Source organism: Xyrauchen texanus, chromosome 3 (genome assembly GCF_025860055.1).
Source record: "Xyrauchen texanus isolate HMW12.3.18 chromosome 3, RBS_HiC_50CHRs, whole genome shotgun sequence".
Taxonomy (NCBI): domain Eukaryota; kingdom Metazoa; phylum Chordata; class Actinopteri; order Cypriniformes; family Catostomidae; genus Xyrauchen; species Xyrauchen texanus.
Window position 1 is genome coordinate 41,259,294 of NC_068278.1, and position 72,089 is coordinate 41,331,382.

The window sequence follows — 72,089 nt, forward strand, 5'->3', positions numbered from 1 at the left end:
CCTTGTGGACTTGCGCGAGGGGCCCTTTAAGTCTGCACTACATGACGTCACCGAAGTGTGGACTCTGAGGAAGTCCACAAGTCCGGAGTGTGCCATTTGGGACAGGGCCAAGAAAATATTTCATTAACTTTTGATCTTGACTGCATGCTGTATCAAAGCCAAGACAAAATTATCCACCATTTAGTCCACAAACACTGCTGTTGTGTTGACTAAGCTACTTTAAAATCAAGTATATGGCATCTACACTAATATTATTCAATTTATTTCCTTGTCTCATAAGGTTAATAGAGTCTTATCTGATTCAGCTTTGGTCCCGGCTGATGCTCCACTCTCACTGCTATGTGTTATTGAGCGATGACTACTAACTGCAGCATGTGCTGACCAGACAACAAGGGACACTTCGATGGTCTGTGAGTGCGTCCCTTCGGTCTGCTACAATGGACTTAACATAAAATGAACTGCTGCCAACTACCAGCTTCATTGCAAGGCACAGCTCACTCACCATGGCCTGCTTCCATGAGCATCACTTTGTTTTAAAACGTTTTGGGGACGTTAATTGTGTCCTCACTAAACAAATGAATATTAATATACACAGATGTGTGTTTGATAAAGAGTCATTCTTGGTGACCAAAAAACTTTTATCCCTGTATTTACAACTCTTGGTCCTGAGAATTTGTTAGTGCACAATTAATCGAAAAACGAATCATGATTACTAGTGATGCACCGAAATGAAAATTCTGGGCCAAAACCAAAAATTCAGGATGCACTTGGCCGAAAATTACTTTTTTTTATTTTTTTATATACCTATTTTAAAATATATATATATCTAATTTTTTTTTTAAATATAATTATATTATATATATATATATATATATATATATATATATATATATATATATATATATATATATATATATATATATATATATATATTATATATAAAAAAAAACAATTGAAAAACAAATAAAATTATCACACTTTTATTGAAAGTAACACACCAAAATTGGATGGAAAATATATTCTAACAATATTAAATATATTATACTTATATATACAGTTATTTAACAATCAAATTTATTACCAATTTTCCAATAAATGTAACGTTCTAGAAAACTCTACTGGTATGCATAACAGCAGTCATGTTATTAACTTGGCAGCTCTAGTATAGCATCTTGCAAATACAAAAAGTTTAAACATGCTACACAGTCATTTTAATGATAACAACAGGCAGAACACAGAACGGCAGAGGGCCTCTATTCTGTTTATGTAAACATATTTCCACTTTAATATAAAATTATTGTGCAAAACAACAGTGCAAAACAGCAGTAATTGTACTAAAACCAAACTCAACTGTAAACGACAGATGTAGCCTCAAGTGAAGAACAAAGTTTTGCAGGGCTAAACACATTTATATGTAATTGCTATACACATAGCAAATTGGACTGCTTTCTATTTAAGTAAAAGTGTCAGGTTTCTCTTCAAGAACAAAAGTTGCTCAGCTTTCTGGCAACTCAAAAACATGAGATGCTGCACTGAATAGTCTCTCTCTCTCTCTCTGTGGAGGTGTTTGGGGCAGATAAATACCTGCGTGCAACCCGCGCAAGCAATGGGAAGTGATCTTTGTTCATGCACCAGTAGTCAAGAGGATTGTCGCGTTCGCAATATGAGCATGAAGCGATCGACTGTGTTCCGCAACTGCTTTCGGGTCCTTGAATAACTTATAACGCGCGAGGGAGGTCACCCGGTGGACTTTCTGGTGCCCTCCTAGGTAAAGATGGTGCATAGTATGCGTATATGTTGCGGCGGTACTGCTTATTTGTATTATATAGTATTTCCACACCGCTGGCATCAGGATTATGATTAGATCGATCGAGAGTGAAACCTGAGCACTGAGGGGCAGGGAGGCATATAAATAGGCTCATATTTTCGACCTTTTTGCATCTTTCGGCCAAAACAAAAAATGGCGTTTTCGGTGGCCGAAATTTCAGTGCATCCCTAATGATTACGGCTGTCATGATTATGTAAACGTGAAAACTGTCGATTACAGGGTTCAATTTAAGTCTGCTCCTGTTGCATCAATGGGTTCTATTTACAATGTGTTTTTGCAGTGGTTGAGTATTCTAACCAATCACTAACATGTCTGTTGTGCAATGAACCGGCAATGGCCAATCAGAGCCACTTAAATTAGTCATCTGTCCTATCAGTAATGACAACTGATCCTAATGTGCAAGTTTTAAACCCTCTGAATGCCCAGATGCTTTCTTTATGTTCCACTGCTCACGTTGGCACACAAAATGAATACTGAAGAAACGTCACCTGACACTCAAAAAGAAGCTGTATAACAAGAGTAAAAAGCAGTTTGGAATTATTTTGGATTCATTGCATATTGCACCACTCGCTTTGAACTTAGATGTTAAATACATTGCAAATGAGCAACACGACAAAACTAAAACGCTCCCATTCTAATGAAGGCATAGATGCAGTGTAAATAATTGATTTATTATGACAGTAACGAGAACATTCCCGAGAGTGCAGAACTTTGTGCAGAGCTTTATTAAGCTCACGTCCAAATGCAGGTCTCAAACAGTGTAAACCTGTAGCGAGTGACAGCAGTCATTGTAATGGTTGGTCACGTTGCTCGATTTAGGTGTTCAATTTATTAAAAATGTAATATCAGTTTTGTTTTAGTCATGTTAATAAGTAGGCCAATGTGAATTTGATTTGTACAAAATAGCAATAAAGTAATACAGCTTAACTGTTCTAAGTTTGTTTTGGAGGTGTAGCCAACATAAAGAACATGGCATGAATAGTATATTTCAGGATTCACCATCATTGATATCATGTCTGCTCCATTTGCCACGCAGCTGTTTTATTAGAGTTAAGAAATGTGACAAAATGGTTGGGAAAAAAAATATTGTATGTGCTATGACATTACACTCAATGTTTGGGGGAATTCAAATAGTCTTTCACAAAACCATGTATGAAACCTGTCATTTTCAAGGTACGTTAGGTTCTTTGCTTGGTAGTTACATTTTTATATAACAACCCTGATCTAAAAGGAAACTCCACAGTGCCCTATATTGTCAATTTCTAGTGTTCTCTTTGTCTTTTAAAGGATTAAACAAAAAAATTATACAAAATGGTTTGGGTGACTACTGATATCTGCCTTGTAGCATATTAGATCATCTGACAGGCGTCATCTATACAAGCTAAACAGGACTATTTGCCAGCAAATTATACAATCCTCCTATTGATTCAGCTCACTCATTTGAATGTCTATTGATTGTTGGCATGTTCTCTTTTTACTTAAATTCAATATTTTTCATACATTTTATAAATTGTTATACAAAATTTACAACAAGAGAGTATTTTTTTTAAAGAGATTTCTTAAAGCAAGTGATGGTGGCATACAGCAAAACTAGTAAACATATTATTTTCTACATATACTGCTTTTTGTGTTATTATTTGGGCAGATCAGCACAGCAACTTATAGACAAATAAAATGGGCTAAAAAAAATAGGGGTGGAGTGGCACACAAACAAACACATTAAAAACACGTCAGTGCTTTTGCAAACCACAAACACTTTGCAAACAAAGATGTTTAATGTGTTATACGCTTTGATACACAATGACGGGTTACAAAAAAAGGAGTGAAATACTTTCGGTTACTGTCATAACAAAAGCTTTATATTTTCACTATAACACTCATATTGCAATGAGCCTCCGTAACCGATTATGGAAACACCATAATGATTTTAATTCATAACTTTCCTCAAATCTAGCCAATTGAATGTTAGATTTTGGTGTTCAAATATTATATTATGTTATATTAACGTTCAGAGGATTGTACCTGGTAACTTTTTACAAGATAGACTAGCATATGTTATGGGATACATACAGCCATACACCATATCAATAAGCAAAAATACTTTTTCTAAACAAAACATTATTGGGAGTACAGTTGGAGGAGGGGAGGGGGCTATAAAGTACAACAATTTATAGAGGTTACCGTGGTTCGTCAGCAACAGGAGCAGGTGTTGGTTGCCACATAGTAATTTTCTGGTAATTTTATAACTATGTGTTATGTTGATGATTTGTAAACCTGCTTGAGCAATAGCTGGCCAACAATTTTTATGGCGAGAGTGTGATTGGGGTTGGTTAGCAAATCAGTATTTTGGCTCAATTTGCTAGCATATCAGATATAAAAATAATACATAATTAATTACCTCCATGCAGTATTTACATATAAACTTACTATATTTAACAGACACACACATTCTGTATACACACACATGCCTAGTACATACAGTATATAATGTATATATTTATAAACTATTATGTATTATATATATATATATTATAAACCATTATTAATGTTTGTTATTTGCCATAATGCACACATTATAAAAATTGAAAACTCATATATTTATTATATAATTATGGTTTTCATTTTATACATTTCAATTTATACGGTTAACACCGTATTTATTAAAGTAGATGAATTTGCATTATTTTAGTGATATGTGGCTCTATTTTAAGAGTGCTAGCTATAAGCCATACATGCAAAGTCAGAGGGCATGGCCAGGAAGTTTTGGCATTTTCGTGCAAGATGCGCAAAGTCTATTCGCATGTGGGTTTGGCAAAAGCTAGATGAAGTTAGCACGCTGTATGTATGCATGTAAAATAATTAATTGGGAAAACTTATGAGTTGAAATATCTTTTAAATCCACATTGATTTAACATAAACGTAAGTTAAACTGATGCCTTAAAGATTTAAGTTAAAGTAGATGTATTTTTTTTTACAGTGTAGGAGTGTAGGAGCAACAGTGTGAGAGTTTTTATGGATATAAATTTTTGGGTCATGCACCTGGATTCTAACATGCTTTGGATGTGCATACTTTCTATGATTTTTGATTCTGGATGAAGAGAGAGAGAGAGGTCATATTGTGCTTGAAATTCATCCTTGGCTGTCAGGGCATGACATGGATTTGATATGCCTATGGAAAAGGTACACCACCGTTGGTACTAATTGGATATTGGCTACGTTAAATTATACAGAATGTAAGTAAAATTAATCATATTTTATCAACTGACACACAAATCATGGCTAGTATAACAGTGATGGTATAGGCACACATTTCACTTCTAATGGTCAATTTGGATTTTTAAAAATTACATAATATTTTGACTACATAACTTAAATCATTAATTAACAATGGATGTAGGATCATAATATTCATGTAATACTGTGTTTAACCTTTGGGTGGCAGTATATTGAAATGTATAAATAGGTACACATGGGATAGAAGGGCAGGTGTTTCACGTAAGGTTGAAGCACACAGTTTTTGACCATGATGACCATGCTTGTAAACATGACCAAATGTGAAACATGTGCTTGAACATGTGCTTTACCATGTGTGTGACCATGAACATGAATTTAAACATGTATAGATTTCACCATGTATGATTTTGATTGTATTCTGCTTGATTGTATTCAATGATATAAAGTTCGGGGTTGACTTGAACATATTGGAATTGTGGAACTAACAAATGACAACTTCAAACTACTGGTGAGATACATTGTACACTGTTCCTTTCTACAAATAAAAGACAAACAAAGAGTAATGAAGAGAACATTTTCTTTATTTACATGAATCAATTACTTGCTCACTCTTCAAACCCAATTCACCTCTGGCTTTAATGGAAAGCCACTACAATGATCATTAAATATGTTGTGGTATTGCATTCCTTGATCTTCTATGTGAAACTTTAGATTTATTTGCACCAGTGTTATTACAGTCAACAAAAAACAAAACGAATACCAACTGAAACAATTCTCATTAAAATAAAAAGTACAATGATTGGAAAAAAATTAAACTAAACTTTGTATAACCCCTGTGAAATTATAATAGTTAGGTATATTAGAATATTATTATTTATGTATAAAATACTTTAAGCTAGAAAATGTGTTGGAGCATCTCTGTGTTGTGCTTATGAGTTTAAATATATGACCAATATATTTTTCAGGCAGAAGACAATATCTCTTTGTTTAAACTGCTAAGGGTTCCTTATTGTGTGCACAATTACAATTGTAGAGAGAAAATGGGTTTCCAGAAAATGGTACTTTTAGCCTGAACCAAATAGAAAAGCTTAAGAAATGTTTTCAGTATAGTCGGCTGACTTAACAACGGACTCAGTGCTGAAGGATAAAGCTGTGATTACAGTCGGGTTTAGAGTCCCTGGGTTTGAGTTAAAGTCCCTGGGAAACCTGAATCTCCCCTATAAACTGAATTCGAGCAAAATTAATGACATTAATAGAGGTCCAGACCTCTGTCCATATATGGATGCTCCAAATTGTAAATACATGTTCTGTGTAGCTGAAGACAGATGAAACAGTTAAAGGAAAAACTGATATAGAGGGGAAAAGCAAGTCAAGAAAAACATGAGATAATGACTAAGAAAGAACAGAAAAAGCATCAGTTATTTAAGGGCATGAGTTATTTAAGGGTGATTGGAAAGCATTTTCAGATTGGCTACCTGAAACAAACCTGAGGGACAGGGCCCTCTAACAAAATCTCTCAGTGTCTGAAATATGTAGGTGACCCAGACCTGGTGACCCAGACCTGGACTCGACCTCCTTCGGCCAACATTGGGACCAGGACGAGGATCAACATGATGGTCAGTAGTCTTCAGGCTGAGGACCAGCGCTAGACCCAGTTCAATCGATAGCACCCCAAGCACCACCTCCCAAGCATGAAGAGCAATAGCTGTCCCCCTCCACCACCAGACACCACACAGCATACCTGACATTCGTGAACACTTTAAAAACCACAAACTGAACTCTGACACTGGCCACCTGCAAAATGTAGAAAAACATTTTAGAAAGATTAGAGATTAGAAAGGACATTAAGGAGCACCCATAGCCACATATACATCAAAAGGAGGACTGACTCCCTTGGGGAAATAAGACAGGGGATGGTGAACCAAGGGCACGTGAGTCAGAATCTAACAAATACACACATGAAGATGATGTATGCAATGCTTTCCAATTCAGCCTATAAAATTATGCCTACTATTGGCAGTTGGGGAAAAAAAAAACAATAACTTCTTATTGGATTCCTTTGCCACAGAATCTGTTATCATGAACATAGGATTGACATCTCCTCCCAAATTTAGTGGTTGATACATTACAATGATTGGGGTGAATGGTGATTCAGTAAAAGAGTTTTATACGGTGCCACAGGACATCGAAGATGATTGTTTCTACTGTCAAAATGCTGCCCAAAAAATTTGTTGGGATGAGATTTAATGTGTACACTAGGCATTATGTTGAAGGCTAACAAAGCAGAGGTAGTACATACTCTGAAAAGCACTCACACGCTTACACCATGCTAACAAACCATGTCCCCACCCCCATTCTTTAGACTTATGAATGGCACCTCACAGAAGCCTCACAAGAAAGAGTGGGCAGACAGTTAATGCAACACGCACACACAACACAGGGAACTAGGTTTCCTACAAGAGGGCGATTGTTTGCACTACTTTTGTGTCAGAAGGAAATGAGGAAGATTTTGAGAAAAAAAAAATGGTTTGGTGTTCAGCTACCAGAGCCTCTAAGAGCCAAATTTTACAATGTTCCAGGGGCTAGCCCACATATTTCATTATCAAAATCAGCTGACGTCAAATAGGAAGATTTAGCTTTGTGTTGTGCTTATTTGTTGAAATGGATGACCAGTCTGTTTTTCAGGCAGAAGACAATAATATCTCGTTGTTCATACTGCTAAGGGTCCGATCGTGTGACAACTTGTTTGGGATATACAATACCTCCCTAACAAACATTTTGCTGAGTTCTTATCGCATGATAAATCTGCTGAGGTCAAATCACATATAAATTGTTAACAATCTATATAAGCCTACATGTACTGTATGTGTGTTCGAGAGAAGCCACAGGAGCTTCTCCCCCCGGCCGAGTTGTATGAATAAAGCACTGAGGAAAAGACTACACTGTGTCCTGTAATATTTTTGGAACACTCTTACTTGTGTGAATTCTAGGTGGAGAATTACCATTACACCCCAAAACTAACTAAAATAAAATAAAAATTCTCAAATTTATTTTTGTTTTTATACTCTTGGGTGAATATGGAATAGGGATGCACCGAAATGAAAATTCTGGGCCGAAACCGAAAATCCAGGATGCACTTGGCCGAAAACCGAAACCGAAATTTTTACCTATTTAAAATTAAAAAAAAATGTTGTGTATAATTGTATTAATTTTATACTTTTTCATTAATTTCATGAATTTAATTAATCTGAATTGAAAAACTACAAACCAATAAAATAAATCACACTTTTATTGAAAGTAACGCACCAAAATTGGACAAAAAATATATTAAAACTATATTAAATATTATTCTTCTTTCAGTTCTGTAAAAATCTAATTTTACAGATTTTATTAACAATTATCCAAATAATGTAAAGTTTTAGAAAACTATTATATGCAAAACAAGAGTCAAGAAATTAACTTAGCTAACATCTTTCAAAAAGTTAAATATGCAACAGTAATTTTATTTAAAACAACAGGCAGAACACAGAATGGCAGAGGGCCTCTATTCCACTGATCTATATATATCTATAATATGTAAGGAATAATTGACGACGGGCCGTTGAACTATGTAAGGAATAATTGACGACGGGCCGTTGAATTATTAGAAAAATAATGCACACCCGGGGTGGTAATGCGGTCACGACGTGAAGCTTCAAAAAAAATAAATATATATCTATATATATATATATATATATATATATATATATATATATATATATATATATTAGACACACTAAAGGTCCACCAATATAGGATTTTGCCGATACGATAGCTAAGTTGGGAAGACAAGCCAATAACCGATTAATCTGCCGATAGTTTTTAAAATTGATACTGAATGAAAAACAACATTTAAAGTAGGGATGCACCGATACCACTTTTTCTCTTCCGATTCTGATACCAGAAATCTCAGTATCGGCCAATACTGATCCGATACCAGTGTTGTTTTTTTGTATAATCAGTTTAGAATATCTTTACATTATTGTGTGAAACTAATTGAAGGTACTCTTTAATTTGTAAAGAAACACAAACCTCTAACTATTGCTTATTAAGAAACACTTTATTATTAACTAGTATACTGGATAATGTAGCAGCAAAATTAACAGTAATTCCAGTATAAGACATCAGTAGAAAATAAGCAGTTTTTATTTTTATTTTTATTTTTTCAACTTGTATTTGGACTTCTGTATTCAGATCTCTTTTTTTGTTCAATTGTTTGTAAGATATCAGCTCACTTTTCATTCACAGTGTTATTTTTTTGGAACCCATTCAACTTAAATATTATTATCATTTGCAAACAAATAATAATAGATTATAATAGTAATATATCTCAATCGTGCACCTTTAGCTTTTAAACCATCACGCTTTTATTTTGACATTGTGAACTCGCCAGGAAGTCCTGGATGTGTCTGTTTATAGGAAAGTTCACAGTAGTTTAATTTGCTTCTTTCTCAAATTCTGGTCAAATGCACCTCCGGTGTCATTCTAAATGCATATTATAAGTGAACCGACATCTGCGATGTTGTTTGTGAGTCGCGCACATGTTGCACAACCCATAAAGGCTAAAAAATAGGCGCGCACCTGTGTGTGTGTGCGTAAACAGAGTAGCGCCATTAACTAAGGTGCTGCTTCTGCACGTGCATTTTATATATTTACTTATTAAACAGCCTTTTGTGATTCACAGAGCTATCACACGTCTTCAAGTGGCTGATCACTTCATTTCTGGTGAGGGGTCTTTAATGTTAAATTAGGGAAACTAGTGTATTGCAATGTCATACGCTTTTTTAACACTTCTATTAGATTTAGTGATATTTTGTTTATATTTTGCACTGTTATGCTAGTTTAAATTCTCAAAGAAACTCGTCTCACACACACACACACCCCGATCACTTGATGATTATCTAATCAAAATAAAAATAATGATAAAAAAACGTATTAATGTGAGGATAAAAACAGATACGTTTCTCTTGACTGCATGAAGATATTTTTCTCAAATCTCTCACTATCTTTAAATATACAAATTAGCTGGCTAAAGCATAAACATGACTGGATATAAACTAATGCAAATAGATGGTAGGCCTAAAACATTTTATTTAAACATTTGGGTAGGACTTGCGTGTTTTTTGTCACATTGTTCTAACCGCTTGAGTATAGCTTTAATGTTAGCGTCCTCTAAGCCTGGTCTACAAACATACTGCTGTTCTCTATTAATGCAGCATCTATTCAAGGAATGAATTACTTAATAATGATATGACAACATGTACTGTATACATACCTTTAAGTTGTTGGTGTTTTAAATCTGCATTGTTCAGCTCTGTGCAGTGTTCTGCTGCATTAAACGTGCAGTCTCACGTGTCAAAACAACCACGACGAGGTATCAATGATAGTTTTATTTCACCTCTAGAGGCCGCTCTCATACTGTATAATGACAGTGCGACGTTCCCAGCAGCTCCAGCACCGGACACAATGGGGAAAAATTATTGGTGTGGATATTTGCCGATAACCGTGCCGATTAATCGACAAACCCGATATACCGGTCGATCTCTAATACACACACACACACACACACACACACACACACGTACGTGTATAACTCTGTCATTGTATATTTATTTGTTTGACTTGTAAAGCACAATGAAGAACCCTCAAAAGAAGTTGATCAGAAGGCTTAAGCACTATGGTAGAAGAGTAAGGGAGGAGAAGGTCACATATATATATATATATATATATTTGGACGCAAGACCAGATACTGCCTTGTAGACATAAAGCAAAATTTTTCAATCGACCCTGAATTTCACAAGAAACCAGTGTAGAGATGCCAAAACAGAGGAAATGTGATCCCTCTTTCTTAACCCTGTTAAAAGCCTAGCTGCCGAGTTTTGAACTAGCGGTAGGTGGGATAACGCAGTTTGAGGGAGACCAATGTACAATGAGGTACAATAGTCTAACCTTGATGAAATTAGTGAGTGGATTACAATTTCCAGGTCCTTATTGGAAAGAAAAGGTTTTATTTTAGCTATAGATCACAGGTGGAAAAAGCTACCCTTGACAACAACACTGATCTGCTTATTGAAAAGTAATGATGAGTCTAAAATCATTCCAAGACTCATTCAACGACAGATGACCTAACTGGGCAACCAGGCCAGTTAATGAGGACATGGAGGAATCTAAAATCAGAACTTAATTGCTAAATTTACACATCAAATCTGAAGTTTCCCCACATTATCCAATGTCACAGATTACCTCAATTCGCTCTACTTTTCAGATTTTTTTTTTTTTCTCAGTGCCTGAGAGGGCAGTTGTATTAAATACCAATATAAATATAAAACATTGGTCATTACAAATAGAGTTAGCTGTGCTACCTGCCGTGCATCTCAGAAGTCAATATGTAGAGCTCTGGACTGGAAGGATATATGTTGAGGTGGAGGAGGCACTGTAGGCTTTATAATCTAAGAATAACGTAGAGATGTCAAAGTTCTGATCACACTGTCGCCATTTATTGACTGTAGATTATGTTAGCAGATGAAATATGTAAATGACATTAGATGTGGTTGTGTTACCGTGATTGGGTTCTGGTTAGGTGTGGGCTGCCTCTGATGGTTGTGGTCAGGGATGTTGACAACATGAAATTTCCCCTGGCTTGGACTGCTACTGAAAATATAGCAGCATTAAAGAAGTTTGTTTTATTGACTTTTCACTGTAAAAAACAACAACTAAAAACAGAATAATTCTGAAAAAAATACTATAAAAATGTCAACAATTTTACAGAACAACCTGTACATTTTACAGTTTAAAACTTGTACTGTAATAAAAAAAAAAAGTACATTTTAAACCAGTAAATCCAACAGCCCTTTTCTGCTGAATACGCATGACCACACTGACACTGTAAAAAAACAATTCAGTTAAATTTATTGTAAAAAACTGGCAGCTATAACTGGTTGCTGAAAAAAATACGGTAACCACGTTACAGGCTTTATGGGATGTAATTTTGATGCTTATTTTATGGTATCGTCATTTATATTAATAAATGATAAACATAATATATTAAGCTTCTGAAACTGTAAAAATCTGCTTTTCACTTTATAATGTATTGTTATTAACTGTAATAATTACAGGAGGTCACATGATGACATGAAGTTCATCAACAGCAACCCATCCTGACTTACAAGCAATGACCAATAAACATGTAGAGACAGTGCTCAGAGTCACTCACACAAACACTGAACACCATCAGGGTTATACATGTGAACTTAATTTATCAAATATAACACAGAACACCCCAAAGTACATAACTGATATTAAAAATAAGATGAAACAACTATTCCCATAAAATATAACGAGATGTAATGGGTCATTCTGGGAACGCCTGTTTACATTTTTTGTACCTTAATTTTAACAATAATTTACTGTAAAAGTACTCTCTTGTTAAACATAATATACATTTTTACTGTTAATGGGAAATGGGAAAATCACACTCTTTTCATCGAAAAAATGATGTATTTTTACAACATTTTACTGTCTTTTTAAATCAATTAAAATGTTTTCCCGTATATTTTAACTATTCATTAATCAATTAAAGTTTTTTTACTGTAGCATTTTTACAGTCTTTACCGTTAAAATTACGGACATTTCTACAGTGTATTGTGTATGGGCTGGTTACCTATACTCTTACCTGTATGAACATGGTCCCCTTTTTCTGTGTTTGTACAGGAAGATTCCCAGTGCAATTAGAGCTATCACAACCAGGACACAGACGACCACTGCAATAACTATTGTTGTAACAGGAATTGCAAAGACTGCAGGTTAGTATGTAGGACCTCTCATAGGGTTAACGTTTAGCATTTTTTTTGTTATGCCTCAGCTATTTAAAAAACAAAACACCTACATTAAGTTGGTAAGATCTCATTCTGGTTTAAGAGGGATTTTAGGTACATTTCAGATGGCCTTCCAGCTAAACCAGCTCCACATTAGTTTGGACTGGCTGGGAGGCAATTTAGACAAAATTGGCTAGGCTAAGAGACCTTCTTAAATTAGCTTAGACAGCACATCATTTTAGGTTAAGTGTTGTTAGCAGGGATCTATTTTAAATGTGGGGGGAAAATGTTAATCCGTTATCTGACATTTGATATATTTCATGATATATTTCTCTGCAGACACAGTAGTGACTGTAGTGTAGCTGTCAGACATCTGTAGTCTCAGAGGGGAGTTTTGTTCAATATGACTTTTACTGTATATGGAGTGGTGTTGATTTTAAAGATAACAGCCTTACAATAAATAATTTCTGAAAATAATATCCAGGGGAAAATATTGCCAATTTATAAAAGTACTACCTGAAGAAGAGCCATTATCAGCTGGTGTTTCACAGTCTGGTGGCAGCCATCCAGGCTCACATCTGCACTGCAGTCTGTGGTCACAAACCTGTAGCATGCACACATACACTTAAACTCCCGCTTGTAACAAACACAAAGTTACACATGCTTGCTTTAAATGACCGCTTTAATTTCGTGTTTATGTACACAAAAACAAACACATAATTAGGAAAGAAAGTTATATGTATAAATAGTCATATGCTAATGACCCCCTGAAACAAAGCACTGACATGTCACTGACTGTCTATTTATTTTGTTTTGTGAGAAAAGGAGGAGGAGATGTTTAAGGAGTCATACCCCATGTCCTTTGCACTTGGCTGAGCAGTTGGTTGCTTTGAAAGCTGTCTCTAGATCAACACATTCATTCTGGCTACAAACCTGTGAAAAGGAAAACAAAATGAATGACAAGTAAAAATGCTTCTGGATTCATAAAGAGGCTTAAGGTGAGATGCACAATTTATGTGGCACTAGCTTCACCAAATGGAATTGCAAAATAATGTCTTCAAACAGGTTTCCTCCTGAACACTTAAGCAAGGAAAAAGACACTTGCTGATACATATACAAGGTTCTGCAATTGACTTTCATTAGAGTTGATTGATAGAATTATTTGTTACTGGACTAAAATTGATTTTGGTTTAGTTGGCAAAAATCAGCCTTACCGTTCCTTCCCCACATTTGGTGCCAGTATCCACTTGGCCATAATCCTCTTCAGGGTTATTGTAGAATGTGGCTCTACAGTTGCTAGAACCTACATGTACCAGCCGTCCATAATTAGGATCCCCATTGCCTTTATCACAGAACAGTTTTCCACAATTCACATCTCTAAAGAGAGATAGGGGAAATTTTAGAATTTTTTGGTTAAACTGATGATATTGTGAAGGATTAATAGATGGACAGATGGATGGGATATCGTACTGATTCTGACATGGGATATATTTATCGGGGGTGCGCTTGCAGAAGGCGTAGTACTCTCCTTTTGTGTTATAGTTGTAACAGTTGTCTTTACCCACATCGGCAGCTTAAGTGTAATTGTAAAAAAAAAAAAAAAAAGACAAAGCACATTTATATGGGGCTCAGTTTCACCAAAATGAAATGTCAGTATCATTATGTTACAGTGTTGTATTGCTAAACTCACTTGGACCCCACATTTTAATGCACTGGTCCTCTTTCATTGGGCACTGGCCATTGTAGCAATAGCCTTTTCCATTTTTGCAAGGAAGGCCATTGACTGTAAAGACGTCCTCGGGACACTCGGCTGATTTTCCGGTGCAGTACTCATGCAGATCACACTCATTGTTTTTTGGACGACACACATGTGAGTTTGACATGATCTGATGAAGTAGGGAATGAAAATGTGTTTTTTAAATACAGTATGTGCACAGTATGAAAGCTAGGCATTGGAGGTGGTTATATGGGGATTACTTTTGCTTTCTTTACTCCATGAAATACAATGATTAATTTTTTGAGTAATTTCAGGAAATACCTTTGAATCTTACCTTACACTTCTCACAACACTCCCCTGTTGCACATTGTGAGCCCTTTGTCAGTTTGCAGGTGATTGCATTGCAGCATGGGTTTGTACACTCCTATTACAAAACATATGCCAGTATACAAAGCATCCCGATAGATTTAATATTGACAGTGAAATAACAACATTGAGCATGTCTGCAAGTGTTAATGTCTCAAGTTAAACAGTGGGTGTGTTTAATAATTAAGTGTATAATAAATGGTCTTTTAAGGAACTAATTCTGAGAATTTGAAGAAACTCTTTGGAAAGCAATTTACTTGTCAAAGTACTTGAATGAATAAACACAAGGGCTCAGTAAAAGTAAGCCACAGGCAGTGCATCCAACTCAAATTCTGGCCAGAAAGAAGAGGAATGGAGTGCAGGCATAAACAGAATTGCAGTAAATTCCATGTCTATTGACTAGATTGCACACTTCAGAGAGTGCTGCTTATAGAAGATAGATATTGCATATGGTATGATTGGTGAAATACAACAAACTCTAAACAAAACAGCACTGTGGCTAATGTAATTTAATCTTTATGAGTGCATGCTGTAAAAGATTCCTGTTGAGCATCGTCTGGGCTTGTATAGCATATTGTTTCTTAATGGAAAATATTTAGCTGAGTACTGCTTGTGAACTATCATATTTCAGGAATAAAGTTTTAAATTTAACCAGGTTATTTAGCAGTGAAAACCAGTAAAATAAATGTTTAATGTTATAATCTGAAAAGCATGATTTCTTTCTTTTTTTTGGCCTCTGTAGAGGCTTGTCTAGTCTTAAGGGATATTAGGAAATACCAAACAAACTCAAATGCCTTGATAAATATATAGTACACCACAGAAAATGAAAACGTTTTAAATCACATCTCTATACAAATTAATTTTTAAGGTGAATCTTGCCACTGATTAATGATCCCTATTTAGATCATCTCAGATCATTAACCTACTAAGAAAATTCTGTCATAATTTACCCTCATGTTTTTCCAAATCTGTGTGACTTTCTTTCATGGAACACAAAAGATGTAAGTCAGAAAGTTGTAGGGACTGACAACCTCAGAAACCATTTATTTTTTCGACTTTTTTTCTCCATTCATTGAAAGTGAATTGTGACTGAGGTTGTCAGTTCCTAACATTCTGCCTAACATCTTTTGTGTTCCACTGTAGAAAGTCATACAGGTTTGAAATAGCATGAGGGTGAGTAAATGATGACAAAATGTACATTTTGGGGTAAATTATATCTTTAAAGAAATGTTCTGGTTTCAATATAAGTTAAGCTCAATCAAAAGCATTTGTGGTATAATGTTGATTACGACAAAATTAATTGACTCGTTCCTCCTATTCTTAAAAAAAAAAAGCGAGGTTCCACTGAGGCACTTATAACTGAAGTGAATGGGGACAGTTTTTTTACGTTAAAAACTCACTTTTGTACAAGTATAACCTCAAGACATAAAGGATATGTGTGTAAAAATTATTTTAGTGTGGTTAAAAACACTTTTGTGTAACCTTATAGCCAATTGTACCTAATTTCGTTATCGTGACGATGTAATGTCAACAAACCCTAAAATGACTGTAAAAATGACAATTTAAACAACTTTACAGCTCACATAACACACACATTTTAACAGAAGAATTAATGCAAATGCTTTTATAAAATTATAAGTTTCAAATTTCTGTGTTTAAATCGTCCAAAAATTGGCCACATTCACTTTTATTGTCCCCATTCTCTTCCATTGTAAATGCCTGAATGTAAACTACATTTTCCACTCTTCCACTGAACGAGTGGAAAATGTTTGTGGTAATCAACATTATGCCACAAATGCTGTTGATTGAGCTTAACTTGGATTGAACCCAGAACATACCTTTAAAGGTGTCATGAATTGGATTTTCATTTTATTTTATAATGTTCCATGAGTTATAATATTAGTGTGAGTAATTGTTTTTTTCATTAAAAGTCATAATTTAGGAATAATTGTAATTTCTATTCAGATTTTGTGCATCGTGTGTTCTTGAAGACTTCAGTGCAAATGCCCACTGCTGTGATTGGGTAACATCTTTGCATGTGAATGAGTGTAAATGCCCCCGCCATTATGCACGCGCAAAGATGTGGGGTTGTTTTGAAAACTTCGGCTGATTAAAAAAATTACAACTGGAGGAACTCATCCATGCATTTTTGAACCAGAGTCTGATCCTGAATTTGAAGAAATTGAGTTACCTTTTGGATTTATTATAGACTTGTTTTGTTTTATCCGAGACTTCCTGGGTCCATACATCCTGTTTCTCGCGAGCTCAGTTCCCTCAACCTTTCATCACCCAAGAGTTCCTGACACTCCATGTTGGCACTGCATCAACTTTTAATTTAAGTCTATCTGCAAAGACTGCTTTGAACTGTGTCTTGTTTGTGAATTGGAAGTTTTATTTTCCAATTCATGACCCCTTTTAAGTCAGGTATCATAAACTACAGTCCTGCTTACCTGCACTGTTCCACAATCACATTCCTCTCCTGTCTCCACAAACCTATTTCCACACAGAGCAGGCTGAATCAAGTCTTTTGGTTTTGGCATGTTTAGAAGACATCCTGGATTTTTGGTGTTCAGGAACTCCTCGTACTGTGCAGTACTGCAGCTGCTGAAGTGCCGAGGGATGTGATAGCTGCAGAGTCATGAAATAGTAATAACACCGATATTATATTTGTTCACAGGTTCAGAAAATGTGATGTAACTGGTATAGATTGCAAAGTTATATCGAGACAATGTATGAATAATTAATATTAACAGCTGTTTAAGATGTAGATGATATTGGAATAACTTAATGTCAACCTATTGTGTTAAAGTAAACTCTACTTTACAGATCTTTTTGGTAAAGGTTTTAAACACTGATTTCCATGCTTGTTCAATGAACCAAAGCTTAATTAATGAACATGCACCTGTGGAACGGTCATTAAGACACTAACAGCTTACAGACGATAGGCAATTAAGGTCAGAGTTATATAAACTTAGGACACTAAAGAGACCTTTCTACTGACTGGAAAGGTCTTGGTTGATCCAAGAAGGCGGCGCGGTAGCACGCAGCGGCCACTCCGGATCCACAATGGTGCTATTTTTGTTAAAAAAGCCCGACTTTTGCAACACATGGACATCGGAGCAACCAGTGTTCGTGTCTACCATCGCCAGACACTACTCAAATATAAGACTCATGCAAAAACCAAGCTGCATGATGACCTGCAGGAGGCGCTACGCGTACTCGGCTTGCTGCGGAGACCAGGCCTCCAGCCCTCGGCGTCGCCTGATGCCAGTGGCCGGGGGGAGAGGACGTCGTAAGCAGTGTGCGAGAAAGCGGAAGCGCGGAAAGAGGGCGGGGGTCCATGCTAGGCTAAAAACAAACCCTAGCCGGCCGGCTCTCCCGTCTATCCTGCTCTCAAATGTTTGCTCCCTGGACAATAAACTGGACTATATCCGACTCCAGCAGGCTACGCAGCGTGAGTTTAGAGACTGCTGCGTCTTTGTTTTCACGGAGACGTGGCTCAGCGACAGAGTTCCGGATGCCGCCATTCAGCTAGACGGGCTCGCCTCGTTTCGTGCCGACAGAAATACAGCTCTCTGCGGTAAGACTCGCGGTGGTGGCTTGTGTGTTTACATCAACACGGAATGGTGCAAGAACTCTATGCTAGTCTCTAGATACTGTTCATCGCTGTTGGAGCTTGTGACTGTTAGATGCAGACCTTTTTATCTACCACGGGAATTCACCACTGTTTGCATAACCGAGTTTACATTCCCCCAGCGCTAACGCTAAGGAAGCGCTCTGTGAACTGTATGGGGCTATGAGCGAACTGCAGAACGCTCACCCCGACGGACTGTTTATTGTCGCCGGAGATTTCAACCATGCAAATCTCAAGACAGTGCTCCCTAAATTCCATCAGTATGTGGACTTTGCAACGAGAGGGGCTAACGCGCTTGATCTTGTTTACACAAACATCCCAGGCGCTGCACCGGGCGGAGCCCCGCCCCCACCTCGGCTACTCAGACCACATCTCTGTTATGTTAATTCCAGCATACAGACCGCTCAGTCAGACGCACAAAACCGCTTCAGAAGCAGGTGAAAACCTGGCCAGCAGGAGCCATCTCTGCTCTTCAGGACTGTTTTGAGTGTACTGACTGGCACATGTTCAGGGAGGCTGCAACATATGCCGATTCTACCAACTTGGAGGAATACACAGCATCAGTGACCAGCTACATCAGCAAGTGCATTGATGATGTCACTTTCTCCAAGACCATCACCACACGCTCCAACCAGAAGCCGTGGATGACTGCGGAGGTGCGCACGCTGCTGAGGTCCCGAGACTCCGCCTTCAGAGCAGGCGATAAGGCAGCCCTAAGAACAGCTAGGGCTAAACTGTCACGGGCAATCAGAGAGGCAAAGCGCGCACACGCCCAGAGAATCCACAGTCACTTCCAGGACAGCGGTGACACGCGGCGCATGTGGCAGGGCATCCAGGCCATCACCAACTACAGGACAACATCAGTTGCCTGTGACAAAGATGCCTCCCTTCCAGATGCGCTGAACGACTTCTACGCTCGGTTTGAAGTGCAGAACGACGTGATGGCGAGGAAGTCCACCCCTCCTCCCAACGACCAGGTGCTCTGTCTTACCACGGCAGATGTGAGGAAAACTCTACGTAGAGTCAACCCACGGAAGGCTGCTGGACCAGACAACATTCCTGGCAGAGTGCTCAGAGGATGTGCAGACCAGCTAGCAGATGTTCTTACCGACATCTTCAACATCTCTCTGAGCAGCGCCGTTGTTCCAACGTGCTTCAAGGCCACCACCATCATCCCCATGCCAAAGAAGTCTTCAGTGTCCTGCCTCAACGACTACCGTCCCGTCGCGACTTACACCCATCATCATGAAGTGCTTCGAGAGGCTCGTCATGAGGCAGATTAAGACCCAGCTGCCCCCTCACTAGACCCACTGCAGTTTGCGTGATCGTTCAAACCGTTCAACGGACGATGCCATCACCACAACCCTCCATCTGGCCCTCACCCACCTAGACAATAAGGACTCATACGCTCGAATGCTGTTCATAGATTTCAGCTCAGCATTCAACACAATCATTCCCCAGCACCTGATTGGAAAGCTGAACCTGCTGGGCCTGGACACCTCCCTCTGCAACTGGATCCTGGACTTCCTGACTGGGAGACCTCAGTCAGTCCGGATCGGGAACAGCATCTCCACCACCACCACACTGAGCACTGGGGCCCCCAGGGCTGTGTGCTCAGTCCACTGCTGTTCACTCTGCTGACTCACGACTGTGCAGCAATGCACAGCTCGAATCACATCATCAAGTTCGCCGATGACACGACCGTGGTGGGTCTCATCAGCAAGAACAACGAGTCAGCATACAGAGAGGAGGTGCAGCGGCTGACGAACTGGTGTAGAGCCAACAACCTGTCCCTGAATGTCGACAAAACAAAAGAGATGGTTGTTGACTTTAGGAGAGCACAAGGTGAACACACTCCGCTGAACATCGACGGCTCCTCTGTGGAGATCGTCAAGAGCACCAAATTCCTTGGTGTTCACCTGGCGGAGAACCTCACCTGGCCCCTCAACACCAGCTCTATCACCAAGAAAGCCCAGCAGCGTCTCTACTTTCTTCGAAGGCTGAGGAAAGCACATCTCCCAACCCCCATCCTCACTACATTCTATAGAGGGACTATTGAGAGCATCCTGAGCAGCTGCATCACTGCCTGGTTTGGGACTTGCACCGTTTCGGACCGCAAAGCCCTGCAGAGGATAGTGAGGACAGCTGAGAAGATCATTGGGGTCTCTCTTCCCTCCATCAAAGACATTTACAAAAAACACTGTATCCACAAAGCAACCAGCATTGTGGACGACCCCACACACCCCTCACACAAACTCTTTACCCTCCTCCCGTCTGGCAAGAGGTACCGAAGCATTCGGGCCCTCACGGCCAGACTGTGTAACAGCTTCTTCCCCCAAGCCATCAGACTTCTCAATACTCAGAGACTGGTTTGACACACACGTGTCCTGAGTTGCACTTTAATAACTGTCACTTTATAACTGTCTGCTACCTCAATAACTGCTATGTGCATAGAACATTATCTCATAGTATGTTATGTTTACATTTTTAGAAACTGTCATCTTTTTGCACTACTGAGTACTGGTCGGCGCTGCACTGTCTATTGTCCTGTTCATTGTCAGTAATTTGTTGTACTGTCCTGTACTTTTTGCACATGTTTGCACGTGCACTTTATATAGGTATATATAGGTAGTTTATATAGGTATTTTATTTCGTTGTGTAGTCTCATGTGGTCCTATGTTGGTCCTTTGTTGTTTTTATGTAGCACCATGGTCCTGGAGGAACGTTGTCTCGTTTTGTTGTGTACTGTACTAACTGTATATGGTTGAAACGACAATAAGAACCACTTGACTTGACTTGACTCTGAAAAACACCAAAAGAAAGATGCCCAGGGTCCCTGCTCATCTGCATGAATGTGCCTTAGGCTTGCTGCATGGAGGCATGAGCACTGCAGATGTGGCCAGGGCAATAAATTGCAATGTCTGTACTGTGGGACACCTAAGACAGCACTACAGGGAGGCAGGAAGGACAGCTGATAGTCCTCGCAGTGGCAGACCATGTGTAACAACACCTGCACAGGATCGGTACATCTGAATATCACAATGGTGGGACAGGTACAGGATTGCAACAACAACATCCCGAGTTACACCAGGAAAGCACAATCCCTCCATCAGTGCTCAAACTGTCCAAAATAGGCTGAGAGAGGCTGCACTGAGGGCTTCGCTGGACAGACAGGAATGGCAAAAAGTGCTCTTTACTGACAAGTTGCTTTTTTATCTCACCAGGGGTGATGGTCGGACTCGTGTTTATTGTCGAAGGAATGAGCGTTACACCGAGGCCTGTACTCTGGAGCGGGATCGAGTTGGAGGTGGAGGGTCCGTCATGGTCTGGGGCAGAGTGTTACAGCATCATCAGACTGAGCTTGTTGTCTTTGCAGGCAATCTCAACACCCTATGCGTTACAGAAAGACATCCTCCTCCCTCATGTGGTACTCTTCCTGCAGGCTCATCCTGACATGACCCTCCAGCATGACAGTGCCACCAGCCATACTGCTCGTTCTGCAAGATAGGAATGTCAGTGTTCTGCCATGGCCAGCCAAGAGCCTGGATCTCGATCTCATTGAGCACGTCTGTTAGATCGGAGGGTGAGGGCTAGGGCCATTCCCCCCAGAAATGACTGGAAACTTGCAAGTGCCTTGGTGGAAGAGTAGGCTAACATCTCACAGCAAGAATTGGCAAATCTGGTGCAGTCCATGAGGAAGAGATGCACTGCAGTTCTTAATGCAGCTGGTGGCCACACCAGATACTGAATTTGTTCAGGGACACATTATTCCAGTTCTGTTAGTCACATGTCTGTGAAACTTGTTCAGTTTATATCTTAGGTGTTGAATCTTTTTATGTTCATACAAATATTTACACATGTTAAGTTTGCTGAAAATAAAAGCAGTTGAAAGTTTCTTTTTCTTTTTTTTTTTTTTTTTGCTGAGTTTAGTTCTACAAGTGTGCTAAAGTGATATTTTAGCAGAACTTGTGATTACTCAAAATACTTCTGACATACATCATGTACCATTGAATATGTCATAATTCAAAACATCACATAATTCTGATCATGGCAGATTTGTAAGGGAATGTATAAAAATAATAGTAATAGGCTAATCAAAGTTAGAAAGCATTGGACCTCTGAGATTAGCCATTTAGGTACCTGAGAGCAGCAGTCATAATGCAAGTGCTTTCAAAACAAGTGCAGGTGCTGCCGTCATGGCTCATGCCTAGATTGTGCCCCATTTCATGGGCCATTGTGGCCCCCACTGCTATGGCTTCAGAGTTGTGATCCTGCGAGAATGGAGAGGAAAGTAACACTAAAGCAATCTATTTTTTTTTTTTTTTAGGTCCAGGCTTGACATGGAAAAAAACATCATGTAAACCATGATTTTTCATTGATAGATGTTTAATTTTCTTTTGTCTACCTTACCTTATAATCAAGCATTAAAGTGATAGTTCACCAAAAATGAAAATTCTGTCATCAGTTTCACATCCTCATGCTGTTCAAAGCCAATATGACTTTATTTCTTCCTTGGAACACAAAATGAGATCTTAGACATAAGTTAGCATTCACTTTCATCGCATCTTTTTTTTTTTTTTTTTGCATACTATGAAAGTGAATGGTGAGGCTAACTTGTCTTCCACAGAAAAAAAAAGTAATATGGGTTTGGAACAACAGGGTGAGTAAACGATGACACAATTTCATTTTTTGGGTGAATTATCCCGTCAAGAATAATTTGAAAAATGATGCACTGCACTGCAACAAACAACACAACACAGCCAAGAAGTGTTGATCTGACAGTATGCAGACACACCATATTTGGGGATATTGTGGTGGACTATTATGCTGTCTGGTTCTGTTGTAATTCAAATTACAGATACCTTAGACACTTCCTCTATTATTGTGAAATCATTATTTTCTGTCAAGAAATTTTTTATTTTTTTTGTCACCATTGTTTTAAATGATGGATGGGGAGTGTTATTGTAAACCCTGAAATTGTGTTTATTAGCAAGTATGTTTTTTTTACTTTTGAGCAAAATGGCAGAATATTCATACCTGCACAATCCCTGTTGAAAGACCTTCACACTGCGTTCCAGTGTGAGCAAGGCCAACAGTTGCTCCATCAAATTCAATTGCACTAAGAGGACAACAAAATCAATGTTTAATCTTTAACCACTCATACATTTATTTAGTTAATAAAGGAAAATAATTTTCCTGTCGCAGCTCCTTAACCACTTCAAACTAGATTTTAATGACACAGTTCAGAACAGACGAAAATAATTAGAGGTATTCTGAGATAATTGCATAATGCATTTCTAGTTAAGTATACAGTATGTAATTGTGACAATGGTAGATAACGGAGCTGACCTGAGGAGCTGGGCATTGTCATGGCGATGTCTTTTAATGAGATCGCTGTTTCTCCAATTGCTAAAGCTGCCCAAGGTTGCTCCAGCAACAGGGGACACTGTTATCTTATCGCTGTCAGTCCACGCTTCAAACCCAGACAGAGCAACAAAGGTGTTGATTTCTTTGTAGACCTGCAAACAATGTCAGGAGAATCTGAGCTGTTTAATACAAACATATTCCAGTTTTGCTCAGTTGTAAAGATTAGACTGAAACAAAGATTATTTGGTCATTAAAGGAACATCAGGAAGTACATTCCTAGGATTAGTGTATCCTGCCTCTCTGGTGATCTGACACTATATTAATTATCACACGCATGTTATTACAGTTTTGAAAATACAACCATTTAAAAAAAAAAAAAAAAATGTATTTGGTTTTAGTAAGTTGTAATTGAGCTCAAATTTGTACAGAAACAGTTTATGACAAGAAACATGACATCTTTTATCAGAAATTTTGGCTGTTTTACATGTCAAACAGAATATTACTTCTTGTCTAATTGGATAATTTTGTTGTTGTTGTTGTTAACAAGAATATAAAAATAAAATCAGACAGAAATGCTAATTTTCATTTTCATAATAGTTTTCATTAACTTGATTTAAAGTTGAAGTATGTAATTTCTGAGCCACTTGCGAAATGGAATAGCAGAAGTACACTTTGCTTTCAATATAGCTGTCTGAATATGTCAGCAGTTGGTCAAACAAAGAGATAGTCCCGCCCCCAACTAATGCCATTGTTGTGATTGTATAGACGGGTTGCTCAAAACAAACAGAGTAATTTTTATAGCGCTGCAGAGACACAGCACTTACAGTTTTCAAGAAAATTAACCAATGGCTTACTTACAGTTGTCTCTGAATATTAAGCTTTTATTTTAACAGAAAAAAGTTACATACTGCAGCTTTAAGAATCTTAATGACCAAATGTCAGCCTTAATCATAAATCATGATTTTAATCATAAATCATAATCTTAATCATGGCTTCCTGTGTCCAACTGCTATGTGTTATAATTGTTGCAATTCTGGACTATTGGCGTCAACGGTGACTTACATTATTGATGAAATTAATGATTTCAAATATCCTCTTTCTCAGCTTGACAAGATCACTGTCCATTTTCTTGTACTGTGGGAACAAACATCATAAAGTATTCATTGGAATCGAAAGATGTCACAAATGTCACACTGGTATTTTTTCACTCTTTTTAAGATCTGTAAGCCTCAGAGTTTTTAACATTTACACTGATAAAAGTGTGACGTAATCAAAGCCACAAAGCTGATTAAGCAAAATGCATTGTGCAAATGCTGAATATTTTTTACAGAAAGTTTTTGCATGATTAAAACAAATAAACTGTCTTATGATTTCCTAAAATGATTTTATCTTGTGTGCCACATTCTGTTTGAATGGAATTTGCATCCTCATCTTACTTCTCTGTTGTCTGCCACCAGGAAGAACTCAATGTATTTTTGTTGCTGAAACAAAGTTGGTCCCTGATCAAGAGGAAATAAATTGACAGAAAAAAAGAGTTATTTCTTCTGCGAAATAAAATGACCCTAGAATGCAATGCATATGTCAAACCTCATTATTGTCTGTGTCTCATTCCACGCCCTAGTTCCCTATATTGTGAATCAGTATATCATGAACAAATTCCGGCACTAGCAATGGCTTGGCCCACTAAATGTTGGCACACCGATGACTGAATAAACAGCGACACAATCACAAGTTTACAAATTAAAGTGTAGGTGGAGTATATAAAACTTTTTGCTGTATAACATGCATAATTATTGCACAAGTAAAATAATTGCCGTTCCATGTATGGTCTGAAACGCAATTGTCTTCGTGTTCAGCCGCTGAACAGCAATTCCAAGTAAACTTCCCTTCGCCTTTGAAGGAAAGTAATGTGAAGGTTGTACAAAGTAACATTTATCTTTAACAATGCTATCAAAGTGAATAGCAGGCACAACAACGGCTCTACAACATGGGTCACCATCTTGATTGTTTTGGGTTGAATGGACCACATGACCTCATAATTTTCAGATATCTCTGTTTTCCCTGTCTACACTACCACATCATTTTCAAATTTATCCACTTGGTAGAGTGTTTTCAAAGAGCTATGTTTTCGTTGTCAAAAACGCTGTCTCAGTGTGGACAAAAGGCCAAAATGTAGAGAAAAAGTAAAATATGAGTGTAGACATAGCCTTGTTTTTGACACTTTTTGACACTTGCACTGGTCCTCTCATGAATTTTATGTGAGGACATTTCTGGGAAGTGAAAATAGGGAGCAGCCAAGGTGCAAAGATTTTTTTAAGGTCCATTCTGTGAATTTTTAGGAAGTGATTGTTTCAGTGCACTGAATTTTGACAATTGGGCATTTTTTAAGGTCCATTCTGTGAATTTTTAGGAAGTGATTGTTTCAGTGCACTGAATTTTGACAGTTGGGCAGACTTTGAAATGGCTGACTCAGGCAGTGCACTTACTTCTGAACTAGAGAGCTGATTGAAACACACCCCTTGTGAAACCTGAGCTTTAGGATAACATTCAGTAGAAAGGAACAATGAGGTAATGAATATACAATCTTACTGAGGAACGAGAACGAGATTTGCTGATGCGTGGAGGAAAGCCATCTCCAGTATCATCCCAACTAGTATTGGTTACTCCACACACCATAGGCCTGTCTTCATTTATAGCTTCATACTTAAAGACAGCATGGTCACCATCATCATTCTCAGACAACGGCTCAATCAAATACCTCTGCTCATCTGTCTGGAAATAGCCTCTGTGAAGAAAATTTGCACAATGGACACAATGTAATTTGTATGATCTTGAGGCATGGTTACTCAGAGTGTAAACATAGAGAATAAATGTGATTGACACAAGAGTTGACTTAAAGGAATAATTTAACCAAATATGAAAATTTTATCAGAATTAACTCCAAACCCATATCTTTCTTATGGCAGAACCCAGTTACTCAAAGTAACAGTCAGTATCTGGTGTGGCCACCAGTTGCATTAAGAACTGCAGTGCATCTCCTCCTCATGAACTTCACCAGATTTGCCAGTTCTTGCTGTGAGATGTTACCCCACTCGTCCACCAAAGCACTTGCAAGTTAACAAACATTTCTGGGAGGAATGGCCCCAGACATGCTCAGTGTTATTGAGATCCAGGCTCTTTGCTGGCCATGGCAGAACACTGACATTCCTGTCTTGCAGAACGAGCAGTATGGCTGGTGGTATTGTCATGCTGGAGGGACATGTCAGGATGAGACTGCAGGAAGGGTACCACATGAGGGAGGAGGATGTCTTTCCTGTAATGCACAGCATTGAGATTGCCTGAAATGACAACAAGCTCAGTCCGTTGATGCTGTGACACACTGCCCCAGACCATAACGGACCCTCCACCTCCAAATATATCCCGCTCCAGAGTACAGGCCTCGGTGTAACGCTCATGTCTTCGATGATAAACGTGAGTCCGAACATCACCCTTGAGACAAATCTGTGACTCCTTTTTGCCAGTCCTGTCTGGTCCAGCGAAGGTGGGTTTGTGCCCATGGTTGCCGGTGATGTATGGTAAGGACCTGCCTTACAACAGGCCTACAACAGGCCTACAAGACCTCAGCCTCTCTCAGCCTAATGCATACAGTCTGAGCACTGATGGAGGGATTGTGCATTCCTGGTGTAACTTGCGAAGTTGTTGATGTCATCCTGTACCTGTCCCGCAGGTGTGATATTCGGATGCACCTATCCACAGGTGTTGTTTCACATGGTCTGCCACTGCGAGGATGATCAGCTGTCCTTCCTGTCTCCCTGTTCCGCTGTCTTAGGCATCCCACAGTACAGATATTGCAATTTATTGCCCTGGCCTCATCTGGAGTGCTCATGCCTCCATGCAGCAAGCCTAAGGCACGTTCATGCAGATGAGCAGGGACCCTGGGCATCTTTCTTTTGGAGTCAGTAGAAAGGTTTAGTAATATACAGATGTGCTCAAGAATTTACAAAGTTTTAGACCTGATCCAGGAAACAAGCCTAAGCCTCGAATATCCACTGACCCTAGAACCGCACCTGGCATGGAATAGTTTTTTTTGTTGTTGATGTAAATCTTGTTGGCCGTTGCAAAAGAAAAGTTTTGGAATGACATGTGGATATTTAAATTATGACAGAATTTTGGGTGCACTATTGCTGTTCGAGTGATTGGAGAACCATGTGAGATAATCTTTTTTTTCATAAAAGTAAATACATCAGTTGCACTGTAACTTCCTTTAATTGCACAAATATTAAAAACATTCTGAGAAAATACTGATATTGTGGTATGTTTAGCAATAGCAAGAGAAATACCTAGCAATGACTGAAAAAAAGGAAACATTTCTGGCTAAATATCTGTCTTAAAAAAAAAGGCTATAATTTTGCCATACAGCTGTTAAACTTATAACTTTAAATATTTATACAGCACCTTTATTAAATTGTGATTGTAACAATCCAAGAGAAACAGATTTTAAAACAATTTAAAGTGTGTATCTCCTACCGTAGTCCATCACAGGTGCTCATGCTAACTGACGAGTCACTGTCATTCACTATTTTCCCATGATAGTAACATAAATCCTGTTGAAGGAAAATACATTATTGATTTTTTCAGAGTAAGGATCTGTGTTGCATGAGAGCATACTGTATGTCTTATGTCACCAATTCAGGTATTCTAGGTTTTACCTACCAGATCCTTAGGTGTGGTTGTGACCAGTGTCCCATCTTCAGTGTAGTGGGCCTCGCTATAATCTTTGGTCAGTATACCACTGTTGACCAACACACATTTTTCAGATTAGTCACAACAAAATGACTTATAAATCATGATGCGTAATATGTGAACTCATGATTTATGACACATGTTGGTTTGTTAAAGGTACTGGTTGTAAGATTCAGAAACCCTTGTTATTAATGACACCTGTGGCCATTAAGTGAACAGCAGCCAGCTACCTGTTGCTCGTGCTCGCGCTCGTGCACACACTCCATAGGGACACGAGTGAGCGAGGATCGGCCAAAACAATGACGTAATGTATAAAGAGACTGAACATGATTCACTGGCATCAAAGATGATTACACAGTTATGATTGTTTTATTACAAACTTTGAGACTGTATGTTATATTTGACTCTCCAGTGCTGGAACAGGGCTAAAACAAAGTGTGGATATAGGTCTTGCTATGCGGGCCTGTAGTTTGAAGTAATCACTTTTCTTTGCATAATACATTGACTGCAATACAATGACTGTTAGGTAAATGTGGTGGATGATAACAGTAGCTGTTTATAAAATAGTCTGTACATTATAAATATGTTGAGACAATACAGTATTGATGATCACAACTATCATTTTGAATATATCGATGGGCAGTTTGATAATAATAGAATGTATATATTTTCTGTATAACCAAGCTACATTACATGAATAAATGGGTCTTTTTGCATTATATTGAACATTGTCTAGCATTCATTTCATGTGTTATTGTAGTTTACCTTGCTGAATAATTACAGATTAATATTATTTATTACCGTTACTGTGCAAGCAAGATCAAGTTAGCTAAAATTACACAACTCTGAGCTGATTGAAACACACCCCTTGTGAAACCTGAGTTTTAGGATTACATTCAGTAGAAAGGAAAAATGAGGTAATGAATATACAATCTTACTGAGGAACGAGAGCGAGATTTGCTGATGCGTGGAGGAAAGCCATCTCCAGTATCATCCCAACTAGTATTGGTTACTCCACACACCATAGGCCTGTCTTCATTTATAGCTTCATACTTAAAGACAGCATGGTAGTTCCCTCTCGAGAGGTCTCTCCTATTGCGTAAGTAGCTTACGCTATGGGAAAACTCAGTTTCTCGAGAAATATTGAAGTCTTTATGTAAAACGCATTGCAGCTGCACAGCAGACACCAATGAGCGAGGCAGCTCGGTCATTGGCTGTGCTGCGGCAACTTGCTCGAACCAATGGCGGGCGACTCTGAGCAGCGCGACCAATGGAGCGTGCCAGCCTCAGCGCTCAGAGCCCGCCAAGATGGGCGTGGCTAGGGCTATATATTAGGCGCCACGTCATGAGAGTTCTTTAGATTTAATCTCCTTCAGCGAAGACCTTCTCTTCGCTGGATCCTCCGGATTATTGGAGTCTTTTCGCCCGCCGTTGACAAGCCTACAGCAGGACTGCTACGAGGACGCCGGCGCCTTCAGCGGCCTTCAAAGCCGTCTGCTACGCTATCCGGCACGCATCACACTGATATCCTTTTGCTAAGCTACTTTGCAAGTGTTCGCCTCTGCGACGCTTTTTGTATTTTAGTAAAAGAGCAATTTCGAGGCGTTGTTCCAAATGCCTTCCACCTGCGCCTCGTGCAGAGGCCTTCTTCCTGACGGGGACCGTCACATTATCTGCACTCGCTGCCTGGGACCCGACCACGCAGAAGTTGCTCTCACTCGAGGCGGATGCCCCGAATGTGACTCCCTGGGCCTCACCGAGCCTGGCGCTCGCCGCCGCCTTCGCCGCGAACGAGCCTGCTACCACCGTGCTGCCGTCCCCTCTGTTCGAGCCGCGCAAGAAAAAGCGCCGCTCACAGAGGCCGCCAGAGCATGCCAGAGCACGCGAACTTCAGTGACGTCACGCCGGGCCAGTCCCCGCGTGCTTCACCACTACCCGAGAACTCCCCGCCGCCAGTCCTTTACATGCAGGCGGACCAGCACCCCTCCAAATAGCGGTGGGTCTCGTCTCGTTCGGCGCGTCAAGGGACGACGGTGAAAAGGATGACAGCCTTTCCATTGACGCTGCATCCGACGACTGGCCGGGCTCGGCCTTCGACCCCGCGCCGTCGACATTAGCGGACACGAGCACGGGCACCAGCATGGACTCGGAGATCGTCCGCATCCTATCTAAAGCTGTGGAAGACCTCGGGCTCGACTGGTCTTCTCGGAAGAACCCGCCCGCAGCCGGCTGGACGAGTGGTTCCTACAGGACGCCGGCAGGCCCTCGACAGAGACCCTCCCTTTCTTCCCGAAGTTCACGACGAACTCACAAAGTCGTGAAAAGCCCCGTACTCTGCTTCGCCTGAAGCCTTCTTTCTCTTCCTCGCTCTCCTCGGTAGGCGGCACGAGAGAAAGAGGCTACGAGGAACCCGCCCCTCGAGGAGGCTGTGGCCAACCATCTGTGCCCACCCTCCACCGCTGGATGGAAAGCCAAGCTTCTCATCCCTCGAAGCCTTGCCGATCTACCTCAGCTCTCGCCGGTCGCGCATACGCCGCCGCCCGTAAGCTGCGTCAGCGCTTCATTCCATGGCTGTTCTGCAAGTTTATCAGGCCAAACCTCTCCGCACCATGGAGGAGTCTGGACCTGAACCTGAGGCTTTCAAGGACCTGCGCAGCGCCACTGATGTAGCCCTGCGAGCCACAAAGGCCACCGCCCAATCCATCGGCCGGGCCATGGCTAACCTGACTGTCCTTGGCGCCATCTGTGGCTGGCGCTAGCGGAGATGAAGGGCGCGTATAAGGCGCCATTCCTCGATGCGCCTATCACTCCAAGCGGCCTGTTCGGACCGGCGGTAAGAGAGTTCGCGAGCAGCTTCACTGAAGCTTCGGAAGGATTCGCAGGCTATGCGTCACTTCCTGCCCAAGCGCTCCAGCTCGTCACAGAGTCACCAGAAACCGCCTCAGCAGCAGCAGCGAGCCAGAGCGGCGCCTCCGTCTCCCAGCCAAAAAACAGACCTGAAACAGGCGGCTCGGCGCTGCTCGCATTCTGCTAACCGAAAGCAGCCGCCTGAGCGGCGGGGACCTCGGCCCAAGATCGTGCTGAACCGGAGCCTCATAAGTCTTCCTAGCCATAGGAAGAAAAAGAGAGTGCGTGTCTCGCAAAAGCCGGACCACTCTCTCCAAAGCGTGTAAAACATTACCCAGTCCCCTTACAGGCGGCTGGAAATGTCTGTACAGCAGTCAATGGGCCAGTCACAGAACTTCGCTCACCTGCAATCAAGCGCCGTTTTAGCGGCGACACAAAAATCAGAAAAGAGTCATTTTCTGCTTGTGTCACTAAGAGGTCACGTGTCCACACTAAAGTGCGCATTCCCACATATCAATACTGTCCAAACAGTGCCGAATACTTCCCCAGCTCCAGCTGGACGCCCCATAAATGTAGATCGTGTGCCTATTGTCATGTATGCACCACTACACACAAGCACTGTTCCCACAGTTATAAACACTTCCCCAGTAAAAGCGGGAAATACTATAAAGGTAGCTGCGTGCCTGCTGTCATGCATGCACCCCTACACACAAACACTGTATGCATGGCCAGAAACCCCCGCCCTGGCCGGAGGCTTTATGAAAGTGGCGCGCGTGCCTACTACAGTATATGCACCCCCACCCATAAGCGTTGCCCATACAGTTTCAAACAGTTCTCTAGCTCATACCGCGAGCATCACAGATGCGACGCGCGAGCCAAGAAACCCCCCGCTAAGAGCTGGCAGCTTTATGAAAGTGGCGCGCGTGCCTATTAAAATGTATGCACCCCCACCCGTAAACACTGTCGATACAGTTTCAAACATTTCTCCAGCTCATGCTGCGAGCATTACGGAGATAGCACGCGTGTCTGTAATCTCACACGCACCCCTGCACTCGGCACTCAACAAAGCTGCTCAGCGCGCCCGCGCTTCTGAGAGCTGTAAGCTCAGTGTTAGCACAAGGCGATTCGCCGGTGGGGCCCATACGTCACTGCGACACGCCCTCAGCCAGCATTCAGCCCATATCTGTGCGAGCAAAAGCCTGGGAAAAAATCCCCGACATACCGAAATGGGTTTTGAACATAATAAAACATGGTTACCCGCTTCAATTCGCTCGCAGACCACCCCGCTTTTCAGCGGTGGTCGAGACGAAAGTTAGGAAAGATGTTTCGCATGTTCTACGCACCGAGGTACTCAAACTGATAGAGAAGGGCGCTATAGAAACTGTCCCTCCCTCTATGAGCTGAGTGGGTTTTACAGCCGATATTTTCTCGTCTCGAAAAGGGCGGTGGCCTCCGCCCCATCCTAGATTTCAGACATCTGAACAAAGCTTTAATGATTAAGCTCATTCAGAATGTTAACGACCAAACATATCCTCGCGCAAGTTAGCCCGGGGATTGGTTCCTATCAGTGGATTTGAAAGGCGCTTACTTTCACATCCCGATAGCGCCTCATCACAGGCCTTTTCTGAGATTAAGCTTTCGAGGGACAGTCATACCAGTACACAGTACTACCATTCGGCCTATCATTGGCCCCCCGTACATTCACGAAATGTATGGATGCAGCACTTTCCCCCCTGAGACAGCGGGGAGTGCGAATACTGAATTACCTCGACGATTGGCTAATCATAGCACAATCAGAGGATGCACAGATCTTGGATTATCAGCCATCTAGAATGCCTGGGTCTGAGAATCAATTTTGCAAAGAGCAGCCAAAATATCTCTTTTCTGGGAATAGTGCTAGACTCAGTGCAGATGACGGCGCGCCTCTCATCAGAGCTGCTTCGCTATTCGGCGCTTGCAACATCATTCAGAGCGGCGCGCACGCCCGTCAAACGATTTCAAAGGATGCTCGGTCTCATGGCCTCGGCATCAGCTGTACTCCAGCTAGGATTGTTGCACATGCGTCCTCTCCAACGCTGGCTCAAGAGCCGTGTCCCCACTCACGCGTGGCGCTCGGGCCACTTTTTAATCAGAGCGAATCACGGCTGTATAAAAGCCCTGACGCCCTGGAAAGCCGTCGACTGGTATCAAACCGGCGTGAGTCTGGGCGTGAACACACGGAGAAAAATAATCACGACAGATGCCTCCAAAATAGGATGGGGGGCCCTTTACGAGGGCAGGCCTGTCTCCGGCTTTTGGTCAAACCCGGAAAAGTGCCTACATATAAACTGTCTGGAAATGAAAGCGGTCGCCTTGGCTCTCAGAGCCCTGCTTCCGTACCTGAAAAACGAACACGAACATTGTCTGAACGGACAACATGACGGTAGTATAGTATATAAATCGCCAGGGTGGACTCAGGTCGAGCTCCCTGCACTCTATGGCCAGGGAGCTCATCTTATGGTCACAGCACAACCTGCGCTCACTGAGAGCAGCGCATGTGCCAGGCGTCCTGAACCAGGGAGCGGACTGTGGCAGCGGGGGCGTGGTCAAGCGCCCGTCCGGGAGAGGAAAGCGGTAAGGGCGCTTACACCTGAGCTAAATTATGCCTAACACCTGTCTCTAATTCCAGTGAACACGAGGAGAGCGGCATAAAAACAGAGCCTCCAGACGGGGAGAGGAGAAAAAGAGCAGACCCAGCGTTTGTGTGTTCGTGTATTTGTGTATGTAAAACATAATTAAAAAAGACGTACCTTGAGAGGAAGACCTGTTTCCTGTCCTCCCTCACTAGTATAGTGCTACACTGGTGCCGAAACCCGGGAAAATTATGGAGCAAAGTCGCCCCATAGAGTCCTCCTAGCTGGCAGAAGTCCTCCAATCCCTCGCGACGCTGCATCAAGGCCACCAGCAATCCCTGCTTGAGCTCCGGCAGGACCAAGATCGCCCGGTTTTTGAGATCATGCGGGCTCAGGCAGAGGACCGGCTCGCCATCCGGAGCCTCCTCAGCCAGGAGGCGGAGCCGGCCACAGCCGCGACCCGGACAGCAGCTACACTACCCCGCCCACGTTACAGAAGATGGGGGCAGCAGATGATCCTGAGGCCTTCCTCGACTTGTTCGGCGGGCGGCGAAATCTGGGGCTGGCCGCCCGAACAGTGGGCAGCCCGTCTAATTCCTCTCCTGTCGGGAAGCTCAACTCGCGGCACAACAACTGCCGGCGAAAAATCTCCTGGCTTACACTGACCTGAAGAGGGCCATTCTGCAACGGGTCGGTCGGAGCCGGAAGAGAATCGCCAGCTCTTCCGGGGCATGAAGCTGGAGAATCCGATCGCCCGTTCAGCGTTTGCCCAGCGGCTCGGGGCGCCTGTCAGCGCTGGCTGCTCGCGGGGACCACGGCGTCGAGGAGTGATCGACCAGGTGGTACTGGAACAGTTACGTTCAGCGGCTGCCTCGGAAGACGGCGGGGTGGGTCCAGTGCCATCGCCCGGCGTCGTTGGAGGAAGCTGTTCGGCTAGCGGAGGACCACTTGGCGGCGATCCGAGGCGGACGAGCCCTCTTCTTCTCTCTCTCTCCCCTTCCCTTGTATCTGCCCATGCCCTCGCCCCCTCCCTGTGTTTTCTCCTTCTGTTCTCTCCCCAGGACCCGTTACTGCCCGCGCAGGCGTGGAGGCTTCAGAGACCTGCTCCCTGCCGTGGGAGAATGCGTCCCCCATTCCCGTCTTTCAGCCGCTCTCCTCCTCAGGTGTGAGCCCGCCAGCACTAAGTGCGGCCGCTAGCGCCTGGGCCGGCCTGTTGGAGGTCGCGGAGACCGGGCCACTTCGGGATCAGTGTCCGCTGATGGAGGTGGGGGCGGTGGTGCTGGGTCTCCGGCGTCCGCAGGCTGCCCCTGTCGGGCTGGAGCATACCGGTTCGGTAAGGATCAGGGGGTATTTACCAAGCTTTGCTGGATACCGGCTGCAATCAGACCACCATCCACCAATGCTTGGTTCAACCCGAGGCTTTGGGTTTATCTAAACTGGTGAGGGTGAGGTGTGTGCATGGGGATGTGCACAAATATCCCATGGTGATGTTGGCAATTATATTTAGGGGAAAAAACATAGTGTGGAGGCAGCGGTTAGTTCCGCCTCACCCATCCGCTAATCTTGGGTACTGATTGGTCGAATTTTAAAGATATATTAGAGGGTATTTGTGCGGATGGGTCCTGCATAAAGAGGTGTGCGGTGTCGCGATGCTTTGGCAGGGAGGCGGGCGGGACCGATCCTCGGCTGCCGGAATGGCGAGGAAAGAGGCGAGGTGGCCGCCCCTCCTCTCAGGGAATTCCCTGAAGGGGACTTTCCTCTAGAGCAGTCGCGGGACGAAACTCTTAAACATGCTTTTGACCAAGTGAGAGTGATTGATGGTCAACAGCTCCGGCCGGCGTCGCCATTGCATACCCATACTTTGCGTTGATTAAAGACCGGTTATATAGAGTGGCGCAGGGCGCTCAAACAAAGGAGGAAGTGACACAATTATTGGTTCCACGAAGCCGCCGGAAATGGTTTTCCAGGCGGCTCACTACAATCCTATGGCCGGTCACCTAGGGGAGCGGAAAACACTTCTCCGTCTAATAGCCCGTTTCTATTGGCGGGCATTGGCGGTGGCGATCCGCAGGTGGTGTCGCGGCGTGCGTGAATGTCAGCTGGTAAACCCACCGGCCACCCCAAAAGCGCCATTACGCCCTCTACCGTGTCGAGGTCCCCTTCGAGAGATTGGGATGGACCTCGTCGGGCCATTAGAGCGGTCAGCACGCGGACATCAGCTCGTGTTAGTCCTAGTGGATTACGCGACGCGATATCCGGAAGCAGTGCCTCTGAGCAACATCTCTGCGCGTAGTGTTGCAGGGGCACTCTTCAAGATAATCTCCGGGTGGGGATTCGAAGGAAATCCTCACCCGATCAAAGCTACGACTTTTATGTCACGAACGCCTAGCGAACTTTACGAGCTCTTGGGCATCAAATCGATTCGCACTAGCGTTTACCACCCGCAGACAGATGGCCTAGTGGAGCGATTTAATAAAGCAGCTCAAGAACATGATTCAGTAAATTACGTACCGAGGGCGCTAGAAATTGGGATAAGTGGCTAGACCCCTGTTGTTTGCAGTACGAGAGGTCCCACAAGCCTCCACGGGTTCTCCCCATTTGAGCTGCTGTCAGGCGGCGCCCAGCGGTGTCCTTGGCGTCATTCATGAGCGTGGGAGGAGGACCTTCTAATAGTAAAAATGAAATTCAGTTAGTTCTCGATCATAGAGCAAAACTCCACACACTGGGGCGATTAACACAGGAAAATTTGCTCCAAGCTCAAGAACGCATAGCGCCGGCTGTATGACAGGGGTGCTTTCGGCTCACGAGAATTTGCACGGGAGATAAGGTACTTGTATTACTCCCAACATCGAGCTCTAAATTACTCGCCAAGTGGCAAGGACCCTTTGAGGTCACCACGACGAGTTGGGGATCTCGATTATGAGGTTAAGCGTACCGATAGAGGCGCGCGTCAAATTTATCACCTCAACCTCCTGAAATTATGGAGGGAGGAGGCAGCCTCTGTGGCGTTGGCCCACGGTAGTTCGGAGAGGCGGAGCTCGGGCGGAGGTAAACAAAACTACAATCTCAACACTCCGGTTACTTGTGGAGACCAACTCTCACGCGACAGCTCACAGAGGTTTCTGAATTACAAAAGGAATTTGCGGATGTGTTTTCCCTCTACCAGGCCGTACAAACATCATACAGCACCACATCGAGACCGAGCGGTGGCGGTGGTGCGTTACGCCTATCAGCTTACCCGAACATAAAAAGAAAATAATGCGGGAAGAATTAGATGCGATGCTTGATATGAGCGTAATAGAGGAATCCCACAGTGATTGGTCCAGCCGGTTGTTCTTGTTCCCAAGAGTGATGGGTCTATTCGATTCTGTGTGGATTACAGAAAAGTCAACGCGGTGTCTAAATTTGGCCGTACCCAATGCCCCGTGTTGATGAACTGCTTTCGATCGGTTAGGCACTGCTCGATTTTATTCGACCTTGGATTTAACAAAGGGTTATTGGCAGATCCCTTGACACCAATGTCCCGTGAGAAAACAGCCTTCACTCGCCCGTTTGGGTTACACCAATTTGTGGCGCTTCCTTTCGGTTTGTTTGGGGCGCCGACCGCGTTTCAGCGACTCATGGATCGGATCCTCAGACCGCACACAGCGTCGCCGCTGCCTATTTAGATGATATTATCATTTATAGCAATGATTGGCAGCGGCACATGCAACATCTGAGGGCGATCCTGAGGTCAGCTGCGTGGCGGGGCTCACGGCAAACCCTAAGAAGTCTTGCGATTGACGTGTGGAGGTGCGGTATCTGGGGTTCCACTTGGGTCATGGCCAGGTGCGGCCCCAAATTGATAAGACCATGGCGATTGCGACTTGCCCTAGACCGAAGACCAAAAAGGGGGTGAGGCAGTTCCTGGGGCTGGCTGGCTATTATAGAAGGTTTGTGCCTAATTATTCGGACGTCACCAGCCCGCTGACTGACCTCACTAAAAAGGGGGCTCCAGATCCAGTTCAATGGTCGGAGCAGTGTCAACAGGGTTCTCCCAGGGGAATGGTCTCTCCACCCCCTGACGGCTCAGTGGTTATGGCAAACCTTTGGCGAGGCAGAGGTCGACCTCTTCGCCTCCAGGGAAAATGCGCACTGCCCTCTTTTCTTCTCAAAAGCACGGACGCTTCGCCCAAGTCTGGCCGAACCGCCCCTTGTATGCTTTTCCCCCGATCGCGATGCTACCTCAGGTCATCAGTCGGATCAGGGAAGTGAAATGTGCAGTGCTCCTGGTAGCCCCACTCTGGAAGAACCAGATGTGGTTTCCAGAACTGATGCAGATGATGCAATCTGCCCCATGGCCGATTCCGTTGAGGCTGGACCTCCTCAGGCAGGCCAGCGGGATGATTCTTCATCCCGCCCGATCTGTGGGCCCTTCATGCATGGCCCCTCAGCGGGTTCCGAGAACCTCCCCAGTGGAGTGTTGAGAACCATCACTGAGGCGCAAGCGCCCTCTAGGCGCTTATATGCCCAAAAGTGGAAAGTGTTCAGTGACTGGTGTGATACCAAGAGCTTGAACCCCAAATCGTGCGAGATACCAAGTGTACTCGCCTTCTTGCAAGAGCTGCTGGAGGCGGGCGCACACCCTCCACGCTCAAAGTCTATGTGGCTGCCTTAGCGCGTCACACAATCCTGATAAAGGACGCTTATTAGGGAAAAACGACCTAATCATTCGTTTCCTAAGAGGCGCTAGGAGGATGAACCCTCCTCGCCACCCCTCGGTGCCGATCTGGGACCTGGCCACGGTCCTGGACGCACTCAAGAGTGCCCCGTTCGAACCTCTCCGAACCGTGCACCTTAAACAGCTCTCGCTCAAAACTGCGCTCTTGCTGGCGCTTGCCTCAGTCAAGAGAGTGGGCGACCTGCACGCGCTGTCATCAAGCGCTGCTTGCCTGGAATTTGGACACAGTTTTCCCATAGCGTAAGCTACTTACGCAATACTCGTTCCCTCCTCTCAGGGAACTGAGGTTACGTTAGTAACCGAGTCGTTTTATAACTCAGTCCTTATGGCACTATTTTTGACATGCTTTAAAGTTATGTAAGCTTACCTGTCCAATAAGAAGAACGCCAATTCAGGGTCGGTTTGATCCCCAAAACCGAATGAAGGTCCCTCCATAAATAAAATGCCATGCCGATGTTCACTCTAGTTTTCGCTTGATCACAATCAAGCGAAAACCAGATGGGATTCAGTAGATAAATGTTTTTAGTTTTTTTTGGCTTACTCTGAGTTTGTGTAGGAGTGTGCTGGGTGTGCTGGGAGCCGGCCATTTGCTGGATTCCATCTCTAAGATAACGTTACCTAGTGTTGCAGTTTGTTTGTTGTCGCTGTTGTATAGCGGAAGAGAAGCACTGAGGCAAGGCTTTCGGGAGCGTGCATAAACGTCACATCCTTTGGATTTTCCTGGCAAAATTGACCCGCTCCCTTCGCATGAAAATTAGTCTACAGGCTTTTATAGGCAACCTAGGAAGTCCGGGAAGGGCTAATTTTTTAAGTTGCGTTACAAGCCGTTCACACATTGGCAAAAAAATTTTTTTACATACTGCACCTTTAATGAAAACGAGGAACTTTTTTGGTTGCAACATACACAGATTTTGAATACCACAATATCACAAGATATTATATATATATATATAAATGATGACAAAGTAGAAACTGCGGAGACAGACTTACTCATTTCTCTGGAGGTGCATTTGGATATTTCTACCACCCAGTCCTATAGCATACTTTAGTGTGTCTGGTCTTGACTGCAGGGGAAATAAATTGGTTCAGTTTAAAAAATATATGTATAAATTTTGCTGTATAATGGCCTGGTCACAAAAAATATTTGGACACTTAAGCTACACTTTAAAGATTATGACTTTCTTTGCATTATATAACAAAATATAAAACCAATTGGCTTTTATTTAAAAGAATTAAAGCACAGACACACTTTTCAAGCAAAACATTTCACAACAGAAATGTTAGGTTTCAAATTATAAAAAAAAAATATATATATATATATTGTTGACAGTAAAAAAAAGGTATTTGAACCCGTTGTGGTTTCAAACATTGGTAAAATAATTCCATAGTTCATATGATGGAAACTGACTTCATACATCCATTAAAAATACTCTCAAGACCAATTGGTTGACAGTAATTACAAAAATAGCTGAGAAAACTGAAGTTACTTCTGAAAAAAAAAGGTCAAGCATCATTAGTTTACAATGAAATTCATATAGGGGTTGCTGTATATTGTGCATACAGTGGGTAGATGAGAGCTCACCTCTAAATCTCTTTTGTGCAGTTCGTGTAATCTGATTGGTCGAACCACTTCATAAACCTTTTTGCCATATATATCACGAATGTGACCAACTATAACAGATAAGAAATAATTGGAGACTGAATCAAAGCTTAGTCAAAAAAACATATTCATAAAAAGTCTTACATAAATACAGATGTATTTGTACATGTACAGTAGATAACAAAACTTGCATAACTGCTCCCAATACTGAAGTTAATTAAGGTTAAATATGACATTAATACATAAGTTCACACTAGATAAAAGTTTTTTGTTTTGCACAGTTTCTGCCCAAGCTTGATCTTGTTTTTTTCAACCAAAGGAAGCAAAACTGTTGTACAGGTCACTTAATTACACTTGTGGCAGCATATTTTCAATTAACTAAATTCAAGGATTTCCCTCAAATCAGAGCCAACATACCTAAAATTATCACATTCTACTGCAATATAAATAAGTTACATAGTTCTAAAACCTGAAACTAAACTAAAGCTGCATTTTTAAATCGTAACATTACATGTATCTCAAACAGAATTGTTTAGAGAGTTCATAGCACTAATATGGTTGAAGAATCTATAGCAGTCTAGTGATCAGTCATTGTTTAGCAGGAACACTGTTATATCCAGTGTCTTACCTGAGGGATCAGGTGAAACACAGAGAGTGAAGATCCACAGCATGATATGTTTTCTGGCCATTGTCAGTGTGCAAAACAACTGAAACAAGATCGGCAAGTTCAGCAGAGTTTTATATACTGTATCTCCTGGAGTGCGGTCTGACACAGAGGTATAAAAGATTTGTGAACTGCTTGAACACACCCCCCGAGGGTGTCAAAATAATGCAGGAAAAATACAGACAGGCTGTGATATAAAGTGCTGTGTTCACTTCCTGTGGCCAAAGTGCTGTGTCTTGCACAGAAAGTGTCACATGCAATAACTGACCTTATTTGACTTGTGCAATAAAGTGATCTAAGCAGCAGTCATACATACACTCATGCCATTCAAAAGTTTAGGGTCACTTTACTGAAATGTTTCTCATGATCTTAAAAATCTTTTGATCTGATGGCATATGCTTAAATGTTTGAAATGAGTTTTGTTGACAAAAATATAATTTTGCTAACATATTAATTTATTTAAAAAACAATTTGCCATAGAATTTGGTTAAAGGAATATTTCGGGTACAACATAAGTTCAGCTCAATCGAAAGCATTTGTGGCATAAAAATAATTTTGGCTTTTCCTTCCTTTTCTTTAAAAAAAGTACAAATCTGTGTTTTAACAGAATAAATAATGTAAGTGCTTTTGTAAAATTATAAGCTTCACATTTCTGCTTTAAAACCCTCCAAAAATTGGCCCATTCACTTCCATTGTAAGGGCCTCACTGTAACCACTGTAACTAACTGATTTTTGCTTATTTTTAAAGAAAAGGGTGGACGAGTTAAAATTAATCGTGGTAATCAACATTATGCCACAAACAATGTTCATTGAGCTTAACTTTAACTGAACCCAGAACATTCTTTTAAAGGACATTTCACCCAAAAATGAAAATTCTGTCATCATTTACTCAACCTAATGTCGCATCAAACCTGTCTTCCTTTCTTTACTGTTGGTCAAAAATGAAATTAGGAATCATGATCCACACATTTAAAGGGGTAGGTAAATATTGTATTAATTAAAAAGTGATTCACAATAATAAAAGCTGTACTGTCTTGCTCTGTGTCATGTTTTTTTCTGTTTTGTTCTTGTTTCCATGTCTTTTATTTAAACATCTAGTTCCTGTTGTCATGTCATGTGATTTCCTGTTCCCTCACGTGATCTTGTCATGCGTTTTCCCTGTTCATGTGTCTTGTTTTCATTGGTCCATTGTTTGATTACTTTGTTATCAGTTCTAGTTTGTAATTGGTTTAGTTTAATAGTCTTGTTATCTTGTTTATATTTCTGTCTGTTCATTGGTTGTCTTGTTACCCATGTCCTCATGTTTGCCATTGACTCTGGTCAGGTATTGTGAATGTAACTTTTTTGTTTTTGGCCGAGCTCGGGCCGAACCGGATCAAGCCGAGCCAAGCAGTGTCAAGCCAAGCCAAGCCAAACCAAGCCACGTCAAGCCCAGACTTGTGTCTGTTTTGTTCATAGATAAGGCTTCTCGATTTCACGATTCCTAATAAACTGCACTTAGGTTCATATTCATGTCATCGTCTCTTCGTCTGCCTGTTTCCAGCATCATTACATAATACCTCACCACCAACCATGAACCCAGCACTCCGACTCCTGCGCCTACGTCAGGGGAATCGATCCCTGTAGGAATATGTTGGGGACTTCTGCTCTCTGGCAAGTGAGGTGGACTTTAATGAGGTGACCCTCAAAGACTGTTTCCATTTGGGCTGAATGAGCTGATTTCCTATTTAATGCCTGGCGGTCGCAGCTCCCTCAGCCTCAATCAGTATATCGTACTAGCCACTGTGGGGAAGTGGATGCCGAGCTGGAGTCCCACATCGTGCTCGACAAGCCGGAGTCCCACGTCAAGGTCGACGAGCCAGAGTCCCACATCATGGCCGACTTCGGCCTCCCTGAGGAGGTGGAGGAGAAAGACTTTTGTTTCCAAGTCTTTAACCATTTACATGACCACAGAGTTCGTTTCCAAGTCTCTGCCCATGTACACGACAATCCATCATGGATTTTGATGTTTATTGTTTTCCAAGTACAGTTCCTTCAAACATTCCCTAATTCTGCCTAACAGGGTCTCAAAATAATCTCCAGACTGAGCTGCACACAAGCTATTTGATTTTTGCCTTTGTTTAAAAGTTATGGCATCGCAAAATTAATGAGATTGATGTAAAACAGTGGTAAGGGAGATGAACTATAGCTTAGAAGGATGTGAGTTCAAGTCCAGCGAAGAGCAGTTTTAAAATGTGTATGTCTGTAGACCTCTGAGTCTTCATATTGAGCTTGATACTGCATAGGCTGTACTGCATTGAATAATTCCTGCTTGAATTCAAAATTACTTTACAATCAAGATCTTCTCAGCTATTGTTTTACTCTTAGTTTGGAACATGTCATTGGCATTGCAGAGTTGTAGCCCTGTGGTAATTGCATTGGGTTATGGCTCAAAAGGTTGTGAGTTTGAGTCCAGCAAAATACTGATTTAAAATTGTGCTTCTGTTGACCTCTCAGTTTCCTGTTTTGCTTACTACTATGGAGGCTGAAACTGCATTGCATAATTCCTGTTTGAACTCAAATCCACTTGGCTCTAACAAAATATTCTCAGAATTCCTTTTGTACTCTTCCCTTGGACACTCTCTTTGGCATTACAAAGCTGTATCAGCTGAATGGCCCAGTGGTTAGAGCATTGGAATCATGTTTAAAAGGTTGTGAGTTGCAGTCCAGCCAAAACATGTTTTTTTTTATTTTTTATTTTGACTTCGGTTAACCTTTGAGTCTTCATGTTTTGCTTACTATAATGTAATTCTTACTTCACTGCATAATTCCTGCTTCAATTTAAGCAACTTTGATATACAAAAAACATTTTCTCAGCAATAATGTTGTACTTTCAATTTCTAATGCATATACTAAGCTGACTGTGATTAACACTGTGCTTAGGTGTGCTGATTCACAGCTAGGTATGACTCTTTGTCGGATGTTCATCTTGTGGTAGTGTAAGGTGGATTTAGTGCTTAACTATGGCATGGCAACAATCATATTGTGGGCGACTTGTGAAGTAGAGTGGGTTTGCATTGGATGTCATATACACACAATGTGTTGTGCTTACTCTGGTGCAATTCTTGCCATTCCAGTGCTTGGCCCATAATTGCTGCTTGCAGCTATATTTATTATTATTATTATGATTATTCCTTCCCAATGTGAGTCTAAGGTAGCCCATAGAACTGTACATAGGAAATGATGAGATTTGGCACATGGATAAGGAAGGCCACGAAAAGCCCCCATATCAGATTTTGTGTCTCTAGGACATACTCTATAGCACCACCACCATGTAAAATTTTACTTTTCCTTTGTGTGTATTTTTGTTTTAACCAAGGTCTCAAAATTATCTCCAGACTGAGCTGCACAGATTAAATAAATAACAATTTGTATTTTTGCCTTTTTTGAAAAGTTATGCAAAATCATTAAATAGGTGGCTGTGAAAACGGATTTGAGGCTATATATTGGGAACACTTTATCCTATTGAAAAGAAACTTGGTCTGCTTTATCAGTACCATGATCTGATGAATTCTGTGGATCATGGGGATTTAAACGATACCAATTTTCCCAATATCAGCTATATTGTCTCTCAGCTATAGTGAATGTATTAAAAATAAGTTATATTTCTTTTAAATATATTTATAATGTCATATTTCAAAGAAGATTTGTATGCATCATCAACATCATGTCTTGATGATACTTAAGCAGTTTCGAGACTTGAATGTGCTAACTTTAAACTCAGGAAGTCTCTTTGCTACACTGGACAAGTCAACTGAGTGGCACAGTGTTTTAAAGCACTGGTTTATAGTTGTAAGGGTCCTGGGTTTGAATCCCATTTGGTCCAGTGGTAGAGTTGATGTTATACAACTCCTGGCAAAAATTATGGAATCACCACACTATTTTTCTTTGTAGAAAAATAAATAAATCCCAGATATGACACAAAACTATATTTGTTTAATAGCTGAATATTCTGGCTTCGTGAAACATCCCTCAAACAAATTAAATTAAATTAAATAATTTTACTTAATGGCATATTTTTTTCCAGATGAAGTAGAGGAAAAATTATGGAATAACCTTGTAATTTGCATTTCTGAAACAAATACCGGCAGAAGTCTAAAATGAAAATTGGTCTGCAGTTAAAAAAGAATGCTTACAGACCTTAATGAGCTTTTGGACTTGGCTAATTAAAAGGAAACATGGCCCCAACAAGAGAGTTGTCAATTGAAACAATGGAAAGATTATTAAACTCCTTCAAGAAGGAAATCCAACATGGAGTGTGACAAATGAAGTTCCTAGTCAGCTGTGTCTAAAATGTGGTGCAAGTGTAAACAAAATGGTAAGGTTATAAATGGAAGACATATAGGTAGACCAAGGAAGATGTCAAAGCATCAAGATAGATAACTCAAAGCAATATGCCTTGAAAATAGTAAATTCACAACAAAATAAATTAAAAACATATGGGCAGAAACAGGAGTCAATGTTTGTGACAGAACTGTAAGAAATCGGCTGAATGAAATGGGATTTGCAATGGAAATGCCAAATCAGCACCAACACCTAAACATAAGAAAACAAGTCTACAGTGGGCTAAAGAGAAGCAATCATGGAGTGTGGATGATTGGGTGAAAGTGATATTCAGTGATGAATCACAAATCTGCATTGGCCAAGATGATGATGCTGGAACTTTTGTCTGGTGCCATTCTAATGAAACATAAAGATGACGGCCTGAAGACAATCAAATTTCCCCAGTCATTTATGATATGGGGTTACATGTCAGGTAAAGGGCCAGGCGGTGTACATTGAAATTTGGACACTTTTCTCATCGATAGAAAATAGGTTTGGCGAATGATGAAGTCATTATTCAGGATGATAATGCATCTTGCCAGAGAGTAAAGTGTTATAGCTTTTCTTCAGGAAAGGCATATCAACTCAATGACATGGCCAGCAAACAGGCCAGATCTCAATCCGAATTAAAATATATGGTGGAAATTAAAAAAAACCAAAACTGGACAATGACAAGGCTCCATCCTGCGAAGTTGATTTGTCAACTGCTATTTGAGAAAGTTGGAACCAGCCTCAAATAATTTAGGCCATCATAAAAGCCAGATGAGGATCAACAAAGATTTTTTTTTTTTTTGATGATGATGATGATGATGATGATTTCATAATCTTTTTCACAACATTGAGTGATTCCATATTTATTTCCTCTACTTGATCTGGAAAAAATGTGCCATTAATTCAAATAATTTAATTTAGTTTGTTTGAGGGATGTTTCACGAAGCCAGAATGTTCAGCTATTAAACAAAAAAAATTTCATATCTGTGTTTTGTTTATTTGCTAGGAAGTAAAAAGGCTCTAACATCTTCTAAGTGTGGTGATTCCATATGTTTTGCCAGTGGTTGTACTGTAATGGAGGTCTTTGTATTTGTTTACTGAATAGTTGCAAGGCTCACAGATCATTTCTGTTTGCAGGTAGACATCTTGTTCTTCTTTGTCTTAGTGTTGTTCTTCTGCTCTTTAAGGGAGTGATATATTTTGAAAGGATTAACAAGTTTGGAGACAGCATCACCTGTAGTTCAAAAGAACATGGTCTGTTTAGCATTTTATCATGCCACATGGTATGATAGCATAGCATACTAATCGGTTTTCTTATAAGGCCATTTGATCACAATGATATCCGTAGGGCAACATTAGCTTAGCATGCTAATCCGTTAGCTTGCTACCCAATGCATTTGTTAGGCTATTTTATTGCAATGTTATGTTTAGACAACATGCCAATCAGCTAGCATGCTAAGCAGTTAGCATTTTTAATATCAGCCATGTAGTCTCTCAACTATATTGAATTTTATGAAAATTTGATAAATCTTTACAAAAATGTATACGCATCATAGACATCATATCTGAAGATAACTGAGAAGTTTGGAGACAGCTCTACCTATATTTCAAAAGATAACCTACACTTGTGTGTGGACTTTAACCTATGGAATTCTCTTTGCCAGTAAATAGGCATGTCAGTTGAGTGACTTAGTGTGTGAAAGTACTGGTGTATATTAAAATAGTTTGTGGGTTCGAATCCCACCTCTATAAGTCGTTTTTGTGTCAGCTTAATGAATGGTTGCTGGGCTGTTCCACAAAATCTGTTTCTAAATTTGATCTCTGTTGAAAATTTACATGATTACAAAGTTGTATTAGTATGTTCCTCTTGGTTGCTTTTAGTCCATCGGCTGAGTGGAGCAGTGGTTAGAGCTATGAAATGTCAAATGGAAGGTTCCTGGTTCAGCAAGTCATGCATTAGACATCTGTGTAGTTATGGAGATTTTTCTGTTGTGCTTACTGAACGGATGTGGTGCTTTTCCACAATCTGATAATGAAAAATTATCTGATAATGACTTGTCTACAAAATCCTTTTTGTAGACAAGTTACATGGCTGTGTAGTGCAGTGGATAGCACACTGAACTGTACAATTGGAAGTCATGGGTTCAAAACCACTATAGAACTGTGAGATCTGGGTTGTGCAATGGTGGCTGTATTTGGCCCTTAACTGTTGCTTTTTAATGTTTTTACCTTGATTTTATATATATATATATATATATATATATATATATATATATATATATATATATATATATATATATACAGTGAGGAAAATAAGTATTTGAACACCCTGCTATTTTGCAAGTTCTCCCACTTAGAAATCATGGAGGGGTCTGAAATTGTCATCGTAGGTGCATGTCCACTGTGAGAGACATAATCTAAAAAACAAAATCCAGAAATCACAATGTATGATTTTTTTTACTATTTATTTGTAGATACAGCTGCAAATAAGTATTTGAACACCTGAGAAAATCAATGTTAATATTTGGTACAGTAGCCTTTGTTTGCAATTACAGAGGTCAAATGTTTCCTGTAGTTTTTCACCAGGTTTGCACACACTGCAGGAGGGATTTTGGCCCACTCCTCCACACAGATCTTCTCTAGATCAGTCAGGTTTCTGGGCTGTCACTGAGAAACACGGAGTTTGAGCTCCCTCCAAAGATTCTCTATTGGGTTTAGGTCTGGAGACTGGCTAGGCCATGCCAGAACCTTGATATGCTTCTTAAAGAGCCACTCCTTGGTTATCCTGGCTGTGTGCTTCGGGTCATTGTCATGTTGGAAGACCCAGCCTAGACCCATCTTCAATGCTCTAACTGAGGGAAGGAGGTTGTTCTCCAAAATCTCGCAATACATGGCCCCGGTCATCCTCTCCTTAATACAGTGCAGTCAGCCCTGTACCATGTGCAGAAAAACACCCCCAAAGCATGATGCTACCACCCCCATGCTTCACAGTAGGGATGGTGTTCTTGGGATGGTACTCATCATTCTTCTTCCTCCAAACACGGTTAGTGGAATTATGACCAAAAAGTTCTATTTTGGTCTCATCTGACCACATGACTTTCTCCCATGACTCCTCTGGATCATCCAAATGGTCATTGGCAAACTTAAGACGGGCCTTGACATGTGCTGGTTTAAGCAGGGGAACCTTCCGTGCCATGCATGATTTCAAACCATGACGTCTTAGTGTATTACCAACAGTAACCTTGGAAACGGTGGTCCCAGCTCTTTTCAGGTCATTGACCAGCTCCTCCCGTGTAGTTCTGGGCTGATTTCTCACCTTTCTTAGGATCATTGAGACCCCACGAGGTGAGATCTTGCATGGAGCCCCAGTCCGAGGGAGATTGACAGTCATGTTTAGCTTCTTCCATTTTCTAATGATTGCTCCAACAGTGGACCTTTTTTCACCAAGCTGCTTGGCAGTTACCCCGTAGCCCTTTCCAGCCTTGTGGAGGTGTACAATTTTGTCTCTAGTGTTTTTGGACAGCTCTTTGGTCTTGGCCATGTTAGTAGTTGGATTCTTACTGATTGTATGGGGTGGACAGGTGTCTTTATGCAGCTTACGACCTCAAACAGGTGCATTTAATTTAGGATAATAAATGGAGTGGAGGTGGACATTTTAAAGGCAGACTAACAGGTCTTTGAGGGTCAGAATTCTAGCTGATAGACAGGTGTTCAAATACTTATTTGCAGCTGTATCATACAAATAAATAGTTAAAAAATCATACATTGTGATTTCTGGATTTTTTTTTTAGATTATGTCTCTCACAGTGGACATGCACCTACGATGACAATTTCAGACCCCTCCATGATTTCCAAGTGGGAGAACTTGCAAAATAGCAGGGTGTTCAAATACTTATTTTCCTCACTGTATATATATCGTGAAGGAAGGAACAAAAAAAATTTATTCACACACATGATGTATTTTCCCCCTATAACTAAATACCTGACCGGTAGAGAATGCATAGATGAAGTAGGTGTGAAGTGAACAACACACATTTTAACTTATTTTTTTACAGTTTCATTTGAAATTTTAGCTAAAATAAATAAGAAATAAAGTTGAAAGGTTAATATCAAGGTGTCTTGCTTTATTGTGTAGGCTTAATCTTACCCCTGCTTAATGAAAATTACCCCATAATTCCACCTAGCGTCCGACCAGCGGTAATACCTGCGACCATCAGGTGACAGAACTACCACAAATGCTTCATTCGTATAGAACCCTGAATGTTCCTCAAAGTTTCTACATTTAAATGTTCTTTTTCAAATGGTTGTTTCAATTATGCAAATAGTTTTATGTACAGTATATTTTGCCTTAACTTTACTGTGTTCCTTCACTTTGTTGTTCCTCTTGCTTTTGGTTTCATGTGCGGTAGTTCTAAGCATGACTGAATCTGTTTGTGTTCCCACTGTTGGGCATAAGTGGGTCATCTGCTGAATAGGCTACGTGCATGTAACTAAGGAGTTCTACTTCCACCGCCTTGAGTGTGCGGTCGACCATTTCCGGTTCGCGACATTGCTATAGCAGCGAGACGGCAGGTTTTGATTGCGAAAGATGGCATATTTCACCTGTTGTCTACAAGGCCTCCCGAAAAAAGACGTGAACGACGTCCACAGGATTGTCGATCATTGTTCACCTGCACCCGGTTGCAAGCGTGAAAAAGGATTTAGATTGTACATATCAAGTTACATCCACAACTTTGAAGGTGAGTAGCGATACGTTACCTCAGCTGTTAGCGGCTAGATCAGCTGTTAGACATTCACTAGCTAGTATTTTAACTCGCATCAAATCGTGTCAATATTACGACATACTTTATTAGTGTTATTAAATACCTTGTTATGTTGATATGATTATCAACTGGTTGTGTGTATTTTTAATTTGGGTTTTGTATTTCCTCTCAGTGTCCAAGAAAGATCCAGTGACAGGAGTAGTGTGTGTGTGAGGGCGTTATGTCATCCGTCAATGGACCAATCTAAACCACCTCACAGTTTAAGTGTAGGATGAGTGTAGCGTTAATATGGTTACCCATGTTCCTGGGTTAATCGTGTTCTTTTTGGTTCTTTGCTCTAGGTTAACCATGTTCATTTGGTTGACCATGTCCCCCATTCACGTTAAAAATGACCAGTGTACGCTTAGTGCTACGTTATTACTATGTTTTCACTAACAGCAATCAGTGGTGTAGTATAGTTTGTTTTTCCAGGTATGCTGAACATCCCAGGTGAAAGGTGAAAGAAACGCATAAGATAGGTATAGAAGTTTATGTAAACCTGCTAAGTCTAAGTAGGTATACTGCAATCTTGTTACTTTTTAAGTGGGGATTCTGAGTGTAAGTTACCTGCAAATCAAATAGACTGCTCCACTGACCACATTAAAAGAAAAAGATTATTAATCCCTTTACTAAAAGTGTTTACAAGGAAAAAAAAGTTAAGTTTTTACTAGCTATTTTAACTAACAGTGTACAAAAATAAATAGTAGCTTACTTGAGTAGTCCATATAAATATATGACAAATCAGTTATGCTACTCCTTTTTTTTTTTTAATGTTTTTAACATCTTGTTACAGGTGTGGCTGAAAGACTCGATCCTTGTTGAGCTGGTCCATCACAGCTGTACATGTGTAGCTGGATCAGTGCTCTGTAACCATTGTGTGGCTCTACTTTTCCAGTCTGCACATTATTCTCAGCTAGACATGCCAGTTGTTCCACCAGTGCTGATGTTTATTTTTCATGTTTATTGCTATTTCAAAATAAAGGTCTTAACACGCCTAATGAATATGAAATATTCTTGTTGCAAATTGATAAATTAAATTATTTTTAAAAACAGCCACCAAATATGAAAACTAGAGATTGTAAGCTTTCAAATTATATATAGTTTGTCAATATTACTTTAGGATTTTACTAAGATATTGTTTTAAAAATGTTGTTGACAGGGGTTAAACTAATATTCAATGAGTCAGGCCCACTTGAGGGGAAATTAAACAACACAAAGGGAGACCAGGTTAATATAGATTTCAAATAAATAATTTATTAATTAAAAAAGTCAGTAAATGTAAGCCAAAGCTAAATTGTGGTGTGAATCAGTATATTGTTTGTAAAAAATAAAAAAGGAAAATGAGGAAGAGGAAGAGGAGCAGCCAGCCATGAGGCAAACAGTCAGATTTCTACCTGGTTCTTATGTTCTCTCCGGTCTTTGACCAGAGGTCCATTCTGGTAGTTGCACAAGATACAAGCTACAGTGAAAAGTTGGCTAATGCTCCCTGAAATAGACAATGGGATTACAGTGTCAAAAAGTTTGTTCTCCTTAACCCGCCTGATTAGCCTTTCAACATGAACTCGCAGCCGAGCGATTGACTGGGTCTCCAGGACATCCTGTGCTGCCATTTGTTCCTTGTTGGAGCAAAAGGCAGGCCTGTGAAGTTTTCCTGGCACAAGGTTGTCCACCCTAATGCCCTTGTCCACCATCACAGCCATGTCAGGGGACAGGAGAGGTATGATGCCTGACAATCTGAAGAGTTCACGGTCACTGGTAGAGCCCCCATAGAGTGCAGAAACAAATGTCAGAGGACCATGTGGTGCCATGCCAATCATGGCCTTGAAGGTACAGTGTGATTTGTAGTGGGAGTACACCTCACTCTGTAGCACAAGTGAGGATGGAGTTTGTCTGCATATTCCTTGAACTCAGGGGGTAGGTTGGCTGTGATTTCTTCAGGTGTCATCCAGATACACACAGCTCCCAGTACACAGTAAAGAAAGTTGGCCCAGGTTGTGATGATCCTGCTGGCTGTTGTCCGATGGATGTTAAATCGGTGGCCAAGCTCTCTCTGTGTGCAGCCGGTTGATAGATAATTTAGAAAAAGAAATAACTCATCTATGGGCAGCAACTTAGTTGATCTGTTCGATGTTGTCTTCTCTGCCACAGAGGCTGATGCTTCTCTTGCCACACTTGTCACACGGATCATCCTTGATGTTGCTGGTTCGATGAGCCTCCAGAATGCCATCAGATGGTCATAAGAATGGAATCTATTAAACAAAATACACAAAAATAGCATTGTTGTTAGTCATGGTAGACTAGTTTAGTTACACATTGTCAATTATTTTCATGATTACTCTACTTACTACATTTCTTTTACATGAAAAAAAGACAATGAAAGGTTGTGTCTACGCATCTGACTGAGTGCTGTAAGTAGCACGAGTTTGGGCCTGATCATATCATTATGTTAGTCATAAATTACATTACTTTTACTTTTGATATTTGATGTACACTTGAAGGAAAATACTTCTCCTCTTGTAAGGTGGACTTTTATGTGGAGCAACATTTACATGTGTAGTAGGCCATCTTTACTTTCACTAAAGTACATGACTTGCGTGACTTTTTGTCCATCACTGTTAATATGGTAAAAGACATCAGCTTCCTGCAATTCAAAACACCTTAATTATAATTAAAATCAGATGTCCTCGTCCGATCCTGCAAAGCGCTTCAGTCCAAAACAACTCCGCAGCTGGAGAGCCTGAATTTGTTGTTCGAGCACCTTTACTTTCTGGCGAAGTGTATCGTTTTCCTCAGCAAACTTAGGCAGGAGTTGTTTAGGAACTTAGACTTAGACAGTTCCTTATGAACTTCGGGGAAGAATGGGGTAGATTTGCGGGAGGCTGCCGTTTGATGGTGTCTGGACTGCTGGGACCATTAATCAAAGTGAGACTGTTCAGGTTCCTCTGGGGAAGACCACTCAAGGTGAAGCTCTTCGACTGCCCTTGTAAGGATGCAGAGCATCTCCCTGTCAGTGGTTCATGCACATTCCGCTCCCTTGCTGGGGGGAGGGGTGGCAGCATCATCCACTCCAGCGACGGCTGGAGAGACAGCAGACAGCTGGAGAGACAGCAACCGGGGCAGGGAGGGTTAGCTTCCCAAACTGCAGCACCCGTGAGGGGGCACCCATTAACAAGCTATGCATAGCCCTAATTAAATATACCCTCAGAGGTGCCCGAGAGGGGGGGAGAATGAGCCCCTCAACAGGATGGACACACAGGTATTGACCCAAGCTTATGGACACCAGACTACGAGTGCAGTCTGTAGATGTGGCAAAGTCTGCAAAAACCTGCATGGCCTTAAGATCCACCAGGCCAGAATGAATTGCTTGTCTGGAAAGTGAGTGATGCAACGCACAGGCCAAGTACCTGTTGAGACGCAGGAGGAGCTTGGCCCGGAATCACCACACAGTGCCCAGACCCTCCACGCACCACTATGCTATCCCCAAGCCAGGCATTCAGAACATTGTCAGGTTAAGTGGCCCGCCACTAATAAGGAAAAGGAGTGGCACCAGTTTGATGAGGATGTGAACCAGATCCTCAAAGTAACAGCCAGAGGGGATGCTGACCGGAGGCTGCAGACAATGTGCTCAATGATCATCAACATAGCCGCTGAGAGATTTGGCCTGAAGGAGCAGCGTTTGACCAGTGGAACAGCAGGACAAAATAGTCGGGAGGAGAAGATCCGGCAGCTGCGGCAGGAGCACTGTGTACTCAGAAAGCAGTTCAAGCAGGCAAGGGAGGAGGATAAGGCTGCCCTGGTAGAGCTCCGGAACATCGTAAGGAGCAAGCTGACTACCACACGTCGAGTTGAGTGGCACAGAAAGAGGGGCAAGGAGAAAGCGAGCAAACGTGCATCCTTCATCGCAAGCCCCTTTGGATTCACCAGGAGACTCCTCGGGCAGAAGCGTAGCGGTCGACTCAATTGCACTCAAGAAGAGGTTGATAAGTACCTCAGTACCAGCTACAGCGATAGTGCAAGAGAGCAGGACCTTGGACCATCCAGCACTTTGATAACCCCACCAGAACCCAGCACGGCATTCAACTTCAAGGAACCAACCCTGAGAGAGGTTCAAGAGGTCGTCAAAGCAGCTAGGACTAACTCAGCATCAGGTCCAAGCGGAGTGCCCTACGTGGTATACAAGAGGTGCCCCAGTCTCCTCCAACGACTATGGAAAACTATCATGGTCATCTGGAGAAGGGGAAAAGTGGCGCATCAGTGGAGACATGCAGAGGGTGTCTGGATTCCTAAGGAGGAGAACTCATGCAACATCGAGCAGTTCAGAGTCATCTCACTCCTCAGTGTGAAGGGAAAGATATTTTTCAGTATCGCTGCCCGTCGCATGACTGAGTTCCTCCTGAAAAATGAGTACATTGACACCACTGTACAGAAAGGTGTGATCCCAAAAGTACCAGGCTGCATTGAACACACAGGTGTTATCACCCAGCTAATCCGGGAGGCACGAGAAGGCGACGGCAATCTGGCAGTGCTGTGGCTTGACCTTGCCAATGCCTATGGGTCAATCCCGCACAAGCTGGTGGAAACCTCGCTGATTCGACACCATGTTCCAGACAAGACCAGGGACCTCATTCTAAACTATTATAATGGTTTTAGTCTGAGAGTCACCTCTGGATCAACAACATCTGCATTTCATAAGCTGGAAAAAGGAATAATTACTGGGTGTACGATCTCAGTGATCTTGTTTGCCTTAGCCATGAATATGCTAGTTAAGTCAGCAGAGGTGGAATGCAGAGGCCCACTTACCTGGTCAGGTGTGCGACAGCCCCCCATCAGGGCATTCATGGATGATCTGACAGTGACCACAACATCTGTACCGGGCTGCAGATGGATCCTCCAAGAACTTGAACGCCTCATCAGCTGGGCACAAATGGACTTTAAACCAGTCAAGTCCCGAATACTTGTGAGACAGAGAAGCCAGTTAAGAGCCTGGGGAAAGTCTTCAACAGCACATTTAGGGACACAGCCACACTACATGAAACCGGGAAGGAGTTGCACACCTGGATTGCTGCAGTGGACAAGTCAGGGCTGCCAGGCAAGTTTAAAGCCTGGATTTACCAGCATGGCATCCTGCTGCGACTCCTCGGGCCACTGCCGGTTTATGATGTCCCCCTAACCACTGTCGAGGGCTTTGAGAGGAAGATCAGCCACACCCTGCGTAGGTGGTTGGGCCTCCCTCGCAGCCTCAGCAGCATAGCCTTGTATGGCTATGGTTTCTCTCTTGGCTCTCAACGAAGGCGGTCGCATTTTCTCACCCTCTCCCTACCCTTATCTTCCCTGCTTTGCTCCTCTCGTCATATCTAGTCTACTGTCTTGTACTTGAGAGACTCTCTCAGCACTGCTCTTCAAACTAAGTCATCATGGATTTGATCAACTGGTCTCTCAACGCAATTGACACCATCTTCTCGACGAGAAGCTTGGGTTCGGGGGAACCTGTCTGCCCTGACGGAACGTTCGCAGCTGGCTACACGATGGACGCGTGGGAGAGGTGGCGGGTCGTGTGTCTGGCGGCTCTTTCCGTGGAGGACGTTGAAGATATCTACCTATTCGGTACCATGATAACAGGTCTTCTGCTGATTGGATTAGGCATTGCCCTGGTTTATCGAGGAGTTAAGAAGACGGTGACAGCTGTCCAAAGCCTCACAAGGCTGCCCGTCATGATTGAAACAGTGGGCAGAGCTGTCTGCACTCAGACTGGGTCTATGAACCAAAATACGGATAACATCATGGAGAAGCTCACAGCTTTGCAAAGGCAAATGGATCGTTTCAGAGACCAAAATGGACCAGGAGAATAGCCGTGTAAATTAGAATGCGGCTACTCTCCTTAAGACCAAACAATCCCAATCTTATCTGTTTCGGCCACCCTCAACCAGCACTGGCCTTGGCCAAGGCCGCTGTTGGAACAACAACTCCCCGGAAGAGCACTGCAGTGAGCCACTCTCGCGTTCCTTCCCGACTCCCCAGACACCTGGTGATTGTTGACTATGTCTGGGACCTGATCAAGGTTGTCTCCATGGCAACTTGCTGTGTATCGCTATGACAACCCTGTGGACTGAGGCACCTAGATTAGATGCTGGCATAGCGACTCTCCAGGCCTACACACACATGAACTCTTACACATATATACAGATATGCAATCATCCGCCCGATACCCTATCCCTCGCCTTAGCGCTTTGTACCCCCAGTCTGACAGGCGGGTCTGTGACCAGCACCGAACATGGCTGCAGGTCCGGATGGCTGCTTGCCTGTGCTGGGCCACCTCCACCCCCAATCCCCTCCCCTGTTGCAAGTCTTGTTCATGTTGTAGAGTGTACTGATTATGTGCTAATGTTGCTGAGGTGTTTTTTTCCCTGTTCCCACACTGTACTTCTTAAGGAGCATAGTCTGGGGGCTGCCTTTTTTTTTTCTCCTCTCCTCTCCTCATGTCATGCTGTATTTCTTCTAATTCCCTGTCTTCCTGTCCTGTCTATCCCCTTGTCATATGTATGTTTGTATGGACAGGTCGATGGCCAATTTCACTGGTTTACTATGTGACAATAAAGGACTACTACTACTACTACTACTACTACTACTATGGGAGAAAGAACAAGCTACAACTCCCCTTCAGCAGCCTGTCAGAGGAGTTCATGGTTTCCCGGGCAAGAGAGGTGCTACTGTACAGAGAGTACACTGACACCAAAGTCTCCTCAGCTGGTATAGAGGTGAGGACGGGTAGGAAGTGGAGGGCCCAGGAGGCAGTCGACCAGGCTGAAGCGCGGCTGCGGCACAGTGTGTGGGTGGGGATAGTGGCGTCAGGACATGCAGGGTTTGGTTGTATCCAAAGACCTCGATACGACAAGGCCCAGGGAAAGGACAGGCGTCGACTGGTCCAAGAAGAAATCCGATCAGGGGTGGAGGAAAGACACATCAGCAGGATGGTGGGGATGCGACAACAGGGGGCATGGACTAGATGGAAGAGATAATGGACCGTAAGATCTCATGGTCAGAGTTGTGGAAAGCAGAGCCACACCGGATCCAGTTCCTTATCTGATCAGTCTACGATGTCCTCCCCAGCCCCACCAACCTCTTCTCCTGGGGCCTGATAAACACCCCTGCATGCCCTCTGTGCCAAAAAAAAGAGGGTCCCTGGAGCACATATTAAGCTGCTGCCCTAAAGCCCTGGGAGAGGGACGTTATCGGTGGCACCACGATCAGGTGCTTAGGGTCATTGCAGACGCCATCAGCACAGGGATCTCCCTCAGCAGGCACCAGCAGCCAGCACAGCGCTCAATTGCATTCGTCAAGGCTGGAGAGAAACCATCACAGAGCAGGAACCCAACAGGCGGACGTCTGACAACAGCCCGGGACTGGCAGCTAAAGGTTGACCTGGGAAGGCAGCTCAAATTCCCAGAAACCATCGCCACGACTACACTTAGGCCTGACATGGTCCTTCTTTCAGAATCATCAAGGCAGGTGGTCCTACTGGAATTGACTGTCCCCTGGGAAGACCGAATGGAAGAGGCGTTTGAACGGAAGAGGGACAAGTACGAGGAATTGGCTGGTGAATGCCGTAGCAGAGGATGGAATACCCATCGTGGTTGGCTACTGAGGGTTTACCGGCCAGTCGCTCTACAGGGCCCTCAAGCTCCTGGGAATAAGGGGACTGCACAACAAGAAAGCCATCAGGAACATCACGGATGCCGCTGAAAAGGCATCTAGATGGCTGTGGATCAAAAGGGGTGATCCGTGGATCACACCTGCTACCTAGTCACAAGTCTCAACGGACTGATCACCCCTGGCTGGGTCACCTGGGTGAGGTTGTATGATGTTGAAAGACCCGAAGCACCCGATGACTCCAGGTTACATCACTGATGTGTCTAGGTCGCACCTGCAAGGTGTATGTTAAATCATATCACACAATATATAATTGCTTTGTAAGGATACACAAACCAGCGAAAGCGTCAAGCGGCGAGGCGGTGTGATGTTCGCCGGAGTACTGGAAGGGATCACAAAGTCTTCACGTGAAGATTCTGCCCGCTGACTCATGCAGTGTTGTAGTCAAGACTACTTAAACTGATACCAAGTCAAGTCCAAGACCATAGTGTATTGAGACCAAGACTTTGAGGGGTTGAGACCAATTCGAGACCAAGACCAGACCAGTGCAAGTCCCACACTGCATGACACACTTACGATAAAATGTGGAACATGCAAACAATAGACTCTACTCAAATTGATCTGAAAGATTTACATTCCCATAAAAACACCCACAGAAAACAAATGAAGATTCCTCTTCGTTTACCTCTTTTAATGCCATGTATATATAGATGTACTGTATATATATATATATATATATATATATATATATATATATATATATATGTGTGTGTGTGTGTGTGTATCAGTGTACCATGAGAAATATCTTGATAAAATAATCAAAAGGCATTTCAGAGGTAAATTGTATGTGTGTGAATTTTCCTTTGTTTTCTGTGAGCAAACAAATTCAAACAAACACTAAGGAGCTGAAATCAACTTAACCATCTTTATTCAACACTCCTTTTCCAAGTTTTACCATCCACCTAAAACATAAAATGTTTGTGAAAGCATTGCATCAGGTTTTGTGGATAACTCCTCCCCTAGAAAACATCATTAAGTACAGGATATATCAAACAATTATTCAATACTTAAGTCTTCACTTTTCTGTGTCTTTTCTTAAACAATATAATAACTTTCCAAGTTGAATGGAATGCAGTAAGAGACAGATTGCTAACGTTAACGAGCTAGCTTTACTAGTATCACTTACACTTAGCTTATCTTTCTTTATGCTTCCTTTCTAAGTGCTGATAAAAGTTTGATGTTGTCCCAGCCGTCTCTGTGAGCATTGCATTGCAGAATTTACATACTGCTTTGTGTTTTCTTTTGGACGCTTTTCTGCAGAACACCATGGCACACTTTTTACTATTTAAAAATCCCATGGCACACCACTAAACCACATAACCATCCTTGATAGATTTCCTTTTCGGCTATGCAAAAAATGCAAATAACATAGGTATGCTGTATAATGAGGTCACAGCTGCCAAGAGCACTAATTGGATAATGAAAAACCAACACACTCTCACGGCGAAATTGCCAGGATTCGTATGACTTTTCTAAATTTGGCAAATTCCTATGATACCTTGCGACTACACCCGGTTAATTCCTATGACTTTAACTACAGCCAATGACATTGCTGGGCATCGTTTCCATCTAATACATGCCAATTACTTGCTTCTGTCTCACACAACAGCTTCCTATCATGTTTAAATACTCTTCTGGTTGGTTAAGCTTAGATAAGTTGTTTGGGTAAGGGCATAATATTAATATATTATTATTACTTGCACTTACTTCCACATTAGACATCCGGGAATTTGCACTTGATGAATTTGTACAAGTTTATGCGAACAACATTGTGCGAGACGATACAAAATAGCCAACTCGTAAATTATTCATTACTTTTCATGAGATTGGTTTGTGAAAAACTAACAAATCTGTCTCTTCAAATTTATAGATTTGTTCTTGCTAATTAATTCTTGCAACGGCACAGCAAAAATGTTTTTATTATTATTATTTATTTATTTACTGTAGTTTCCGGAAATAAAGTCGCACCTGACTATAAGTCGCACCGGGTCAAAATCGCGTTGTTGATAGAGTGGAAAAAAATAACTGACAGAGGTTGGACCTGAGAGCAGCCACTCGGCCTACATTCACTGGTTCAGATATCAAACGCGCGCAAGTGATGATTACATATGCGCTTGCGCTGTTTTGTCCAACATTTAACGCCATAGTGCACACAAATTAACAAGTCGCGAGCAGAAATAACTAAAAAGATCTGAACACACACGCGAGTTATTTTCTGCACACAAGCAAAATATTTTCTGCACACACGCGCAGCTGAAATCTTTACGCACACAAATCAGTTTTGACACTCAAGGGCGGGGCCCAATCCTTTCTCTTAACAAATGCTATTGGCTGCTGACCAAATCCTGTATTGATTGGCTGCATCTCTTCGAATGTCTCGTGATTGGCTGTTGTTGGACGAGGACAGACAGAAAGTAGGAACTTTTTTATTTTTTTTGACAAGAAAAAACAAACAAAACTCTCTTAGGGCGGAAATAAGAAATATACATCAATAGGAACAATACAATTATTGTCAGTGTAAATGAAAGAAAAGCATCCCCTACACAATACTGAACAACAAAAAGCAAACAACAAGGTATTAGTTTAAAAAAAAAAAGTCTCGAGAGCAAAAGGCTAGAGAAAAAATTTAAATATTAAAGAAAAAATTTAAATAAAAGCATCCTTTAGACCAGGGGTTCTCAACCTTTTGCAAGCTGGGCCCCCCCAAAGCTGGTTCATTGCAGTTGGGGCCCCAGTGCCCCCCGCCCCGCCCCGCCCCGCCCCATGCTTTATTGTCTTATTATTATTATTATTATTATTATTATTATTATTATAATTGGCAGTAGCACCAGACTTCTAATGTGAGCTTGCAGGCATTATTATTATTATGAGTAGTAGTAGGCCTATCATCATTACTAGGCTATTGCTATATAATATGAGGTTACATGCTTTATTGTTGTTATTATTATTATTATTATTATCATCATCATCATCAGTAGGCTTATTATCATTACTAGGCTATTGCTATAATTGGGAATTGGCACCAGACCTCTGATATTAATTTATGCTTTATTATTGTTATTATTACTAGGCCTAATAGTAGGCATCATCTGCATTTTTTACAGATGCTTGCTGGTAGGTGATGTTAATGTGAGACCTGAGCCTGCTTTGCCTTGCAAAGATCCTCAATTCTTGGCTCAATGTTTGATAAACATAGCCTCAAATCATCCTCGATTTGTGCACGATTGCGGTATTTCGTTTTGAGTGCAGTCATTTTTGAGAATCCTGCCTCACACAAATATGTCGACGCGAAAGGAAGGAGAATCTTCAAGGCGAGTCACAGAGTTCAGGGTATTCCTGCATCAATGCTGTCCAGAATGACAAAAGAGGGCAGGAGCTAAAGAGTTCCTTCAGTCTACTGTCACTCTTCAGCTCAATAAGCTGTTCCTGCATATCAATTGATAGCTCGTTTGCTGTGCACACAAACGGATCTCGAACCCACGCAAAAGAGCGATAATCCTCTTTAAAGTACGTCACAAATTGTTTTCTCATTGCTAACAGGTGCTCAGACGCTGATTGAAATAGGGAGGAGAAATCGTGTGACGTGCCTGCATCAGTGATAAAGTCTGCAAGGCTGGGGAACATGTCGCAGTTCCCTCGACTGATGCGGCCATGCCAGAGGTCTAGTTTTTGTGTGAAGGCGTGCACTTTGTCTGCAAGGAGCAAAATATGAGTTTCGTGGCCTTGCAAAGACAGGTTGAAATCAAACAAATGACGCCGTTTTCTAAAGTCTATGAGCGCAGCACACACAAATAAACTAAACTGACATACTGCAGTTAAATTTCAAAATGTGGTGTTTTTATATTTATAACATTTGAATACAGTTCAGCAACATACATCACACGACCTGACGACCAAGAGAGCTGACAATTGACCATCACTTAATTTACCATCCCCTCACGATTGAAAATGTGACACTGATTTCATATGACAGTTCAACAAACAAGTTAATAATATTAAGTCACTTACATTTTAGACGAAATAATGACTGTTGTGGTCTATTTTAGCAGCGAAAATAGATCCGATGAATCCAAACAAAGATCACAGCATAGCCATAGCGCATCTTACAGCAATACTCAATCGTGTTTTGAATGATTCAGTGTTGTGAACGAATCGGTTGAGTCAAAGATTCAATGACCCATTCACAAACATCTGTCTCATTCTTGATGAATCGGCCGTTTGAACGAATCATTTGAATGAACGACTCAATGACTTGCTTAATGAAACCGCTTATCACCTGCATTTGCGCTCACTATCGACAAACCAATCAAATTTGTTCAAAACTTTTTTTTTTAAATCAGTCAAACACATTTTAATTTTTATTCAGGAGTTATGTATATACAAAACTATAACTTTTTATCACAGTAGTTTAGTGATAAAAAAAATGTGCCCAAAAATTTTTTTTTCCCGTTTTTTTCCCTTCCGTCGTAGCCTACTCGCGCCCCCCCGGGAGAGTGTCCGCGCCCCCCTCCATTTGTATGCTGCTTTAGACGCAGAATACAAGTGGATATTTATCAAAACAAATGTCTGGATATATCACTACAAATCTTTCTTGCAATTTTACTAAACATTACTTTTTCAGTGAGGAAAATACAATTTATAATCGTTCATAAAACATGAAAAAGAAGGCTTCGAATATCTCCACTTACTACAATGAATATGATATTTACCCATGAGAACGATCATCTTAACCAAATCAGATAGGGATGAATCTACATTATCCATATAAAAGAGAATTTGCGATAAGTCAAACGTCCAAGATGTCATCAATCTTATATGACAGCTAATTATGTAAATCAGACCAGAAGCTTTTGCCCATAGGACAATTATTTTAAGTATGTCTCTCTGACTTTAGGGGAAATGGGCCATTTGATGAATTAGAAATGTGTTTATCTATGGACAAGGCATTCATATTTGGAACTTGTACACACAATCCTCTATTATAATCCAAAAACATTCTAGATTTCAAAAAAACATTAATACATTTGTTATTACATTTACTGTAATGCAAATTACATTCATTACTAGATTTGTTAAGGTTGGAGAAAGTGTTATTCTCACATACATCAAGGTGTTTTGGATTAACTGTATTAATGGTAATGGTATTGATTTACACATTTTATTATTTATATTCTCTATAAGTGCGGTTAAGATTATACTTGAGTAAAAAGGCAATATGTTCCAAGAAGTTACCATTATCATCTAATATATCATTCACAAACACAATACCCGTCTCATACAATCACTTTTAAACAATGATTTCCTATTCATTGTAATGACCCTGTTATTCCATAGGGTGGATCCATGGGGAGAAAAGTTGTGGGTAAATATAATTTTACAGTGTTGGAGAAGTTGTTTGTGGAAGTTTGATAATTGAATAGGAATCTTAGTTACCTCAAAACCACATTTTAAAAGAAATTCAAGCCCACCTATTTTATTAAATAGAGATCTAGGTATGTGAAACCACATAGAGTAGGTTGTGATAAGTATGATTTCAATCATTTACACTTAAATGCCCCAAACATCAAAGTCCAAGGCATTGATACCACCCTTATCATACTCTTTCACTAACTGTGATTTCCTAATATCCATCCATCCATCCAACTTCAACCGCTTATCCAAAGTCGGGTCGCGGGAGCAGCTGCTCCAGCAGGGGGCCCCAAACTTCCCTATCCCGAGCCACATTAACCAGCTCTGACTGGGGGACCCCGAGGCGTTCCCAGGCCAGTGTGGAGATGTAATCTCTCCACCTAGTCCTGGGTCTTCCCCGAGGCCTCCTCCCAGCTGGACGTGCCTGAAACACCTCCCTAGGGAGGCGGCCAGGGGGCATCCTTACCAGATGCCCAAACCACCTCAACTGACTCCTTTCGACGCAAAGGAGCAGCGGCTCTACTCCGAGCTCCTCACGGATGACTGAGCTCCTAATCCTATCTCTAAGGGAGAAGCCTGCCACCCTTCTGAGGAAGCCCATTTCGGCCGCTTGTACTCGCGACCTAGTTCTTTCGGTCATAACCCAACCTTCATGACCATAGGTGAGGGTAGGAACAAAGATTGACCAGTAGATCGAGAGCTTTGCCTTTCGGCTAAGCTCTCTTTTCGTGACAACGGTGCGATAGAGCGAGTGCAATACCGCCCCCGCTACCCCGATTCTCCGGCCAACCTGCCTCTACCATAGAGGGCGTGTTGGGATTTAGGAGTTCTTCAAAGTGTTCCTTCCACCGCCCAATAAACTCCTCGGTTGAGGTCTACAGCGTCCCATCTTTGCTGTATACAGCTTGGATGGTTCCCCGTTTCCCCCTCCTAAGGTGGCGGACGGTTTTCCAGAAGCACTTTGGTGCGGACCGAAAGTCCTTCTCCATGGCTTCTCCGAACTTTTCCCACACCCACTGCTTTGCTTCCCTCACGGCCGAGGCCGCAGCCCTTCGGGCCTGTCGGTACCTTGCAACTGCCTCCGGAGACCTCCGGGACAACAAATCCCGGAAGGCCTCTTTCTTCAGTCGGACGGCTTCCCTGACCACCAGTGTCCACCACGGTGTTCGAGGGTTACCACCCCTTGCGGCACCTAAAACCTTGAGGCCGCAGCTCTCCACCGCAGCTTCGGCAATGGAAGCTTTGAACATTGCCCACTCCGGTTCAATGTCCCCAACCTCCGCAGGGATGCCTGAAAAGCTCTGCCGGAGGTGTGAGTTGAAGATCTCGCGGACAGGGACCTCCTCCAAACGTTCCCAGTTCACCCTCACTACTCGCTTGGGCTTCCCAGGTCTGTCCAGAGTCTTTCCCCACCCCCTGACCCAACTCACCACCAGATGGTGATCGGTTGACAGCTCTGCCCCTCTCTTCACCCGAGTGTCCAAAACATTTTCTAATATAATGTGTTTTATTTTTCCAAAGGAGGAAACTGGGAAGATTGGGAATCGGATGATGGCAGACAGTAAAGAGGTTATGGTTTCTTTCTAAATTTCTCCTTAATTTCTTGTAGCTGTAAGATGTTTTGTGCGTTTATATATATGTGTGTTTTCTGTTTTATATAATAACTGAAAAAAGGTGGAAATACAGAACGCAGCAAGGCATTTAGTGAACCTGTTGAGAGGTACCCTGAATGCAGGTCCATCTAACGTTAATGTTGTAGGGAATGTTAGTGTTTCACAAAATGGTGAGTGTAGATAGCTAGATGTCTGATTGTTCCCAGCTTGTTAGTGTGGTACTGCAAGTACCATCCACTACTCATCAGCTTCTACATGAATTCATTAATGTTGATGAAATGCAGGCTCAGAGAGGAAGCCAGTCAGGCCCTTGGACCCTTGGGGCTGGGAAAGCACAGCAGGTGCAGAAGATTATGGCCAGGTTAGGAAATCAAGTGAACATTAAGATTCTTATTACACGGCTCTCTGAAATGTTTGATTCTGATTTGTCAGTCGCAACATTATATGACCGATAATGATCGTCGTTAGTAGCAAGGCTTTATAATGACCGCACATCCGGCCCTTCTTTCATGTCTCTTATCACACTTCAGATGGATGCACTCTCGTTTTATTCAAACGCAGCTAGTGTCATCTTGCCTCTCATATATATATATATATATATATATATATATATATATATATAGAATAGAATCCTTTATTTTGGTCACACATTATACACACTGTTTTTTGCATATATACAGTGAAATTTATTAGTTTTCACATATACTGGGGTCAGAGTGCAGGGTCAGCCATGATACGGCACCCCTGGAGCAGATAGGGTAAAGGGCCTTGCTCAAGGGCCCAACAGTGGCATCTTGGTGGTGCTGGGGCTTGAATCCCCAACCTTCTATATATATATATATATATATATATATATATATATATATATATGTATATAAAATCAAATCAATCAAATCACTTTATTGTCACACTACTGTGTACACAAGTGCAACAGTAGGTGAAAGTCTTGTGTGCAGTTCCGAATAACATAGCAGTACCAATTACAATAAACAACATATTTACACAACACAATTTACATAACAAATGTACTTATACTTACACAACACAATATACAATGTACAGTAAACAATACACACAATACAGAATACACATAAAATAAAAATTAAAAATAAGGGTAAGGGTATATAAAATATATATACAGTAGTTGAATTGGGGAGAATATATTTGACAGTCCAGTGTGTGATACAAGATGATAATTAATAAAGTGCAGTGCTGATTGTTGATCGTGGGAGATCACGTGTTCAAAAGTCTGATTGCTTGGGGGAAGAAGCTATCATGTAGTCGGCTGGTGCGGGTCCTGATGCTGCGATACCGCCTGCCTGATGATAGCATTGAGAGCAGCCCTTGACTCGGGTGGCTGGAATCTCTGATGATCCTTCGAGTTTTTTTCACACACCGCCTGTTATAGATGTCCTGGAGGGAAGGGTGCTATTGATGTACCAGGCGGTGATGCAGCCAGTCAGGATGCTCTCTACAGTGCTGGTGTAGAACCGTGTGAGGATGTGGTGGTTCATTCCAAACTTCCTCAGCCGTCTCAGGAAGAAGAGGCGCTGGTGAGCCTTCTTCACAACGGCCTCAGTGTGGTCGGACCATGTAAGTTCCTCAGTAATGTGGACACCGAGGAACTTGAAACTGCTGACTCTCTCCACCGGTGTTCCATTAATGGTGATGTGGCTGTGTTCTTTGTCATTCTTCCTGAAGTCCACCACAAGCTCCTTGGTCTTACTAACATTGAGGGAGAGGTTGTGCTCCTGACACCAGTGTGTCAGAGTGTGCACCTCCTCTCTGTAGGCTGTTTCATCATTGTCAGTGATCAGACCTACCACCGTCGTATCGTCAGCATTGGAGCTATGTGTTGCCACACAGTCATGTGTGTATAGGGAATACAGGAGTGGGCTGAGAACACAGCCCTGCGGGGCTCCAGTGTTGAAGGTCAGTGATGACGAGGTGTTGCTGCCCATTCTAACCACCTGACGTCTGCCTGACAGGAAATCCAGGATCCAGCTGCACAGCGAGCTGTTTAAACCCGGAGTTTCTCATCAAGCTTAGAGGGCACTATGGTGTTGAATGCTGAGCTGTAGTCTACAAACAGCATTCTCACATATGTGTTCCTTTTTTCCAGATGGGAGAGAGCAGTGTGTATTGTAGATGCAATGGCATCATCAGTGGAGCGGTTGTTGCGGTAGGCAAAATGCAATGGGTCCAAAGAGGTGGGCAGAAAGAGCAGATGTAATCTCTGATTAATCTCTCAAAGCATTTGTTAATGATGGGGGTCAGTGCAATAGGACGCCAGTCATTTAAGCAAGTGATTTTGGCTTGCTTCGGTACAGGCACAATGGTTGATGTTTTAAAGCATGTGGGGACTACAGACAGGGAGAGGGACAGGTTGAAAATGTCCGAAAAACACCAGCCAGTTGGTTCGCATACATTCTGATGATGCGGCCCGGAATGCCGTCTGGACCCGCGGCTTTACGGATGTTCGCCCGTCGGAAGGAACGGGTTACATCCGCAACAGAGACGGAGAGTGAACCATCCTCTGTAGCGTCGGCCGCGAATACTTTCTCCGCGAGGGCGGTGTTATTGTCCTCAAAACGAGCATAAAATGTATTAAGCTCATCCGGGAGAGAGGCAGCGGTGTTCATGATGTTAATTCCCTGCCACATACTTCTAGAGTCTGTGGTGTTGAACTGTCCTTCAATTTTGTGCCTGTACTGGCATTTGGCTGCACTGATAGAGTTACGGAGGGCATAACTGGCTTGTTTACGCTCCTCCGCGTTCCCGGAATTAAAAGCGGAGGTCCACACACTATGTGCCGCGCGAACATCACATTTAACCCATGGTTTCTGGTTGGGGTTGATCTGTATTGTTTTGGTTGGCACAACATCCTCTACGCACTTCCTGATGAAACACGTTACACTATCAGCGTAAACCTCGATGTCGTCATCAGAGGCGGACCGGAACATCTCCCAGTCCGCGTGATCACAACAGTCTTGTAGCGCAGAGTCTGATTGTCCGACCAGCACTGGATCGTTCTAAGGGTGGTTGCTTCCCGTTTCAGTTTTTACCTGTAAGCGGGCAGAAGCAGAATGGAAGAGTGGTCCGATTTGCCAAATGGTTGGCGGGGGAGGGATTTGTAGCCATCCCGGAAAGGAGAATAGCAGTGGTCCAAGACCCGGCCTCCTTGTGTGTTGAAGCTGATATGTTGGTGGTATTTTGGTGCTATTGTTTTAAAATTGGCTTTGTTGAAGTCCCCGGCAACAATGAACGCAGCCTCAGGGTGCGTGGTTTCCTGCTCACTTATACTCCCATACAGTTCCCTGAGTGCCCGGTCTGTGTCGGCTTGTGGGGGGATGTACACAGCTGTGATAATGACCACTGTGAATTCCCTCGGTAGCAAGAATGGTCGACACAGAAGCATGAGATATTCCAGATCAGGAGAGCAGAAAGACTTGATAAAATGTACATTCCTCTGATCACACCATAATTTGTTGATCATAAAACATACACCACCACCTCTGCTTTTACCTGAGAGGTCTTTCGCTCTGTCCGCTCGGTGCACGGAGCACGTCTAGGTTACGTATGTAACCTCCATTCCCCGATGGAGGGAACGAGATGTTGTGTCAGAGAAGCGACACTAGGGGTCTCTCTTGAGCGCCGATATCCACCTCTGATCTATGAAAAAAGGCCAATGAGAGTTGGCAACCAGTATTTGCATGTCCCGGCCCCGGACAAACGGGTATTTAAGCTGCGCAAATACGGGAGTTCATTCAGGATTTTTCTGAGGAGCCGGAAATGGTCCGGCCACAACAGGGGCTCTGCTCAGCGACGTGGCAGGGGAGACACAACGTCTCGTTCCCTCCATCGGGGAACGGAGGTTACATACGTAACCTACACGTTCCCCTTCTGTCGCTCTCTCCACTTTGTGTCAGAGAAGCGACACTAGGGGTCCACTTAAAAAGAGCCATGCGCTGAGCCGTGTACGTGATCTGCTGATACAGGAGCGAGCAGGTATTCCTACGTGCAGAACGACCAACTGTATCAGGCTGCACGTACCCTTCCCCAATGCCCCATTTAAGCATAAAATGTATTAAGCTCATCCGGGAGAGAGGCAGCGGTGTTCATGATGTTAATTCCCTGCCACATACTTCTAGAGTCTGTGGTGTTGAACTGTCCTTCAATTTTGTGCCTGTACTGGAGGCCTTACCTGTGGGGCACCTATACCAGTACAGGGTAGCTAGTGGTACCCGCAGTGGTTTGGGTCGGCGAGTTCCTCCGCAGAACTGCGACCCACGAGGGCTAGTGTCCCAAACCTGGGATCTCCTGGGAAAGAAGGCGCACTGTTTTCCCTGGTTAGGGGGAAGGGCGCTGGGTGCAAGCGATTCACCCGGTCAGATCGTGGACGTGCCACCGAGTTCTACGGGCTCGGTACCTGAGAGAACACGGGACGATACTGACTCAACTCGGAGATTGTAGAATCTCGCAAAAGTGTTAGGTGTTGCCCAGCCCGCTGCTCTACAAATGTCTGCTAGGGCAGTGCCCCTAGCCAGTGCCCACGAGGACGCAACACTCCTGGTGGAGTGGGCTCGGACCCGCAAAGGGGGAGCACAGCCTGGGTGTGATAAGCCAGGGAAATGGTGTCGACAACCCAGTGGGCGAGTCTCTGCTTGGAGACAGCATTTCCTTTCTGCTGTCCCCCAAAGCAGACGAGAGCTGCTCAGAGCGTCTGGTGCTCTGTGTGCAGTCCAGGTAAATACGTAAGACACGTACTGGACACAGCAGTGAAAGGGCTGGGTCTGCCTCCTCCCGGGGCAGCGCTTGCAGGTTCACCACCTGATCCCTGAAGGGTGTGGTAGGAACCTTGGGCACGTAGCCCGGTCGCGGTCTTAGGATCACGAAAGTGTCTGCCGGACCGAACTCCAGGCAAGCGTTGCTAACAGAGAACGCATGCAGGTCCCCGACCCTCTTGATGGAAGCGAGTGTGATCAGCAGGGCGGTCTTGAGAGAGAGGGCCCTGAGTCCAACTGAGTCAAGCGGCTCGAAGGGGGGTCTCCGGAGTCCCATAAGGACGACCGAGAGATCCCAGGAGGGAAACAGGTTAGGCCGGGGAGGGAGTCATCCTCCGGGCACCTTTTAGGAACCTGACGATTAAGTCGTGCTTACCAAGAGACTTGCCGTCTACCGTGTCGTGGTGGGCCGCGATAGCGGCAACATACACCTTGAGGTTGGAGGGGGACAGCCTCCTCTCAAGCCTCTTCTGAAGAAACACGAGCACTGACCTAACTGCGCACTTCTGCGGGTCTTCGGCTCGGGAAGAACATCAGTCCGCGAACAGACGCCACTTCAGGGCGTAAAGATGCCTGGTTGAAGGGGCTCTGGCTTGGTTAATAGTGTCTATGACGGCCGAAGGTAGGCCGGCTAGATCCACCGCGTCCCGTCCAGGGACCAGACGTGGAGATTCCAGAGGTCTGGATGCGGATGCCAGAGCGTGCCCCGTCCCTGAGAAAGAAGGTCCTTCCTCAGGGGAATTCGCCAGGGAGGGCTGTCATGAGGAGCGTGAGATCCAAAAACCACGTCCGGTTGGGCCAGTAGGGGGCCACCAGAGTGACTTGCTCCTTGTCCTCCCTGACCTTGCATAGCACCTGTGCAAGAAGGCTCACTGGGGGAAAAGCGTACTTGCGCAGCCCCGCGGGCCAGCTGTGCGCCAGAGCATCAGTCCCAAGGGGAGCCTCTGTGAAGTCATACCAGAGCGGACAGTGGGAGGTTTCCTGGGAGGCAAACAGGTCTACCTGGGCCTTGCCGAACCTGTCCCAAATCAGCTGGACTGATTGGGGGTGGAGCCTCCACTCTCCGCCGGGCAAGGTTTGTCTTGACAGCGCGTCCACTATCACATTGAGGTTGCTGGGGATGTGAGTGGCGCGCAGTGACTCCAGTCGCTGCTGACTCCAAAGGAGGAGACGACGGGCGAGCTGTGACATGTGGAGGGAGCGTATTCCGCCTTGACGGTTTATGTAGGCCACCACCGTGGTGCTGTCTGTCCTGACTAGGACATGCTTGCCACGAATCAACGGAAGAAATTTCTTCAGGGCAAGAAAAACGGCCAGCAGATCTAGGCAGTTGATGTGCTAGCGCAGTGGGCCTCGGTTCTACCGGCCTGCGGCTGCGCGCCCGTTGCACACGGCGCCCCAACCCAACTTGGAGACGTCGGTTGTAACCAGAACGCAACGGGACACCTGCTGCAAGGGTACTCCTGCCCGTAGAAAGCAGAGGTCTGTCCAGGGTTTGAAGGTTTGAAGGCAGGCAGTGGTAACTTCCACGCCGTGCGTGCCGTGGCGCCATGCTCGTCTCGGGACTCGAGTCTGGAGCCAATGCTGAAGTGGTCTCATATGCATCAACCCCAGTGGCGCGGCCGGCGCGGAGGATGCCATATGCCCCAGGAGCCGTTGGAAACGTTTCAGAGGGACCACGGTGCCTGGTTTGAAAGAAGTGAAGCATTCCAGCACTGACTGAGCACGCTCGTTGGAGAGACGTGCTGTCATTGAGACTGAGTCTAACTCCAAACCGAGAAAAGAGATGCTCTGGACCGGGGTGAGCTTGCTCTTTTCCCAGTTGACCTGAAACCCTAAACGGCCGAGGTGCTCGAGCACCTGGTCTCTGTGTGCGCGTAGTAATTCCTGCGAGGAGGCCAGAATGAGCCAATCGTCGAGGTAATTGAGTATGCGTATACCCGCTCCTCGTAGCGTGGCAAGAGCAGCCTCTGCGACCTTCGTAAAGACGCGAGGGGATAGAGACAGGCCGAAGGGGAGGACCTTGTACTGATACGCCTGGCCGTCAAACACGAACCGTAGAAAGGGTCGATGTCGAGGGCGAATTCAGACGTGGAAGTACGCGTCCTTCAGGTCTACCGCTGCGAACCAATCTAGATGCCGGACGCTAGACAGAATTTGTTTCTGGGTAAGCATTTTGAATGGGAGTTTGGACAAGGTCCGATTGAAAACTCACAGGTCCAAGATCGGTCGTATG

At 42.8% G+C, this 72,089-nt stretch overlaps 1 protein-coding gene and 1 pseudogene across 2 annotated transcripts; one reads left to right on the forward strand and one right to left on the reverse strand.

The window, feature by feature from the left end:
- Window positions 1–5,637: 5,637 nt before the first annotated feature.
- adam28 (ADAM metallopeptidase domain 28) lies at window positions 5,638–41,327 on the reverse strand. Of its 2 annotated transcripts, none has more exons than XM_052108686.1 (22): window positions 41,150–41,327; window positions 40,504–40,592; window positions 39,912–39,985; window positions 28,713–28,791; window positions 28,527–28,603; window positions 26,589–26,784; window positions 25,436–25,498; window positions 25,062–25,133; window positions 23,982–24,151; window positions 23,670–23,751; window positions 22,773–22,903; window positions 17,449–17,626; window positions 14,967–15,056; window positions 14,606–14,801; window positions 14,386–14,488; window positions 14,130–14,292; window positions 13,768–13,848; window positions 13,432–13,519; window positions 12,774–12,870; window positions 11,662–11,749; window positions 11,464–11,550; window positions 5,638–6,856 (listed from the first exon to the last, which is right to left on the reverse strand). In XM_052108686.1, exons 1-21 carry the CDS (start codon window positions 41,208–41,210, stop codon window positions 11,476–11,478), a joined length of 2,253 nt encoding a protein of 750 aa, XP_051964646.1. In that variant the 5' UTR covers window positions 41,211–41,327; the 3' UTR covers window positions 5,638–6,856; window positions 11,464–11,475. The 2 variants fall into 2 exon arrangements, with proteins under 2 accessions (XP_051964646.1, XP_051964636.1); XM_052108676.1 differs by having other exon boundaries at window positions 11,662–11,752.
- Window positions 41,328–53,851: 12,524 nt separating this feature from the next.
- LOC127624825 (uncharacterized) lies at window positions 53,852–58,162 on the forward strand (annotated as a pseudogene).
- Window positions 58,163–72,089: the final 13,927 nt, after the last annotated feature.

Excerpts from the sequence above, each read along its gene's own strand:
- adam28 (XM_052108676.1), bottom strand. The coding sequence starts at position 41,210 with ATGGCCAGAAAACATATCATGCTGTGGATCTTCACTCTCTGTGTTTCA. Across the intron at positions 40,593-41,149 it reads TGTTTCACCTGATCCCTCAG|TTGGTCACATTCGTGATATA; the intron begins GTAAGACACTGG and ends TATCTGTTATAG. Across the intron at positions 15,057-17,448 it reads GTGATTGTGGAACAGTGCAG|GAGTGTACAAACCCATGCTG; the intron begins GTAAGCAGGACT and ends GTTTTGTAATAG.